At 42.6% G+C, this 72,089-nt stretch overlaps 2 long non-coding RNA genes across 2 annotated transcripts; both read left to right on the top strand.

The window, feature by feature from the left end:
* The first annotated feature begins 20,495 nt into the window (after nucleotides 1–20,495).
* On the top strand, nucleotides 20,496–24,548 carry LOC118177530. Its single transcript, XR_004755839.1, has 2 exons — nucleotides 20,496–20,692; nucleotides 24,306–24,548. It is a non-coding gene; the product is annotated as an uncharacterized LOC118177530 (long non-coding RNA).
* Nucleotides 24,549–32,794: 8,246 nt separating this feature from the next.
* LOC118177531 lies at nucleotides 32,795–54,705 on the top strand. The gene is made up of 3 exons (XR_004755840.1): nucleotides 32,795–32,892; nucleotides 47,400–47,519; nucleotides 53,598–54,705. It is a non-coding gene; the product is annotated as an uncharacterized LOC118177531 (long non-coding RNA).
* Nucleotides 54,706–72,089: the final 17,384 nt, after the last annotated feature.

Here is a 72,089-nt window from a genome sequence, read left to right on the forward strand (position 1 = left end):
TCTACTCATGTAAAAACTCCTGAAATTGTGTTATCCTTCAGCAGGATGAGATAAAAATAAGACATGCCAGACACGCGTTTCGTAGAGCAGCAGAACAGATTCACACCCACTGATCCGGAAACCAAAAAGTTTTGATGACAGAAAAAGGTTGAATGGACCAAGAAGTCTTCTGCCGCCTTCTCTGCCTTTGATCACCAGCATTTGGTGGGTGGTTGGAAGAGGCTGGATGTGGGGGCACCTTCAGTGCTAATAGGTTCAGAATAAGCATCAATGATTACATTCAAAACAGCACCTGAAGATAATTTGAAAGGTGTAGTAGCAGAAAATTAAACCCTGTAAAATACTGTCTGGCAAATTAAAAGACATAATTGATTATATTATCTCATTTTTAAAATTAAGTGTTGCTAATTGCCAGAGACAGTATTTATTTGGTACAGCCTCTGTATCTAACTAACTGATCTAACTTTTCATTATTGACACGCAACCCAGCCAAAGTTGCTAAATGTTTCCTCCTTTTGCCCACCATTTGTCTCCTGGTTACACCGAGCAGGCATGAGGTGCTCTCTGACCTTTCTGCAATTCCCATACGCAACAGAAAAACTCCTGTGTGCAGAGATGTCAGAGGCTTAAACCTCCTAAAACTTTTGCAAGTTGACCAAAAGGCATTAACCACACTCATCACAAAGTGGTCCTGCGCAGTTCAGAACCACGTCTGTTGTTTTAAGAGAGCTGGGATTCAATAATTGCTATTCAAAGACATTTTATAAATAAAACAGGAGTCAGGCTATTTCAATACTACATTCTTATTCCCCCGTACATTTGGAAGAACGCACAAAGCAATTTCCACCAAAACCAAAAAAAGAATCCGGGTATTTTGGTCACTAGGCCCAGAAATGCAAGACCAGCGAATGGTTTGAGCTCCACCTTGTGAGGGTTTCACTCATCCCAAAGACGTATGGAATTTCTTCCATCATGCATTTGTGCCAACACAGATAATGTTTCCAACTGCTGAATTCACTAATTAATATCCTGAACTAGGCTCATTATGTGTTCAGTGTACGCTAGGGTTCCTTTGAAAGACTGGAAAAGAAAGAGAAGGGACTCCCTAGAGGACAATCCCCAGCCAGGAGGACATTATCTGTTCCTACATAGCATGTCCCTAGCGAACAAGTATCTGCTGCTTTCTGTGTCCAAACCAGGAGCGTCCCAACCTAAGGAAATCAATTGTTGACATATGAGAAGAAATATGGATTAAGTTTATAACTGTGTTTAGAGCACCGGGGGATGAATTAGCCTAATTGGTGTATTAGTCTCAGTTACACAAAGTAATCACCACAGGCTGCCTCTGTTTTCATTAGAAATTTAATTAAGTTTATCAATGTTTGGCTTCTTTGGCCTTGTTTTCCACCATCTCCACAGGCATTCCTGTCTTTAATCAATATTTTTAGTGTGGTGGGAGGCGAAAGTTGTTGTTGTGTGAAGAGAAAAACTGTAGTAAAAAACCAAGTCTGTCCTTTCATACGTCAAAGCAGAGAAATCAAGGATCTACTTGCAGCCTCTGCTGCCCAAATAGTGCTCTGCTGATTCACTGAGAGGACATCAAGACTTCAAGCATCATATTCTAAGGGCATCAGACCTACACTGACCACAACCAATTCTAGGAGCGCCTCAAAACCAGACACATGAGTTCAGGCACAGCCCATTCTAACGCACCTGCTCAGCACAGAACGTAGACACTGCAAAGTCCAAACCCTGAATGCAGGCAGGTACCTTTGACATTGGCCATGTACATTAAGCCGCCTGGATCTCTCCTGACCATTTTCCCAGTCTAGCACGTGAAGGCTCTGCTGCTTTGTGTTTTCATGCACGCCGATCTGCAACAAGCCAGTCAAGCCCAGACTGCAGGGACCTCAGGCCAATGCACCAGCAAATTTGAACTGCAGCTAATAAATAAAGCTTTGCTGATTTTATAGAGCATGTGGTGATAAGGTTGTACACACTCTTGTTTAGAGAGTGAAAATCTCCAGCCTTAGGAGAGTTACCCCTCGATAAGACAGTATCTGCTCTGAAAGCGCTGGTTCTAATTCTGTTCATGATGCTGCTTCTTGCACTGTTCTTACCACAATGTACTGCCAGCAATGACTCTAACCCTGCCCTCCCACCCTAAAGCTAAACACTAAAGATTATGAACACTTGACTAATGAGCTGAAGGCCTGGTTTCACTCTATAGAGGCTGGTGGATGAAAAATAAGGTTTACAGCCAGTTTTTGTCAAATGGAACAACCCCTGACACTCTGCAACGTAAAGCGACAGCGGCGCTGATGCATCTTCTAACACAATCACCGGGTACGCTGCCATCAGGAGGACTCGTCTCATCAGTTAGTGGAAGTCTTCTCCCTTTATCACTACAACTTGAAATAGCAAACAAATACTTAACATTGCTTAACATCTGTCATTAGAGCAAGAGGCTGCAACAGTGGCTGCATGCCCTCTTGCATTGTCTAAATTAATCCACTGAGGGATATTGAATCGCTTAATCATGGTGGAAACTTACTGCTTTGGAAAGGCATGCTTTCCCTTCATTAGATTTAATATATTTCTCATTATACAAATCTGCCAGTGCAACAATAAGTCTTGTTCATAAATCAGTTTGCCCTTTTGCTTCGCAGTCTCAGAGAACTTTCATCAAACAAGACATAAATGGGACCTGTAAGACAGGAGGTCAGAGCAGCCTTAACCAGATATTAATATCTATTCATTAAGTTTATTTTAATAGCCCATTTTAATAGCTTCTGTAAAACAATTATGGGTCCTTCCTTTCTCCCCCCTTCATGTTGGTATTTTTATACCTCAAAAATAAAAGGGAAAAAATGAATAATTAGATTATTGGTTTTTATTGTTTGTATTACAGTAGAATCTAGAAAGGTTGAAAAGGTTTTTGGCCTCCTTGTGTTTGGTGCTGCACATTAAAGCTGGTTGATTACCATTCCAAACTCATTTCTTAGTATTTTAATGAAAGTTTTCTGAGAGACTTCTAGTAAAAAAATGGTATTTCAACGCAACATCATTTGGCAGTTTCCAACAGCACTTCTGTTCATGCATATATAAAAAGATGACTGCACTTGCTCATAGCTTTTTCAGTAAGATATATACCTGTGTTTTGTTTCATGACAGCATATCAGTTATTCTACAACATCTGGGACCAGGGCATTATGAATCACAACACAACTGCACCCTGAAACATCATATTGGCTTATACAATAAGCACCTTGAGTTAATTCTTCACTGGTAATACAACGACAGGTAAGTTCTCAACAAAAACAAGAAAGTTAAGGAGGTGTGAATTTAATTCTTCAGGAATTACTGCCACAATCCCAAGTGCTTCTTTATAAGGTTATTGCTTACATTCTGCCCCAAATCCAGACCAATCCATCTTTATTCTTATTTATGTTTCATTAAGAGCTAGCGTCTCCCCAAAGAGTCTGAGCCCATTGCTCTAGATGCAATATCTGAACACAGTAAGGAACTCTCCCAGGCCTGAAGGCTCTCTGACAGACACACACGCACTATTGCTGAATTTTTGTTCTTTCAGGAAATTGGCCTAAGACCAGGAAACTGCAGGTGGGGAGCTTGGAGGTGCTGCTTCTGTCATTCTCCCCAGCTGACCCAGATCTGGGGAAGAAACAGGGCCTGCACCCAGCCCTCCTGGATGCCAGTCAGAATCATTTCCACAAAAGAAATGTGCTGTGAATTTAAGCTTAAGTCCACACACAGACTCCTGCTGGCTATATCTCAACACACCAGCAAATGCCAAGACAAAGGATTAATTTTTACTTTTTGGCCATTGTTAATGCTTCGCTGCATAAGCTACTCTAGTCACAGTCTGCTGAGACGCCATCTCCCCCACCTATTTCTCTCAATTCCTACATTTTCCAGGAAAAAAAAAAATATTCCCTTATTTATCTCAACCTTTCTCTGTTATGCATGAACAAGTTATGGGCTGCTTCCATCTTCATGAGTCATTTATCTCTAGATTTACTGCCCAACTCCATCTACTCACTCTCTCTCCCACACTCAATACACAGAACGCGTTTCCTCCCCGGGAGGACTACACACTAAACCTGCCCGGTGTTAGTAATAAGTCTGACAAATAGCTCTGTCCCTCTGACCTATTCTCTGGTGTTATATTCTAAGCCAATTAAGATGTAAGATCTCAAGAAAGCTCACTCTGGTGCAGCTCATAGGCAAATGGTCTCACACTCCAGTTCTTCAGAGGAGCCTTAGTGAAGCTGTGCACAAGCTCCCCTTCTTTCTACCTCCACGTTGGAAAGTCAGTGTGTAACAGGTCACTTTGGCACACAAGATGCCACAACTACTGGGAGACATTCCATGAGCTTCATTCATATCATGTGGAATTGTATTAGAACAAATCAAAAGGACCTTTTGGCTTCACAAACACATACATGATGATTTAAGCATCTAGAAGGGAAAAGACTTCTTTCAGGCACAACAGCAGTAGTTTTTGCTCACCCATTTTTCCCGTTTTTCTTCTTTTTACTTACCCTCGCTTCATCACTTCTTATTGAAGAAGAACTTACTATTCTAAAGTTTGTGGAAGTATCTTACACATCCACATGCTTGAAATACCTGAAGCACCTCATTTTCTACCATTATACCAACTACACACCATCAGCCTTTACATTCCACATATACTTTCAGGTTTCCATTTTCTTTCTCCTGCCTCTGGTTCGTGGTTCTCCATTTGCTCAGCAGCTGCAATTCTTCACTCTCAGAAGCACTTTATATGAAGCTGGTACTTATGGACAGGAAAAGATATCTAGTGCATCATTTTACATGTCTCCCTCAGAGTTCAAGGGTGGCCCATTACGTTTCAGTAAAGGAACGTATTTAGGACAGCCTCCATCTTCCATTTCTTGCCCTTACTTTCACGGATTTAGCATTGATAGCTTCCTGTTCAAGACTTAAGAGTTTTTTTTAAACTATCTCAAGGCTTATTGCTCCATTTCTGAGATGTGTTTTGAAAGTTCATTATTAGATTTATGAAAAAAACTGTTTTTAGAAGTATTCCAAGATGCACATACACACATTTCTAGCTCTTCAGAAGCTCTGCAGCCTTACAGTATGTGCTACTGCTGCTTTTAATAAAGATCATCAGTTCCCAAGGTGGTTCTTCCTTTCACACCAGTCATATTCTCTTCATATTCCATGCTTTATAATAGTTTTCCTACACATTTTGAACACATTCTCCCCACCATCCCTTCTTTTTTTTAACCCCTAGGTTAAGTCTGTTGCTGGTTTTCTAAAGGGTTAACAAAATAGTAGCAGAAATAATTATTTGATAACCAGTGTCTTTTAGGGGGAACATTAAGTATGACCTGATGGCTTCCATTGCACAAGGAAGGGGAATGAAGGGGGAGATGAGGGGAGGAACCGAGTTGCAGTTTTGATCACAAGTCAGAAGCCATGTTCTGCTGTCAAAGGCCTTGTTAGGGAAGTGATCACAAAGGAATAAAAGGGTGGGAGTACAAAATCTCCCTTGCTCAGAAATGTTTTGTATATTAAGTGACAGTTTGAAATGTTACACAGAAGATGCTTGACTGAATCTTGCATTATCTTTTTATTTTTGTTCTAATAGAAAGGCTGGTGAGTGGAACATCCCAATGACCCTAGCATTAGTTACCAGATCACGAATTTAAGGCTTGTAGTTCTAATTAAAAACAATTAGACAGGACATAGTAAATACACAGTACATGATTGCTCAGTCTTTTCCAGGACTACTCAGGATAATTCAGACAACACAGAGAGGTGTTGACTTGTACACCTTTCCCTTTCTAATGATAAAACAATACCACTTGGATCTTCATTACAGAATCTATATGCTCCACTCACAGTAATAACAATGGGAAAAAACAGAATTTCCTTGGAATAGGATAAAAAAATCCACTTTTCTTGAGAACGGAGCCCATACAAATGGAGCACACAACTGGAGAAGAGCTTCCCACTAGAACCATTCACCACCACGCTCCATACACCTAAGAACGTACTTCCCCAAAGCACTGGACAACTGTTTTTAAGGTGTGAAGGGCCACAGATGAAACATTAAGCATTCCCAAGAGTCAGAAACTTCTCTAGTTACCTTACAGTTCAATCAATCATTGGCAATGATTCCAGTGGTGCTCAAGAGCCAAGCTGTTCTTCTCAAGAATTGTGGACAGTGGTGAATAATGCCTGTTTGTGGCTCGTTTTTGATGTCCTACTACTATAGCTATTTTTGTCCTTTACGAATGTGGTAGCAATTTAGTAATCTATTGACTTGACTTTATTTTTTCCATAAACATACTGCCTGCCGGATACATAATTCAAATTCACATATAAACTGTGAGCTGTTTGCTTTAGCAACAGCTATAATTTAAGTGTAACCTCAGCAGAAAGCCATTCTGTGCCATCTCCCTGTGAAGTGTAATTTAGTCTAGATATGCAATCTTCCTCTCTGCCATTCTAATAGGGGAGCTTGTTTGCTAAATAATCATCATAGAGTTTTGCTCAAAGCACCAGTTTTACACAGAGCTGGGCTTTCTCCCCTTCTTCTTTTCCCTGCCACATATAAATGTTGCCAGGCTAAATGAATGCTCTTTAGAAAGCTATTACTGCCATGTAGTTTTCATTTGAAAATGTCACAATAAAGCAATGTTCTTTGATGCTGAGAAGTATGCCAGGTTGGAGTATGATAAAAACCACAAATAAAATAACGTAATACATCAGAACGATCCAAAGGGCAAACAATGACACTTCTTAAAGCCTGGGGGTTTCTCCCCCTTTCTCTGCACCCTCTTGGTGCTTGACAGAAGCCCAAGCACACGCCTCAGGGCCAGCCCAAACAGCTCCACTTGGCCGCTCTTTGGGCTGCGGGCATCCCCCAGCTCCCTGTGGGGGACAGGGGCCGCTCAAGGCAGCCAAGGACCAAAGCCCAGGGACTTACCCCAGCAGGCCAGACGTAAGTGCCACTAAGGGCAAGAATCCAGAGACACCATTGGGGTCATGTTGAGGTGGGACTCGCAGCTTGTGCTTAAAACCCCTTTTTCCTTCTTCCACACGAGAGGAGAGGCACCAGCACGCACTCTGCCCACACTGCTTCACCAAAGCGTTGTCCAAAGCACACTGAATACCTCCCCCCCAAATGGCCACAACAATAACCCCCCGCCCCCAGCCCCTGGGCGGGGAGCACTGCCTGGGCACGGCTGTGGGCTGAGGGACGGTTTTGTGGGTTCGAGGGCAGCTGGGTGCTGAAGGCAGGGATTTCTGAGGTAAAATGTGCTCAGCTGAGCAGGCTTATGTTGTTTTAAAGGTGAAATAATGTAGTGTATGGCATCGAAGTAGTTTTGGGGCTGTGTGGGAGCTGCTACTGTCCAGCAGGGAAATGGCGGCTGGGTGAGTGATGGGCCTGAGAGCCGTGCTGGGCCTGCAGGCCCTGATAATTAATGCCTTAAGTATCCCCATTGTTATTTAAGTTGTGTGCTTCAGAAAAGGGGCAGTAATTCAAGCACTCAAAAATGAGAGAACGGGTAAGGAGAAAAGCTGCTACTTGTTGTGTGAGTCAAAGGGCATGTGGCAAAGGGGGTTGCTCTGATCAACGGAGGGGACAGGCTTGTGGTGTGTCTCGGTGAGGGCCCGCGGTGGTAGTGCCCGGTTGTGTTTCTTCTTGTTCTTCGAGGTGGTTCGGTAAGTAGCAACAAAAATAATGGGCTCAGGAGCTGTGGGATCTCAGCTGGCTGGAAAACTGGCTCCTGCTTAAAAAGTAGAGTGTCTGGATACTATTAAAATAGAATTTATGGATGCTGTGTGTTATGGCTGAGGTACTGTGCAGTGTGGCTCCAGGGCATCTTTAATCCTGAAGTTCTGAGGGTGCTAAATGAGGCCAAGGGGGCTCTGCTTGAGAGATGAGTCTTATTCAAATTTCTTTCTTTCTTCCTTCCAAGGAAGGGAATAAGCTTTTTCTGCTTATATCCTGAAAGAAGTAGGAGGCTTTGCTGTATCAATTTCTAAAGCTGAGTACTGTTGGCAACCTTTTAGCAGCAGAGCTATGCAGGCGGCTTGTGTGGAGGGGAGAGGGAAGAAAACCCCTCAAAACAACCTTGAAAATCTACTGTCAATACAAAGGTTATACAACTCAAAGGCTATGCAACAGGGATTTTGAGTTACTCAAATGTCTAAGCTGACTATTGAAAAGCTTGTTGTGCCAAAGACTGCAGAAAGATGCTACCTTTTCCTGGTGTCCTGGGAATAGTAAAGATTGTAAGAGCTCATTTCTCTATCTGATATTTCCTGACCTTTGCAGCCTACTCTATATGAACAGAAAAGATCAAGCTAAAGACGTGGAAGAGCTCTCAGATGAGCAGGTTATTTAGTCTAAAAATCCTGTCACATCTGAGCTTTATCTCATGCTTTAATATAGCTCCAAGCTTGACTTTGTCACTCCGATTTTACCTGTCTTTTTTGTTTTGCTAGTCCTAATTGACCCAGAGTCTATGGCAGTGCTTGAAAGGGAAAAAAAAGTGTTTGATTATTGCTGGGTTTTGCCACTTCAGCCTATGGAGAAGTGATTTAAAGCAGGACAATCTGCAATAGAAGTGGCTGGGGAAAGACTTCTATAACTGTGGAAATCCCCTAGTTTAATGGGGCAGGAGGAACTCAGAAATGAGAACCCCAAAATACTTGAAAAGCCACCGAGGACTCACGTAACTGCTGATAAAAATATATGTACATAGTAGTTTCCTTTTGGCTGGTTCTTAGCTCACTTGAAAGTAAAAGTGAAATTCAAAGCTCTCATAAGGAAAACCAATGTGTTTCTGTGGGTAAATGGCAATATTATGACTTCAATGAAAGTATTTCAGATAGAAGTGTAGCTGGTATGTCAATATTAGTGTAATGTTCCAAAACTGTTCAGAGACAGTGTTTCAGAACATAAACAATGTCAAATGTCAATGTTTTGTTAAGGCAAAGTAAGCCATTCCTTTAGCATACAGCTCTGTCCAAGCCCCTCTTCAGCCAGTTGAAATGTGTTGGTGTAAAACATTTTTGGCTGTTTCCAGTTAACACTCCCTGTCACCACAGCACTGCCTATGTAGTGGATAAATAAATAGAATAAATAAATAATAATAAATATTGGGAATAAATAGAGAGCTGTGGCGCGCAGTGGGTCCTTAGCTTCACATCGATGTGTGACTCCTACAGAGTATGGTTTTTGTTTATGTGCACCGAATTGGTTTGTGTCTTGTTCAGAGCAGGTGTGTCTCCAATGAACCAAGGGAAGCCTGTACATCAGGGAGGATGGATCAGTTGTGAATCTCTTTTAGATGAAGAGAAGATGGCAAGTAATGGCCTTGGTTGGGTTTGAGCACTGTCTCAGTCACTACTTCTGTAGGAACACATGCAAAGGGATGTGCTCAGTGTGCAAGAACAAAGGGTCAGGCTGCTGAGGTTCAGATTTTCCTCTGTGCAAATTTTAGCAGTATCAAAAATCTCAGTTCTGCAACTTCAGTGGTAATGTTAGGTTATACAAGTTTATCTAGTGCTGCTGCCTTTACTATTTCCTTTCATCCAATTGTATAACTTGTGTCAGAAGCATGTTATTGCTTCAAGACATGGTGCAAAAAACATACCTTCCTGCTTGTCATGGGCGTTTCCCTCTCCTGTGTCCTCTGTCAGCCATGGGTGCCTCACATCTGCACTCTTGTCTCCATTCTGCCATGAGCCTAACCCCTGCCTGTCCCCTAACACAAGGCTGTGACCCTCTGTTCAGGAGGAACAAGTGTTGTCTTCAGTTGCTTTTAAGTAACACACTGTTAAGCAGGGATTTTTCGTGTTTTCTCCTAGCCATTATATCACTCGCTCTTGCCTTCTGTTATCAGCTTCGACTTCTCCTGGCATTACAGCTGGCTTGCTCCTCTCAGTGTTGGCCAGGAAAGGGAGTGAGGAAGGTGGGGGCTCCAGCTGTGCTGCTGAAGCTGCGTGAGGAATTTGTCATTGTTAGAGACAGTTTTATATTTCCTTAATGCAGTTAGCTGTTCAGATGCTGGTGGGGCCATTTGTCTTATTTAGTAAGGCTTTAGCCCTGTGCATGTAACATAGATTCACCTCCAGGATGACGCTTATGGGTGTTTCATGCTTTTCACCATAGGCTTTGTAGCTGACTAGCTAGGATTTAATGCTACCAACGTCAATAATCGTAAAACTAAGCTGAGTAATGGCACTGATAACTTTTGGCTCCTTCAAGCAGCGTGATGGCTAGTAACTGCATCTCCGATCCTTGTAGGCATTAGAATAATGATAGTACATGGATATTTTACTGAATTGTTATTGGAAGTGAATAACAGTAAACAGCAAAGGCTGTAATACTTGAGTCTAGGAAAAGAGGGATGTCTAGTCTTAGCTGTTCTAGTTGTCATAGAACAAAGGATCTGATTTTGACTCTTACAGTGCTGGAACTGCATTGGTATCTCAGATTTCTGCTCTTCAAATCTCCCTGGCTTATCTAAATCACACTGGTGTACTTGAAATAGCCCAGCAAGGTGTTACTATGATGTGGGACCAAAAACAGCTATTCTAGAATATCATTTTTAAGTCAGGTTTGCCACCTGAAGGAGTGTCTCTACTATTTAAATGTTAAACTGCTTCCAAGATGTTTTATTTAAACTGAACTCAGTTTTGTAACTATATGCAGTTTATAGCTAGAGGTAAAACTAGAGGATGTAAAACCTGTCTTTGTCAAAGCCCAATGTTAATTACAAATCCTTGGGGTTGCTAGGAAACCTTATCTTAAATGAATGTACAAGCAATCAGGCTAGATGCTGATATTAAAGTGATGCTGAGGAGATTTTGTCTTATTCCTCCTCTCTCCTGGCTGTGATGGGAGATTGATTTATATGAAGCTATGTCACTTTAGGATTTAGGAAAGTCATTCCTCTTCTGAAATGTATTGGAAATGCAGTAAGGGGTGGGGAGAATGTTGTCTTTTGTCACATCTATTTTGTAAAAGAAGGGGTGATGCTGACACTACCCCCATTAAAATGTGTCCCTTATTTATTAATCCTGCCAACCCCTTTGCCTGGAAGCTTTAGGGTTTTCTAAAACTTGTATTTCTAATGAAGAACAATAAAGTGAAGCACAGCTTGCCTTGCTCTAAGTCAACAAGCTTTTATTACACCATCTTAAACTGGCAGTAACAGAATATGACTCTGCTTGCAGTGTCTGTACCCAAAGTTTTGCCTGTTTCAGGTGCTTTGAAGATGCACAATAAGGGACTACAAAGGCAGCTGCACTAGGTACAGCAGAGTCCTGTTCAACAGTGAAAAAAAAACAGCCTGGAGAAGAAAACAGGCTAAGCATCATTGCCACCCTGAAAAAAGGTTGACTTAAATATTGAAGAGGACAGAGAAAGGGACGTCTGTTCTGTCCTGGAGTCCGAACTTCTGAGTTCTGGTGGAAGTGGCTCTTACTGGGACAATTCAACGCACTTCATTGTACTGTCAAAAATGCCTGTGCTTGTATGAATCAGTGGGCTTCATTTGCTTTCCACAAGCTCTGGCAGAAGTTAATGCTGAGACGTGGTTTAAATTGCCATATTCTTTCTTTATGCAGCCTACATTTACTTCTGGAGCAAGCTGCTACTAGACTGTGTCTTGTTCTCTTGCATGCAAAAAACCCAAGATTTCTTGAGTTGTGGGCAACTCTGAGAACGTAGGGTGCTGAAGGGGACGGCTACAGAAAGAGTTTGTGTTGAGAGGTGGAGATACCAAAGACAGTGTTCTTGGGTGTGCTAGATTTTCTAATGAAAACTTCTTCCACCTCTTTTCTGTTTATTCTGAGTTAAGACAGAACGGAGGATGGTCTTGCAGTTTAATTTCACTGATATTTTTTTTCCACTGGACAGAAATATCTATGAAATCGAAGCAGGTTGGAAGTCTCAATGGCTGGGTATTGATTCGAAACTCCTTGGCAAAAAAGGAGCCAGCACATTGACAAAATAAACATACCTTGTGCAGCAAATAGTTTATTGATGATCTGCCTGCGATGAAGTCATGGAGTCAACCTTACTGCCTTGACTTACAGGATTTTTCTGACTACAGTGTTGAAAGGGCAGAAATAATGCATTAATTTCATGTTAGAGCTGGGGGAATTACCTCTTTGGGTTTGTTTGTCATGTCAGCTTTGTTAATTACCCAAAGAGCTTTCTTGATAGTTATTATTACAGGCAATTTAGTCCTTTCAAGCACTGGAGACCAAACCTCTGTAAACAAAAGTATGGGTCTGTTTGTACTGCTGTCTAACCTGGGTTCCTAATAGCGTGTATGTGTTTCTGGGGAGTAAAAGTAGTCCTTACAGGGAGGGGGCAAGATTAAGAACATTCCCAGCAGGTATCTCGAGTGAATGTTCAATAAAAGATGTTTGCTGGAAGTTTAATCTACCATTCCCTTGTCTAAATAGTAAACTCTTACTCTGAAATAGCTGTACCGAGGACTTTTGGCAAGTGTTCTCCTCTTAAAAAATAAATGGCTGTCGTAATTCTGTTCGCCTCATCCCTCTGAAAAATCAGTCAGTGTTTTTAAGCTCAGTAACCACAGGAACTTCTTGTTTTGCATTGGTTCTGTGATAAATGATTAAGTCCCAAATAGGATTTTTGTGATTTATTAAGCGAATAGAGGCAAGCAAACAGCGCTGGGTGCACCGGGAGTCTCTGCTCTACCAGGACGCACCCCTGTTACATCAGGTGTCTGATTTTTATGCTCCTAGACTAATACATATTCATCACTATTCCTAGAAAAGGCGGGGTTATTACAATTAGTTCCTGGAATCCAAACCCTCTCTGGACGCATGCGTAGCAGTCTCTGGTGGTCTTTCTGGGGGTCTCTTGTGCTGAAGGCTCGTAGTCTTCCTCCCAGGCTTTGTCCTTCGGTCGTCCTTCAACTCCCCCTTTCTCCTTATTTGGTGGATCTCTTTGCTGTTTATCAGAGGCTTGTGCAGCGTCCCATGCAAAAGTCTGCAGTTTCCTAAAAAAACTCCTTGGTCCTCTTATCTCCCAGACTAGAGTCTCAATGTTTGCCCTTCAAACCCTCTATTTACACAAATTGCTGGATCGTTCCTTTGCATGATACAAGAACTATGTACACTAATCACTCTGTTTTTCTTAAATACGAGCTTATATTTCATCATGCGGCCCTAGCATTGTTCCATACTGACACGAATCAAATAAACACATTTCACAGTTCTACAACATCACATAGGAGTCATGCGCAAAGGCTCACCTGTTCATGCTGCAGATAAACCTGTCGTGTTGCCAGAAGAAAATATTGTTTAGTGTATACCAGAGAAATGCTGCTCCCCTGGGGAGTCTGTGTCTGACATGTTTCTAGCTGCTTTGTCCCTTGAGGGAAATCCTGTAAAGAGTTGTACAGCATCCAGAAATACTGGAAATACGTCCAGTATGCTTCTATTTAAAACAAACTTGGGAGAATATACCACTAAGGCCTGTATGATGCCCACAGTTCTTCAGGAAAGGGCTGTGCCGAGCACCTGGAAACTAGCCACAGAAGTTTTTCTCTCCTTCTGAAACAGCCAACTGTCTTGGTTTATTTGCAAAGTAATTTGGGGGAGGAAAAAGGTGAAACAGATCTAAAACTGCTTTAGGTCTTAGTGCTGAAACCCTTCTGCCTGTGCTAAAGTGGAATAATGACACTTAAAACTTGATTTTCCTTTTTTCCTCCCCAAAGGACCTTTTTAAAATCATGTCAGTGAACCTTTTTGATAGAAGTAGCCACTGGAAAAATGGTCATTTTGAACAGAATACCTTAACAGGTCTATGTGGGAGTTCTGGCATTCATTCAGCCCTTTGACACAGCTGCTAACCAATAAAGTCCTCTTTATTCTGCCTCTAAATAACTCTTGGAAGTCTTTTCAAATTCCACCAAATTATTTCCCTTCATCGTAGCCCTGATTTATTCCCAGCTCATGATCAAATCTAAATGAGAAAAAAGGAAGACTTCCTTGAAGCTGCCCTAATTGGATGGGTAGGCTAGGCCAGGCTCCTGCCTTCTTACATTCCAAATTTGCATTTTGAGTTGTTCCTGGAAATAAGTGAGTTTTCTCACTCGCTGCTGCTGGAGCCTGGGGTTCCTATTTGCCTCCTCCAATTGCTCATACTGCAATGTAAGCCTTGAGACCATAAATCTATTTTTCTTAAATTGTGAATCGCAATGCAGGATATGGCCCCTTCTATTTTGACATTTTGTAATATCAGCAAAGATCTCCTCAGCCCCAGCTGGCAAACAGAAGAGCAGGTTTTCATTTTAAAAAGGGAGGTTTCACTACAGCTTTAGTTTTGTATCTCTGTGTTCATGCAGTAGCATATCAATTGCTAGCTGCTGTTCTATTTCATAATTATGAATGATGTGTTCCAAATTTTGGGGGTTTTATGCCTCAGCTTTGTGCAAAAGCAGTGCTTTGTTTTGGTTATGCTGCTGGGAAGAGGAAGGGCATTTTGTTGAGAAACATGTCTGCCTTTATGTTAAAGCAGGCTGAAACTTTGCATAGCCTAACATCTTCAGAGAGCTCCCTTCAAGTGAATTTAATGGCAGTGAAAGACGATTGACAGCCTTGGAGACAGAGGATCTGATTGTCCTGCTGTTCCTGTAATGAGTACAACTCTAATACTCCTGACATGGCTCTACATTTCCTGGGGTGCAGCTCCAATACGCTTACCTTCCTGCCTGGCAGATCCTTCCAGTCCTCTGTAAGTGGAGCTGAGCAGCCCAGATAAGCTTAGACAAAACACCTGGTCCTCTGCAGTCCCAGGTGACGGTGTGATGGAGGATTGAAATGGAAGGATCTGTTTTTAACCTCGGCCACACAAAGCTGCAGCAGACAAGGCCTGGAGATTGAGGCTTGCATGTCCTATGTCAATCTGTGTGAGCTCTGCAGAAAGGCTTCACTCCTCGACCGGCTGATTGAAATGAGGCCCTGGATGGACTGGTTTGATATTTACTGGCTCAGGAGGTGCTATGTCTTGATTAAAATAAGCTTTTATTTGTGTTTTTAGTCCTGTTTTGCTACAGGAAAATATTGCTAGTTTATATAGATAGGAGCTGAGCTCACAAATTGTCTTGTGCTCTCTTTGGTCTTGATAAAGATCCTTTTGAAATCCAAGCGTGCTAATGATTGACACTAATTGTTTTCGGTAATGTAGTGAATTTTATGGATAATGCCCATCTGAATAGATGGTCAGTGCAGATACTGGAGTGTAATGCAGCAGTTGCTCTGGTGGCAGTGTCCTTTTATTAAAAGGTCAAAATAATTTGTGGCGTGACTTTTGTTTAAAATGGTGTTTACCAAGGATCAAGCTGGCCCAGAAAGGATTTAATAAAGGTGACTTAATCCTCTGGAGTTTACTGAGATGGAAGGATGCTTATTTCTTAGATATACTGACAGGTGGATTCCACTGGGGTTGATCTGGATTGATTTATCCATGTCTTTTAAAACGTGCTCTGTTTCTCTCAACTGGTTTCTGCTTGTCACTTGGTAAACTGCTTGGCCTTGCCAAACATCTGCCACTGGGTTTTGTAGAAGCACCTCATTGCACCACCGAGAAGGGATTGACTCCGTTTCCAATACGAGACGATCGCTGCTTTTTATAGCGAAAGTTCCCCAGGGCCAAGGAGGGCAGGAGGAAACAGGAAAAATTCACTTGGCCATATTAAGGCCCAGGACTTCTCATGTTTTCATCTCTTCCAGTTACAGTGACTGTTTTTCATTCTGAAGTTAATAGCCTTGTTGGTACCTGAGAAAGGATTTTGATGACTGCTCAATAATTCTGGGGGCAGCGCTGCCTTCTAATGGCACAGGGCTTGTGTTTGCAAGTGTGAGGCCAGAGGGATGTGGGGAAAGGCTGCCTGCCTCGCCTCTCAGCCTGCTCGTTGAAGTAAGTAAAGCTACCATGATTTACCTAACCTCTCTGTGTAGGCAGACAGATTTAGAGCCATTTGAATGGAAGAAGAAGCATGGTTTGAGCTAAGGGAGGTTAGGGAATACAGGTAAATTCAGTAGCGAGCTGACCGATAGGTTTATGTTGGTGTAGACTGTAAAGAACAAAACCAGCAATAATGAAAGCCACCATTATAAATCTGCTCCTTATTGCTTATAGCTTCAGGCTGACTTAAAATCAACTTTTATTAGCTCCATATTAGGGGATTGTTTCCTCTGGATTTGATTACTAGGACGGATATATTTGAAATCTGCATTTCCATATAGATAGAACTGCTCTCAGAACCCTGCTGCATTCCTGAGGAGGCAGAGGAGTTCACCAGGGCTGATTGCTTTTAAAGGACTCGCTGCAACACAGGCCAGGGAGAATGTGGAGGTGAGGCATTAGGAGGGGACGTGTTACCTGGAATCAGTCCACCAGACGTAGGTCTGTAATTGCACGGAGTTTTATTTTGTTAGACTAATGACTGTAGTCGCTGTCTGAGATCAGTGCTGCTACACTGAGTCCTGCCTTTTGATGAATAAAGAGATGTGGAAGAAAGGATGCTGCCACCCTGTTTTGGAGAGAAGAAACCTAGGCAGAGATGATGTCGTTTTCCTTTAGACCTGTAAAGTGCTGATTTTTCCCACCTCTTCTCCCATGGGCTGTTTTCTGACACTAGTGAAGTAAATTCTTACAGAAATCAGCTGAGCTTGGGGCTGGTGGAGGTGAGCAGCAGGAACAGAAGGGATGAACTTTGGGATTAGCCCTGCCCAGTGAAGCTATTCCTCTAATCCTCCTGCAGGTTGCAGCTCCCAGGTGGTGTAAGTGGGGTTTCCTGTGTTTTCTTTCCATCCCTGTCTCTAGCACAGGGAGAGAGACCTGGAGGTGAATTGCTTTGCCATAGGGTCTTTTGTCTGTGAAAAAGGATGAAATCTCTTACATGAAATTTTGACATTTGTAGACAAATGGTGTCCTGCAGCCTGTGCCAAATTCCCTTTCTTCACTTGTAACCCTTGCTACGAACACCTCCTACCTTGATATTTTTAGTGACAAGTGGAAAATTGCTCTATTAGCAGAACAAGGGGAAGTTAATTCCTTCCAGCACCAGGTTTTTTTTTTAAGGCCATGAAAACTTGGAATTGAATATGCAATAACAGGTAGAAAAAGACTGAGTACAATCATGTAAGAGCAGAATTACTCCAAATTGATTTTTCGCCTTCCCTCTTGTACTAATTTTGTACCTATTTGATGTTGCTGGAATGAGCTGGCTTTGAATGGAAGTTAATGTCAAAGACACCCCTGCAGCCCAAAGGTGGGATTCAGCTAGCAGAGTTTTAGGGTACGGATTGAGATAGGCCAGGTCATCAGCATTCTTTGCAATGTGTTATTCTCATAAGTTTAGTTCATTCTCTACTACAGCGAACTCTTAAGACAAAGTTGTGGTACACCTGTAATGACGAGCAGGAGGAAAGGAGCTGTAGCTAAACCACACTTTGCACAAAGACGCTGCCTTTGAAACAGCGAGCTTTGTGTTACTGGTCCTTTGCTGCCTCGCAGCATCAAATATTCATTCCGTGTCTGCATTTTGATTGAGATAGTGTGATACAAGAAGACATGATGTTGCTTTAAGCCAGCAAAATCGCAGAGCTGTCAGAAAGGAGACCACAGCTACACGAAGCTCTTTCTTCAGAAGCAGCAGTTAGCAGGCACGTCTGGTGTAAGAAGTAAGTGCTGGAAAAGCAGGGGATAACCCAAGAAGAAATGAATTTCTCGTGAAAGACATGGTGTTTGGCTTGGAGATGTAAAATCTCAGTCCTTTTGTACACAGAAAGAAAAAGCAATTTAATCTGCAATACAACAGACTGCATAATAAACAGGTACATAACCTGTTAACCCTGAACTGTTGGCTGCTCAGACTGTATAATAAAAAGCCCTGTCTATATTACCTGGAATTATTGCTGCTATAACAGACTGCAGGTAATAAACAGGCACAGGTATATTGCGTTCACCTCTTCCTAGAGTCAGAAATGTTATTTTTCCCTCCTGCTATTCTTGGCTCAAGCTGGGCTACTGCGAAAGGGACTGGGTTTGGTGCTGTTGGCAGCTTAGCACAGGTCAGTGAAGACTGAGTGGTTTCCTTTCGACAACCGTTTTGTGACTGATGCAAATAATTTTGGTAGCTAAAGACATCCTCTGATATGAATGGTGTCCACACTGCCAAAACCACCAGTATAACCAAACATGTCTGCATACCAACAAACCGCTGCTTCCTTTCTGCTACATCTCGGGCATCCACACTGACAGTTTGCTGGTGGTGTACATCTTGAGATGGAGGAAGAAGTGGGGGGTGCCAGGAGGATTCGTTGCCAGAGCACGTGCTGTCAGCTCTGAGAGTAAACCAAGGCCACTGCTGGCAGTCTGGTGCTTTCACAGGACCTGCGTTCAAAAGCTCCAGTGCTTTATTTTCCTAATGTGCCTTCTCTGTAGCAGTAGGGGTGCTGAGCTCGCCTCCTGTGTTTACTGCAGCTCCTAGGGTTAACTCTGCCTTCACGTTCAGGGGAGAAACCATAAAAAAAAAAGTTAAACAGTGCTGGGCACAGAGGAAGGTCCATCCAGTGATCAGTCACAGTCGATAGTTATCTAAGCTACTTCCCTTGATAACTACTTGTTAGCTCAACTTGAAGAAAGAAAATGTAAGAAGGCATTTGTCTTGACAGTTTTACAGGCCACAAGCTTGTAAGAACATCCCTGCCAAAATCCTGTATTTAGCCTTTATCACAAATACTCTGGACACAGAGGGATATTTATTAGGGCATGTTAAACTGCTGACCTGGTCAGGAAGCAGCTGACTGCCTGCTCAGCGCCCTGGGAGACAAGAATTGCCGCTCCTGGCAGATGAAAACCCAAAACGTAGCTCACACTGGTTTTGCCTTGGGAAGGAGGGACGGGAAAGCTGTTTCTTTACCCACAGCTGGTGATGTCAGGCCATCATAACAGTCTTTCCAGGCAGTCTTTGAGATGTTGCGTACGCTGTGCGTCTATGTAAATGGAAAGCTTCTTGCATTTAAGACACTGGACTGGGGGATAGGGTTTAATTCTAGAATTTTACATATCTATAGCAGTGCAAAAAGGCTAAGAGCCTTGATCTTTCCATCCTGGAATCCTGCATGTGCAAGACAAGGATGGTGTTCCTAAATCTGACTTTTGCATTAATATTTCTTGTTAGGCTGCAGCCTTGATCTGAGCTTCCTTGCTGCCACTGCTTTTGTACAGTGGCCCTTGGAAAAGGGCCTGGCTCGGTGTTACGTGATAAATAGCTTCACCACGCACTGCACAGAAACCGTGACAGAAGGGAAGAGCTCTGCATTCTTTGAAAACATCAGAACAGAAGCATCAGGGATAGTTCTGCCGAGACGGGATTTGACTAAGTCTTTCAGTTCACTGATCAATATGAAATCAACACGGGGATGAAAACGAATCAGTGGCACTCGATAGCAGTGGCCATCACCCATGCTGTTCTCATTCACAAGCGCTAAAAGGAAAAGTGAGCAGACAACAGATCAAACTGAGGAGCAGATGATCCCTGCTGGAGACACAATCATCGACTGGCTTGGTCCCGTGTCCCAGAGGAACTCGAAGTTGAGCCTCTCTGGAAGTTATAATCGTGTACATCTGCAACAAGGCAAGTCTTAGTGCTGAGAGGCTGTCGTCTGCCCCTTTGGATTTTAGCAAAAATCATCTTTTATTTATGTCACGTAAAACCTTTTGCCAGAGGCTGTACTGGAGATTGCTGCTGATGGTTGAGAGGCTGTGATTGCTGACTGTTGGTGCTGCAGCTGGCCGTATGCTTCTCCTCTACTGCATGTGCGAGAGCAGCTCGGCCCCAGCTGCTGTGGCTGTCTGTTTTGAGCAGGTTTAATACTAGCCATGTTTCCTGGTTCCTAACTCAATGCTCACTGAAATACAGCAAAAAGTTAACTTGATGTGAAGGATCTCTTGACTAGGCTTGGGTTTCCTACTGGTCTGACCTTTGAGATGAGACCTCAGTGCTGAGAAAACAGCAAGGAGGCAAAAACGTGCATCTCACTGGATGCAACTCACTTAAGGTTCCATATGTTCAGTGGTTACCAAAGCCGCCTTAAAACCTCTGATAAATACTGAATTACAAGCCAAAACTTACCTTCCCTGCTGCCACTCAGGAAGCTTGTTGGATTCTATCCATAATAGGCTTGAAAAAACTAATAGAATGATGGGTTTTATGGAATTATTTTTCAATCTCTGCAGCTTTTCCCGCTCATAGTTACAAAAGAAATAGGTGTTCTCCTGTGTTTACACATTTAGTAAACGGTACTGTAGCGGGGTGGCCTCATTTTTCGCTCTCCTCTGACACAAGTGTCCTCTGAATGCTTTCTGCTACAGTATCTGTGCTCTGAAAGTGTTTTCCTCTTCATGCAGTTGAGTGACCTTTCCTTGGAGGATGCCCTCATGGTTAAGGCTGCAGCGTGGTGCTGCGATGGGGAATCGACAGTCGGTGCTTGCTTGGTGTAGTTTAAGGGCCTGTGTGGTTAGAAGCTGATTTTCATTTACTTGTGGGCTTGAATGAAACTACTGCAACTCCCACGCCTCTTTGTCATCTGGAGCCAGAACTTCAGAAGCGTAAGTGGAATATTTCCTCCGGCTCCTGCAGGGCTCTGGCAGCCAAAGTAGACTCAGGGCGTATTCATTTGTGCCTGGTAGAAAAACCAGCTCCACTGAGGGAATGTTTCTTCCAGAAATTGGACAGGCATTTTAAAGAATGAAATAGATGTTGCTTATTATTTATTACAGCTACGTCCCCAAAGGCTGTAACTTGGAGGCAAGCAAGGCATCACAAATACAGAATATGGTCCAGCTGATGTCTCTGGGCACCCTGCCTCCTTTAACCTTCTGAAACTGTTTGATCTAGATGATAAATATTAAGCCCAGGAGAAAAGTACTGTGCACTTCCATGAAAGTTCATGTCCAGTAGCTGTTGCTGGCATATAAATTTAGCAATGAAAACATAAAATGAGGTGGTAATTAAAACTTACCATTTTGTAATTGATTGACAGTTGTTGAAATTGAAATTAATTCCTAGGGAGAGAAAACAGTGAGGATTTAGTACAGACAAGGGCAATCCTTCTAGGGCTCAGAGAAACCTGCACCTCCTGAGGATCTGTTTTAGTCCTTTCCTTGTAGGATCCCTAATAGAAAAATCAAACTCCTATCTCTTCAGCTGCTCCCTTTCTCCAATTAGTTTTCTAGAAGCAGAAGCAACTGAGACATTGAATTTCCAAACTATTGCACATGGCTACATGGAAAATCAGGGGTTTTCCACATTAGAAAAATCACTGGCTGAACTTAAATAATTTCTAAGAGCAACTTCAAGTTTTACAGCAGTTTAACTGTGCTGTCCTGGGTTGGTATAAGGCTAGTTAAAATCACCCGTATTCAAAATAACTTCCATTCTGATTTCCTTTAAAATCAAGCAGCTCTAGTCTAGTGAAATTGAGTAGCTCTAGTCTAGCAAAGGGGAATTTAAGAGCAGTAGCAAACTGTATTCAAGTGTTACTTAAATCAGGCTGAGTGGAATGTGAATGCCTTAAGACAAACCCCCTTATTATTCATCAAACTTCCAGAAACTGCGCTGAGTAGTGTTCTATTAGTGGAAGGTTTTAAGCCCAAAGTTACTATCTTATTAAATCAAATTTAAACAGTTATCTAAATACATTTAAATAAAGCATTTTCCAATCATGAAACACTGATGTACGTAAATAATCTGAAATGTGTCGGCCACACCATTTCTCACTTCCTTCTCTTTAGGTACCTAATTACTGCAATTCTTAATGTTCTGAAGTCCAGGAAAGAAATCCGGGACGATTAAGAAAAAGTAATCTGAAATGAAGAGGACAGTAGTGGGTGAGGAATAGTTAATGGATCGTTTTTGATGGCTACAGCCTCAGCCATTGAAATCTTGGGAGGGCACTAATGATGCAGCTTTCAGCTGAAAATGAGCAAAGAGCACTGAATTAAAATGCTTAGGTATCAATAAATGCAAATTTCTGCTCATTGAGACTTCCTTTATAAATGGATGTTTTCCAGTCAAGCTGGTTTAATTAAAAAGAAAAAAGTGCAAACTTCTGCTACTCAAGGCAATGAAATGCTATTTCTGGAGGCTGGAGGTTGCTCTTCTTAGAGTGGAGCAGGCAAAATGGAGCCCGTGCTCGCCCTGCTCTAGCTCGCTGGTGGGCATCGTAAACAAAATCCATCTTTTTCTGAAGCCCTCGCTTTAGCTAAGTTTCAGCTCTGTTCTTTTCCATCAGGGTGTGTGTGTGGGGAAACATCCCAGTAGCAGTAATTCTGCAAGATGGTATGTACCACTTTTCAAGGTATTTTGGAAATGATTAGTTGCATGGGGATCTCTCACCCACCGATGAAACAATCGTTGCTCTGTGTCACTCCTCAAACATCTCTGTCAAGCTTTCATTCATCTGTCTGAACGCTTTGAGAAGAAGCTAACTAGTTGGTCCCACTGTTTTGGGGAAGTAAGTAGTTGCACTCTGGCATTAAAACTCACCTGAAGTCACTAAAACTCACTTTAGTCCTGACTTAGCTCTGTTAGCTGTTAGTGGAGCTGCTCGAGCAGTTTGCAGTTGGGCTTGCTGGGGTGCCTTCCAGTGCTCGACTAGTTCTACCCCCATGTATTCCAGCTGCTTTGACAGAGCTGCTGCTGATTTACACCGGGGTGCTAAGGAAAGTTGAGCTCACGCTTGCTGCACTGCTCAGGAATGTTTTCTTTCCGTCCCATTTTCTCTGTAAGAAACACTAATTGATATTCATGCTCGTATGTCTTATGAACTATGAGTCAGAGGAATAAAAGCACTTAATCACTTAATGAAATTATTGCCTCTCCAGGCATGAAAAAGGTGGTGGTGGTGGGGAAGCATAAAATGTTTTGTGTGAGTCTCTTCAAAAACAAGGCTGGTTCTGCTTTTGTAGTGTGTAGGATTTAACGTGCTCCTTTCTTGTACACTGGTTCATGGGGAGAGTAATTGCTAATGCTGCTGCTGTTCTGCAGCCGTATTCCCCGCCAGGCTTCCAGAATCAGCCGGCTGCACTTCGGATAGCAGTTGGGTGGGGGGCATGCTGGGGAAGGTGGGCTCTCCAGGAAAGGGAATTGCATTTGGAAGGGAATTGCATTTGGAAGGGTAGCTCAGGAAGAAGACAAAATCACAACATGCCACAGGGCGACTGGTGCCAGCTTATAGCTTGAGAGCAGCAAGTGCTCAGCTCTTAGAGGAGACTTTGAGCACTTTGTTTTCACTGGGTGCCAGCAAGTGATGTTGGATTCACCTGGGCTGGCTTTCTGCCTGGCAGTTCAGTGCTGCATCTATTTCCTTTATCAGCTCACCTGCACCGGGTGAGCAGAAAACCTGAGGGTTTTCCAAACCACTCGGTGACACCTTTGGCAAATAAACAGATGATAAGCCATGAGTTCCAGCCAAATTCCAGTTAGGCCAATAGCTTCCTGTGTCCCTGAAGCCGCCTCTGCTGTGAAATGTTTGTTACTGCCAGTCCCAGCCTTGTCTGCAGTGCTCTCCCCGCATGTTCTTTTGCAGGGCCAGTGTTCTGTTTGGATGGATGTGTGAACGCTGAGCGAATTGATTCTTGTCAATTATAAAGACTGCAAGGAGTCTGGAGACTCCCTGAGATGAAAAGCACTGAAAAAAATGTGCAACATTAATTATTTATCTCTTGCTGTCATTATTGTATAGGGTTTAAATTACTACTTCAAAATCATTTCTCATTACACTGTTCTGTCATCTCTATAGATACAAAGAACTTATATACAGCAGATATTAAAGAACACAAGCCACTCTGGATTTATAAGGGAAGAGGCTCTTCTCCCCTCGCTTCTGTTCCTCCCACTAGCCAACTGGATTAGTTTGGACTAAATTAAATAGGCTCAAAAAGCCAAAAGAAAGAAGCAAATCAATATAGAATAAGAAATTAAAAATCACTTCATTGAATTTATTTTAATCTGCAAAGTTGTAAAGTGCTTAAACTGCAGATCCCACACTCTGAAGAAATCCGAGGGGATTCTTGATACGAATTTTGAATGCAGCACTCAGGTTTGTGGTTCTAGTGCATATGAAATGAAGTTTCTTTTGTTCCCAGTGGTCAGCTAACTGGATTTGTACTGGAGGGTGGGAACGAAGAGGGTGGATGCACATCATGTGCTTTTGCACAGCGCCGGTGCCTTGGTGACAAAGAAGCCCTTTAGGTTCTGTGAATATCTCACCCTGGAAATAAACAGCTTCCTCTTCTGCTGGACCTGTTTCCCCCCTTAGATGGTGCATTCTTTTTTCCCCGTGTAATACATCATTGGAGCAACTCATTCTGGTGATGAATTACTCGTACATGTTATCAGATGGGCCTGTTCTGATACTCCTGCATCATCCCGAGTATTACACTAATATATCAACAGACTGAACTGTTGCTCCGATTATATGCCTCAGCCCCATATATCACAGTGCTCACACATGCACGCAGATCCTGCTGGGATGGTGCAGCCTGGAAATGGGGCACCAAGGGACGCCCCACTCGAGCTTTGGTTCTGGAGCTGGTGTGTGTGGATGGGGGCAAAACTTCAGGGGAGGCTTGCAAAAGAGATCATCAGCTGACAGCTCGCATTTTTAAGGCTCTGTATTTGTTTCAAATTGTATGACCCACATGTTAATGCGTTTCAAAGCCAGTGGCTCCGGAAATTTGGGCCTTTTATGAAAAGTGCTCATAGTCCGCAGCTATTTTTGAAGCCTGAGGTATCCCTGCCCTCCCCCTGCTGAGAGCATCACCATGTTAACCCTCCAGCATCTTCAGTGCTAAGAGAGCCAAGCACATCTGAAAGGTGTGGAAACAGAGCATAAAAGGCATGTTTTTCAATCTCAGAGCATTCAGGGACAGGCTGGGGGAAGGGTTGTCTTCTTTTGTTGGTTAGAAAGTGAATCTGTCTTGGTGCCAGACTCCCCTGCTCACGTTCAGGGCTTGTGCCACTGGCCAGTCTATGTTTGGGTGGTTTGAACTTGACTTTAAACTTGTAACTCCAAAGGCCTGTACTTCTGATCCTGCTTAATGCTGTATTACTTAGCTCAGGTTTTGTTCAGACAATGTTTAATTTCTCTTCTAAAGCCAATCCAACGTAGCCACACCTCATAAGCTTGCAAAATCAGTCTTCAAATTTGCAAGAACAGGGTTTGTTCTCCTAAGGTTCCTGGCACTGGTGCTCCTGGGACCCAAGCCAGCACCTGCTGAAGTCAGCAGAGGTTGCTCTAGAGGACGCTAGGTCAAGCGTCTGGTACAGAACAACAAACCACACAGCAGGCTTTGCAAATACTCCGCCATGTAGCTGGATTTTGTCCCACGCAGTCTTTCCCCTGCCATGGCACCCAAATGCACTCATCCTGCTGGAGGAAGAATGCGCTGGATGCTTTGCAACCTCAGCCTCTGACATTTGTCTCTGAACAAGATGCAGCTCGGAAGCTTACGTTATTTGCATCTTAGCCAAGATGTTTATGGATTTGTGGATAACTTTAGAGACAGGCATTTCATATTCAGGGCAATCTTTTGCAGCTGTTGAAAATGAATTGCAAAATTAAAAAAAGCAAGCAACTTGTAAGGGGAAAATAAGTCTGGATTTGAGTAGGAAACTAGAAAGTAAATAACAAAGATTACGCCACAGCTTCAGGGTAGCAGCATAGCATAATGCTGTGCTGAGATAGAAAACAAGACTGGAGGAACTAACTGGAGATGTAGGATTGATGGGAGCTCAGGTTCAGCCACTTTATATTTATGTGGGAACATTCAGATCAAAGCAGTAAAGGCGTGCTGTTCAGAAGCTGCATCCTCTGTGTCTGAGGACAGGTTAGAAAACGGTCTGTGGAGCTGCCTGTCCTTAGCAGATGACCCAAGCAGAAGAGGGATTTGTAGACAAACTGTTTGTGCAAGACACTTTGGCGTTTGGTTGTGGTGCCTCTCCAGCGAGGGGTGCGTGGCAGCATCTGTCTCTGCGAGCAGGGAGGTGCCGTGCGTGGCTGTGTGTGCAGGGCTGGGCTGGGCTGGGCTGGGGACTGCGAGCAGAAGCTCTGAAACCCGCAGCGTGAAGCCTCAGCCCCCTGAGGTAGCCCTGATTGTTACTAAATTTGCCGATGACATGTTTAATGCGCCCGTTCTTACCAATAAACTATCATCAATCTTGAAAGGTGTTAGAGCCAAACACGCTAGACAGCATGACTTTGGTAATTATCAACCCACTTTTACCCTTTCTTGATCTGCTCAAAATGCTTGGAAAATAACTGCCTCACTTCAAGAATGTCACCTTTGTCTAAACATTTTTTAATACCCAACTCTCGCCGTGCACTTGTCTCATCTGACACAGCTATAATTTATCTGGCTATCTGATGTATTCAGACATTAATATTGTGATCCTGGGCTGATTGACCAAGGGCACAGTTAAGTACCTAAACCACCAGGAAAGCATTAAAACATAGATTCGGTGAATCTGTGTGGTGAGTTGCCGAGAAACACTGCAGGCTTGTCCAGCTTCTCGGTTAATGCACGCATCCACCGTGCTGGTGGATGAAACCCATGAGAGCTGTCTTCCTCATCTCCTCTCCCTTTCTTTCAGTGCCTTTTTTTTTTTTTTTTAAATTAGATCAATAAAAGAAGTTGTCTAAATAAACTCCAGACTGGTCTGCTACAGGTGCTTCTAGAGGGATGGCGAGCAGAAGAACAGACAGAAGGTCAGATAAGGAGGCGTGACTTGTTAGGAGAGGAGGCCTTTCCTGCACAGTTCATCTTTCACTGGCCAGGTTAAACGAGCTCACACTGGTACTAGGTAGGACTATCTGGCAGATGTGAATCGTGGCACACGTGATGTCTTTGTGGTTTAAAAATAGCGTGCCTGCTCCAAAGCGTTGACCAGATGAACGCGAGCATCTGACATACACGCAAGTGATTTAAGTCCTGCTGTATTCGGTCTGTCTGGATTCAGCTGGCGTGACAATTTGCTCTGTACCTCGCACCGAACGCTCTTTCTCCTCCCACAATTCCTGCCATCTGAAAGAGGACCGGCACATATCAGTTATGCTCATTAGCTTTGCAAAATGTGACTGTGATTCATAATCATCTGCTGCTTTGAGACAAACAAAAACCAAAAACACGTTTCATCTCCCTTCCCTGGCAGTAGTTGTCTGAGGACTCAGGCTGGAGCCTGGAAAATCAAAGCCTTGCGGAGATGTTGAAGCTGAAGGAAGAAGTGAAATGAAACTTTTTCTAGCTTATGTGCTAGGTAAAGCATCAGACTGTGCTGGAAGCGCTGTGTTGTTTCACCGCACTAGGATTCCCTCTGTACGGATAGCTAGGCGTACATCTGGATGAAGTGTGGGCACTGGAGGTGTTTGCTGTTCCACTGTACAAATGTGCCCTGGTGTCACCTGTGGCATCCTGGTTCTGTTCTGTTACCCTGCACAAGGTGTTCCCTGGGGTGGGAGCGGGAGGCGAGGGAGCGTGTCTTTAGACCCTCACAGAGCTGGGAAGCAGCAAAGTTACCGTGCTGTGGCTGCCTCTCAAAGGATGAGAAAGCAGCCTAGCATGTCTTCTCCGGGGGCCCTCCTTCATAGAGCAGGATGTGCTACGGCAGCATGTCAGACAGAGGTGAGCACGTTATCACGGTGGCATCAACCGCATTGTTCGTGTCAAGCCCCAGAGGAAAATGTGATGAAAATAGCTGCTGTTTCTTCTATTAATCTGCAGTGACCCTCAGGGAGGGTTTGAGCATTAAATTAATGTTACTACTCCTGGAAACCACCAATGGAAAGGAGCAGGAGCTGTGACTTCGGTCATCGAGCTCAGTCTTTGCTTGCTGCTTCTTGGACACAAACGCCAAAGGGCAGGAAAAAAATCCCAAACAGCCCTGCTGAGCTCTGCCACACTGCTGCTGGCTTTGCGGACATTCGAAGTGAGGATTCCCTATTTAGGTGCTTCATGAAAGCTGGAGCTGACCTGTTTCAGCTTTGCAAGCTGTGTAGCTGGGCCTTACGATTTATTGTTGGTTGTGCGTGCTGTTTGCATGTGTGAACTGTGATTTTTGGGGAAGGGCTGGTCCCTCCGGTACTTTGTATGCTGATGCGCTAGTGCTGATGTGCTACGAGGAGATACTGCTACGTTTTCAAAACCAGGGTGATGTTAACAAGAATGCATTTCTGAAAGGAATCAGCAGGTAAGCTGTGTTTATTTCAGACTCAAGGAAGAGTTTAAGCAGTCAGGTAAATATATATAGATTTGTGCCTCTTTGCTGGTTAGCTACTGCAAGTCAGCCAGCTGGGGGAGTGCAGTGCTGCTCTTGCAGGATTTGCAGACCAACTTGAGCTTTCTCTTTGATTTTTCCCTAACTGTGTTTTCCTTCACTGTTTTCTAAAAGCTGGAGGACTTTTTCCCTTTTCCCTTCATTATTTTAAAATAAACTGGGACATGGGGTGGGGGCAGGGCTCAAACCTGTAGCAGTGTTGTTTTTTTCCAATAACCCAGAATTTGCCTCATGCAGCAAATAGCTGCTCAAAGACAGCTTTTTGCTCGCCAGCTACAACACCCGAAAGCTAAACTTCCCTCATTAACAATTAATGGCGCGTAGGCTTCATGCTCCTGATAATGTCAGCATTGATTACATTTGGAAATGGCAAGGCCCAGGTGCCAGGGCGAGCATCCTGAGCCCACAGCGAGCAGGCGGCACCGCACGGACGGGTGGTGGCTGCAAGAAATGTTGGTTGGGCAGGGTGGTGACAGAGGGGTCTGCACGGTCTGTCCTGGGAAGCCCACGGTTCATCAGTGAGCTGTGAAGAGTTGGAGCTGGCATTTTTAATGCGGCTTGGATAGGGCATTGCAAAAGGTTTCTCAAGCAGGATGGCCACCAGAACGAGCTTTTTTGTTGGTGTATTGGTAGAGTGATACCGACCTTGGGATGGGGCAGCTCTGTGTGTCTGCCTCAATTTTCTTTTGGAAGTGACTTGGACAGACGTGTTCTCACGTTGCCAAACGCTCTTGTTTCTAACCTGGAACTCCGGGGTTTTTCCTCGGAGGGCACAGTGTTTGTTCTAACAGAAACAGGCGTAGGCCAGCAGCTGGCCTTTCAGAGGAGCCCACTGCTAAGGCACAGGAGGGCTCTGCATTGCTCATCCGGCATCATCGCCTGCTCGGCAAGTTGAAGTTAGGGTGGGACTTCTGGCAGGAATGGAATTTTATTAGCCTCGTTGTATAAGGGCTCCAGAACCAGATTAGGATATACCAGTACTTACACTCACAGGTTATTAGCTCCCCATTTTTCTATATAGGTTTACTTCTTTGGAGCTGTGGCCATTTTCTCTTTATTTTTCAATAAAGCGCTGTCAACACCACCTGAAATGTGACACAGTAAGAGTAGCAATTAGCCTTGTCACAGGTACCAAAGCTGGGAAAACTGTGTTTAAAGCCGTGTTAGTGGGACTGGAGGTGTTAAGTGAGGCAGTTTTCAGGCTAATAGATGTGGTGTAGCTAATTAGAGAACAGAGAGCTGTATTTTTTCAGAAGCAAAGCACTTAGGAGTGTCAGGTGTCTCGTTAGACGAGGAAGGAAACCGACGAAGGAGTTGGGTGGTGCGGTGCCAATGAACTGTGCTTGCTAGGCATGCAGCGTGGAAGGCCCAGTAGAATACAGGCCTGGGTAATTTTTTCTTAAAGAATTTAGCAAGCACTACCAGAATATTCATAACTGAATTAAGTTAAAGAGCAGATACTCTTTTTACCTGCGTGTTTTTATCTGCTGATCCACTGCACGCCCCTGCTTTCAGAGGGAACTCTTCTGGGACCTGCTGCTTCCCATTGCACTATTACAGTAGCACGTTGTCCTTTGATCACTGTCAGCTCAGAAGTCTGGTCCCCATAATCAGTTTTCAAATTCTGTTTTCTTTTAGGATAATGAACGCCACAAGCTCTAGGTAGCAGGAGAGTTTTGGCTTCCAAATAGAAGCTTTTTAGGCAAAACATGCAAGCAATTCAATTCCTAGCCTAGTTTTTTTTTTTTTCCAGAACAACTTTGCTTGTGTTCCTTAACAATAGGCTTTGAGCTGTAAGTATAATAGATGTTAGACTAATCCCAGTTAACATGTGCAAACAGAAGTTTTAAAACACCATGTCTCCATAAAATGTTCCTCTCTTCCTCTCTGCCATAGTAAAATGCACAGCTGGAATAGTGGTAATAGCTTGCTTGGAGCATCTCGGGTGGTTTAACAGACGAAAGCAGCAGAAGCAAGGGTGGTCAGACCCATTTTTTCAGACAAGGAGAGCAAGACTTTCACACTAACAAGCAGTGGTACAGAAAATGTTGTCTGGCCCAAGATTTTTAAGATCAATCGTCTCAAAACAGCCATGTTATTACTGGAGAACACAGATTTTTTTGCGGATAAGTCCTGAGGGTGTAGATTTTTTGCCATGTAGTTGTCTACTTTCAAGCTATTCTCCACTATCAGGAATGCTTGACTTTTATCTGAAATCCCCAGCCTTCAGGAACTTGTGCTTGTACAAAAAATCTGATGCCACAGACTGAGTTTGGACCACGGGCAGAACTTCAATTATCCCACCTTTTGTAAATCTGACAGCGCTGCACTAGGAACAGTTTTGCAGGGCCGTGCTGGCTGCTGCTGGAGATCGGGGAAAGTTCTCTCTGGCTCAGAATGCTACCTGGTTTAAAATACTCTGTTTATTTATCAAAGCTTCTTCCTCAAAATAGTATTGATTTTTCAATTCAGCATCAGTTATGGAGCTGGAGCCTTGTGCAGTGGGTAATGGGAATTTCTGAACGAGAGAACAGAAAATGCCAAGCTGGGGTTTCGTGAATGTCATCTGGTAGATTAACAAATGTGAGAGGGAAGGGCTTGTCAGGGAGCTTCTGTGCTAGAGGTGAGCACAGCTCCAGGAAAGGGTTGTTGTGGAGCTTGAGAGGACAAAGACAAACTGAGAGGCTATCAGGGAGGTGCATTTTTATGAAGCTTAAACATTTGAACAGCTGGGTGACAAAAATGCCTGGGGACTATCTTCCGCAGTCTCTCTGCGTAGTCTGCTTAGCGTCAGCTACCGAAATATCACCAGTTATTTCACTGAAGTTATCCCTAGAGGGGCTATAATGGGAGCGAATGGGGAGTATATTTTGGAACCAATTAGTCTTAAAAGTCTGTGTTTTTTTTTTTTTTCTTTTTCTTTTTTTGAGTACAGTCTTCAGGGAGCTAAGTACCATGTTGCCTAATGGGCTGGGTGTCTTCTATTGCCTGTACTCCATCTTCAGGGATGGCAGCTAAACATGAGTCCGTGGCATCTCAAATGAGATTTTAAAAGCCCGAGATTCAAGGAGCAAGGGGAAAAAAGGAAAGGGTTTCCCCAGCTTGTGGTTAAATGTACTGTACTACTGCATAATGGAAGAAAGCCTTAAGGGAAAAGGAGGCACCCCTGTAAAATATGAACATTACTGATATTAAATCTCTTAAAATAAGCGGTACAGTCTGAACGCCCTTTTTGTACCTTACCTCCTGCATTTTCTTGCTGTCCTCAGTTCAACATAGCAGGTACGTGTTTAGCTTTAAGGACTGGCTCTCATGAAGAGGGGTTTAGGCACTTGCTTAAAAGCTTTTCAGAAGTGGGACCCAGAAAGGCTGTAAAAGTACTGGGGTCCACATCGGCCTGCAGCATCTCTCGGGGTGTGAAGAGCACAGGGACTTCTGTGTGTGTGTGTCCTTGGAAAGCAGTTACTGAATTCCACCCTCAGCTGCTCCCGAGGAGCAGCCCCTGTCAGAGCTGCCACCAGAGAGACCACGAGGGTCAGGAGGGGACAGAAAGCCTCGCGCTGGCATCTGCAGACACCTCGGGGCGGCTGTGAGCTGTCGCTTCCATCCTCAGAGTTGAAAACAAAACTTGCGTTATGGCCTAGGCTAAACTCCCTTTTCAAGTGAGTATTAAACCTTTCTTCTTCCCTTGGCAGAGAAGGTACCTGCACCAGAACATTTCATTTAAAGAGATTTTTTTGCCTAAGTTCCTTCATGTACAAACCTTCTTTGCTTAAAGAAAACCTCACCTTGAATGTCCTCTATCAAGGAAAGATCTTTATTTTTCTTGATGTTGCTTTTAGCAAGCTGCCACAAGTGCGACGCGTGGAAGAGGTACACAGAAAGGCTCAGAGCTGACTGCTCGCGAGGCTGCTGTAATAGCTGCAGTACCTGTCTCTGAATAGATTTGAAATAGGCCTGTGTAGGAAAACAGTATTTTCAACATGCGGGCAATCCTGACCTTTTGGAAGTGCAGTTTCTTGAAATAGAATACAAAATGGAAATTTGAGTTCTTTTGCCAGAGTCTGAGTTGATATAAAAAGGTACTGAGCCATCAATGATTATTTTTATACTTCTGAAGCATCACGAAAGGTATTAAATATAGTGGATGTAAATATGCATGATCTATTTATTTTAATTAGCGAAATGAAACCAGGTATTTGAAATCGATTTCTTGACACTTTTCCATTTTCAATTTCTGTGAAAGACCCAAGTGTCGCATACTGCATTTTTGATGTGCAGGTTTTAAAATTTCACTCATAACTGTCATCAAATGAAATATACAATGAGTTTGTCAAGGCTGAATCTTTCTTTTTTCTTATTTTTTTTCCCCTCAGGTTCCAGAAAGCTGATCAGCTACCTGCATACAGCTCCTCAGCGATCCTCCAAGCCAGCTGCAGAATGCAGAGCGCTGCTGTTAGCCCTCGGGGTGGAGGTAGGCTGGTCCCATATCCGGGAGATATTTGCAAAGCACGTGGCAAGGAGAGCCCGGAGCCCCCCATGTTCCCTGCCCACCTCTGCCCCCGAGCTTCTGGCAGCCGGGGGTGCTCGGGGCTGGGATGTGGCTGGGGCTGCTGCTCTGGCTTCGTGTGGTGCCTGGCAGCACTCATTATCTACAGGACCAATTTGCTGCCATTCCGGTTTCACTTCAAAGCCCACGTTCTTCCTGTGGCTTTTCCTGGTCTCAGCTGGGGTCTTTAGTCATTTTCATAATGCAGCTGTACAGCAGCCAGAGCTGCTTTCTGTGTTCCGTGCATCCTTTCTCAATACCCCTGCGAGAGGAGGGAGATATGCTTGCATTACAAAAGAAGTGAGGCGCAATAAGGTTTCATCCAAAAAATGCCAACCGTGAGAACAGGATATTCTTGCTCTTCAGATGCATCCTGGCTCGGTGCTGGCAGCTGCCGACCTGAGCTAGGTTCCAGTTTGCTTTTCGGGTACACCTTAAACCATCCTGACAGCAAGGTCAGGAGCACAGAGCAAGCAAAATCTAATCCTGAGCTGTGGCTGTTCTTTCTTCCAGCTTTCCACGTCCACCTGCTGGTACCTGATTTGGCACCTTGGCAGTACAGTGTATATTTTGCTGTTTTAAAAGCAGGAAAAGAAGATGCTCTTCCTTGGCAAATTCCAGCTGGGGTTTGTCTGCTGGTTAACTAAGGAGAGGGATTTATTTGCTGCTGCTTTTCAGCATAGTCTGCTATTCTGTTAGCTGAGTAGGGAAACTAATTAGTAAACAATGGGGAAAAAATAAATTCTTATAATTATTCAATACTGAGCTGTGTACTGATTCAGGATCATACAGCCCTTGTTATCATGGGCTAGTAAAGCATGGGAAGGCTGACTGAGGCAAACAAAGGTTTTCTTGAGTATCTGAACGTTGTAGATTAAGCCAGGGAGGCTGTGTCTGCACACCAGGCACAGCTGTGGAAAGCAGAGTTATCCCTTCCTGTGGGACTTAGCTGATTAAAGAGCATCATGTTGGCGAAGCATAATTCCTTATCGCTGGCTTCTGAGGATCCGGCGTTCCTGACTATCCCTGTAATCCAGTCATTGCTGTGAAAAACAACACAAGTCTCTCCAGAAGCTTCTGAGTCCTAATGAAACAATTTAGTCAAATGGCAGATAATTTTAGCCTGAGATGAATATGACTTCCAAAATCCCTTCAAGATTTTATTTCTGTGAAGGATTTTGGGGTCTGCTGCCTGGCTTTTCAAATGCCACCTGTTATTTGGGCCAGGGATAAACATTAAAACACTGCCTGTGAAATATCAGTAGGTAATTATTAGCTCTGTGGGGAAATCTTTCTCCCAGTAAGGTGCACTCTCCCTAGGATTTCCCTGGCTTTGTTCTCGTGCAGGGACACGGGGCACACACAGCTACAGAAACCTCTCGCTGGGTTCCTGAGATGGCATCTTCAGGGGGGCATTTCCACTTAAACATCCTCTCTGCTGGAGCACGATGGATGTCGCCTCTGCGTGCACGGAGCAGAGCCCTGCCCATGGCAGTCTGCCTCCGCCTGCTGCTGCCTCTTACATGCCTGAAATCAGGAGGTGTCTTCCTCTGTCTCCTACACTTTCCCCTTCTCTTCATGCAGAATTAGGTACTTGGTAGGAATAAGTAATGTTTTGGGTTAAAAATAATAAAGAAGCTGCTTGGTGACAACAAAGCCAAAACAAGGCCATCTGTTCCTGAAGTGCAAGTGGGTTTGTGCTCAGCATACTCATTAATCAAGGCCAAACGTTTTGGAAAACCTTCCCATCCTTCCCCTTAATGTGACCTTCCAAATACCTTCAAAATATTGGTTTTGCCCCTTTTCAGTAAGAAACATGGCCACTGAGGGGTCTGATGGTTCTTGCCTGTTTGCCTGCTTATTTACCCTACTATAAAGCAGAAACAAAATGAGGTTTTTCTGCTCATTTTTGTGTATGTTACTGATCAAAGCTATATTAGCGCTCTGCCCTTTTTCTGGTGTGAACTGTTTTGACTCTTGACATCAGCAGCATTACCGAACTTGAATCATCAGGGATCTAACACAACTACCTCTAGCACGGAGGTTGTATAGACACCCCACAAACTGAATCCCTAAGCTGTCAGTGTGCCTAGCTTATTCTACATTAAAAACAGAATGAGGTCTCTGGACTGCCCATCCCAAAGCATGTTTAGCAAGAGAAGGCCTGAGGTTTGTTCTCAGACATGACACAGTCCAATTCCTGGAGACTTTTTTCAGGTATGTCCTTTGTGATCAGTCCTTCCAAATTAAAAAAGCAAAGTAAAGGGCTTAGGAATTTTGGATCAAGCTTATAAATTTGCATCAATATTTCTATAGCAAACAACTTTGGAAACTTTCTGGGGAAACATCTTGTTTCATTAAAGCTCCTCTTCATTTTTAGTATTTTATAAGGTAAAGTTTTTTTTTTCTCAGTCTGAAAACAGCCTGGTCTGCAAGCCTTCTGGAACTTCGCACCGTAGCTGGGAGGATTTGCTAAAGCCAGGGTTCTCAGTCTGAGCATGAGATAATTCAGACTTCTATTACTTACTGTTTTTCCATTATTTTTTTTTTTTCAGATTAAAATACTAGTAGGGAACTAGTAGGGAAATCATGAATCAGTTGGGCTTTAAAACTAAATGATGAGATGGAAGATTGACGAGATGCACTGATTTAACTTTTCCTTGGTCTTTATAGAGCTCTGTCTTCTACTTGCTGGCCTGTCGTGGTCTCAGCTTTCCCATCTGTTAAATGATGGCTATAATTAGCCCGTCTTTCACAACTTCTCATGTTTTTGCACTCTTGATACTGTATTTTGATTCCCAGGGAATAAATGTGAGAAACAAATAAGCCATTATCATTTCTGTACCTTTCTTACTTCTGGCTCTTTCCTCTTCCTCCTTCTCTCCCGCATTCTCGTGCTGCTGAACCTGAGAGGGCCTCGGCTCCTGTTGCTGTGAAGTTGCAGGGAAGTAACCCTGCGTGATGAATATTTAAGTGGAAAACCTTACTGAGAACTGCTGCTTGCCATGGTTACCTCGTGATTGGTTGCATATGCAAATAGTCTCTTGGAAGTAACATTAGGGAGGATGTATTATCTCAACTGTAAAATCGCTGGTATTTAAGCACAGAAGCAGTATGCAGTGACGAGCTATTCACTTCTGTGCACTAGCAGCAAGTGGAGCCCAGCTGTCTGAACAAGCTGCACGAGCCTAGGATGCTGGTTAAGGGCGAAAAGCGGGGTCTCAGTGGGACTTCTGTGCTGCGTGTTTTATGTGGATCATCAACAGAAACATACCCTACAAATACAAACACGTTCGTCTTTAGCAATCTGAAACAAATGGGTAAGGGGAGGGAAAGCCTGCAGTGGAAAGGAAGTTCTTATCCTCCTGCTCCCAGCCTAGGGGGAACCAGCAGCCCCAGGGCACCATATGGCCAGATGCACGAAACTTTCTGGAGAGGTAGCTTAATTGTGAGATGCATAACAGTAGGAATAATTGGTGTGCGACAAGAGTATCACTTTCCCCCTATACCCTATGACCATTTAATGTAAGTTCAATTTTTCTCTCAAGGAGAGAATCATACCAAATAACTGTCTTGCTCATCTGCTCCTGGAAGGTCTTTTGACAGGTAATTGGTGGCTTGCACTGACAAATCCACTTCTGAGTCCTTAGTAGTCTTGATGACTCTGCCTGCCTGCAGAGCTGGATATTAATGCCAGTGCAGACCATGTTCCTGGGAAAGCAGGATGAGGTAGACAAAAGAACTTCTTCCTGTACTGTATGGACTCCAAATATTTACCTCACCTAAATGAGAACATTAGATTCAAGACAATGGGAAAGGTTTTACATTGAAGATCCAGGAGAAAAGCTGACATGCAAGAAGATTAATGCTCATCTTGGGAGGACGGAGTGGATTTCATGTCTTAGTTTGCCAGATGACAATTTTTATTCCTAACTTTGGAAATTGGTCACTGTGATTTTGCAGCTTCTTGTTCTGCAAAGGTTAATGGTGATCCGTGTATCAGAGCATGTCAAAGTACTGGCCTGCAGCCATCTGGCAGTGCTTCCTTGAGGGCAGTGGTAAGACATGCAGTGTACCTGCCTATCTGCTTATTCCTATAGCATAATTAGTGCCCTGCATAAGCACTAATTACCCATTTGTGATTTTGCTGGGGGGAAATAGCATTTGATATTATGCTGTACTGAAAGACGGGGGCTTTTCTGCTTTGCTAAGCCCTTTAAAGCTCAAGCACGTGATCAAGTTGCAATGACACAGGAAGATGCATGGAATATTAGTGAGTGGATATCAGCTGGTCTGCAGTAAGCGTTTGCTTTTAGCCTATGACAAGCATAAGATGGAAGTTCCCCACACAGTGTGTTGGGATGCTATGGTACTTTTATTTGCTGTGGACCAGAAGTGACCACAGAGGCTGTTGCCATAGCTCAGTTGGTAGAAAAACTATTGCATGGTCAAGGCTAAGGCTGCTTTTTTTAACATTCAATCACTTTGATATCCTTGCGGTATGACAGCAGCTTGTTCACACTTTTAAGGTCCCTTTACTCTGCCAAAGTGTTGTAAAAATGCCCTCCTGTTCATCAGATTCATAGAAATAGTTTAAAAATCTGTTTTAAAAGCCTTCTGTAATCATTTGTGGCTTTACAGAGTAAGAGCAAACTGCCATAATTTTGATTTTCTAAGCTATGGAACTCTATTTCTAGTGTGATACTGCATAATGCAGAGATAAACACTGTAACCTAGACCACATACAATAGAACCAAGTACAAATCATTTTTTTTTTGCCATTTCTTTGTTCAAAGGGAAGTACATGGACCTACTGAATTAATTCACCATATACAACCTCGTATAAATAGTGGGGTATTAGAAACATCCGTGTAATTATCTAGTTCTCATCCGCAGGATGGAAAGGAATATCTCTTGTGTTCATTACTGGGACCACTCTGAATCACAGTGAAATTACAAAGCAAAAAATACGCGTGTTAAGACTTCCCTGTTATGGCAGAATAAATGCTTTGACAGGAGAGCTCTAACAGGAGTCTGTCATTGCTCCCCATCTGACATCCTCCCCTTTCAGCCGTGGCAGAGATTGCAGCAGGGAACCTGAGCTTTTTGCCTCCGTTATTGTAGAGTGCTGCTGCAGAAGTGAAGTGAAAGCTAATCTTTGTTTTTGTGGCTGACATTGCAGGATTCATTTCACTGTCTCTTTTTTGTTTTGGCTGGGTGTTTTGGAAGTGAAGGCCCAGACCACAAAGAATTCATACCAGACAGCCTAACATCGGCCCACCTACCCCCAGTCTAGCAGCTCTGAAGGTCTGAAGAGGAGGCGGCTTTCCTGAGCACCTAGAGAAGACTGCAGAAGTATCTCTTCACCTTGCTCCCATGTCCTCTAGGCCTCGTCTTTTTGTTGCCCAGGAGGTTCTGAATGGTAAATCAGCGACAGACACCGTGCAGAGACTCCTTTCTAGCCAGCCCCTACAAATGAGTTGAGGTGATTCATATCCCCAGTGCTTTTCTTCCTGGACCTTTATACAACTGTAATCCAGTGAAGTGTCAGTCTGGCTGGAGCCAGAGCCCTATAAAAGAGCTGACCCTGTCGTCTGTGTTGAAAATATATGACCGATTACTAAAGTATGGCTGCCTTGGAGGGCTCTAGCTGTAAAATACTGCCTAAGGGACTGAAAATGGAACAGAGATGATGAACGTGTAATTGCAGAATTGAGATGCTTTCCAGTCCCAAAGTAGCATTTCACAGCTATTACTGCAAATGAGAGAGAGCATTTACTTTACTATTCATGTTCCTATCTTTTAGAATGATTTTTATTTATTTTTATTTTGAAATGGGCCTGTGTTCTTAGATCTAAAAATGAAACACCATATGGTTTTGGGGGAAATTGCGAGTAGGCTCCTGTTTTTGCTTCACAGAGGGGATGAAAGGTTTCCTTAATCTAGTAAAGAAAAGCATAACAAGAACCAGTGGAATAAGCTAAAGTAAGATAGATGCAAATTAGGTGCAACGGTGTGGTTTGCCAGTGGAACACTCTACCAGGGGAAGTGCTATCTTCAGACTGAGACAGGACTCCTTTTGGAAGCTTTATTTTAGTCAAAGTTGGGTTTGTTCCAGGAGTAAATGAATAAAATGCAACGGCTTCTGTTAAATGTGGGAGATCAAACTAAACTGTTTGTTTCTCCCTGGTACTACAATCTCCAAGGATGTTTCTTGTTTTTCTGATTACAAGTTGTCAGGCCTCAGTTGGATAAACGTGTGTGCTAGATCTGAAGCCTTCTTAAGTAAAGAGGGCCTTGCATAAAGCTTTTTTACTAACTTGTTTTATATTTTACTCATACTCAGTTAACGTAAATGCCCAAATGGCACTTTTACTTAGTTGTTAATGTATCCTTTAAAAGCTGAAATGTCAAAATGAAAACTTGAAGCAGCTATTAAAAGAGTCTGTTAAAACTTGGCCTTGTTAGTAACCAGCAGAAATAAAAATGGAGCGGTGTAAGTTTAGTGTTTAGACAGCGTTGGCAAAAAAAGTCCTGGTGTGGGCAATGAATAAATGTTTTCACGTTGCTTTTTTGCTTTGTCTCTTCACAGGGACAAGTTTTATATAAAGACAGGAAGACACGAAGGAGGTGTTAGAACTCATGATCGCTCTTAGTGGGAACCATCAGATAGAGTGAAGTTGCTAGACTTGGTTGCTGACGCAGACCAGGAGATGTGCTGTGCGAGCACGGCAGAGCGGTTCCCGGGAGCAGTTCTCCTTTCTCAGGAGGAAGTTTTTTCCCATCCTGTTTCCCACAGAGAGGTTTGCAAAGGTGAAAGCAGAACCAGTACCAGTATTAGGCCAGAGGAACCTATTAGGAGGAACCTTTGCCCTCCTCTTCGTGGGAGGCAATGTTAGCAGCTAGGCTGGCAGCACTTTGAAGCAGCTTTCAGATGCTAACATTGATGTGATGGCCCCCCAGTTGGGAACTTCTGAACCAGCCTGGAGGGCTTTGAATGAGATTTTCACAGTCTGCTGGCAAAGGAGAGCAGTTCAGAATTCTGTTTGGAAACAATTTGCCCAGAGAACTCGTGGAGTCTCCCTCCTTGGAGGAATGGATGAGCCATCTGGCCGTGGGCACCCTGCCCTGGCTGGCCCTGTGTGGGCATGGACAAAATGACCCCCATCTCCCTGCCAGCCTCAGCCAGGCTGGGACTTGAGAGATGATTATACCCTGGATAGTCCTGAGATTCGAGCACAGAGGTGGGTGTGTGGGTTGGAACATGACTGCCAGGGACCACTTCTCAGTCATCAGATTAAAAAATAAAATAAATAATGTGGACAAGACAAATTGTAACCGCTGTGTGACACAGAGAACAAGCAGCAAGGAGATAGATGGGTGCAGTTATGAAGCATGTGAAATGTCAGTCAGTTGGTTTAAAAAGAGTAAAAGAGTCCTCAGAGAGACTCTTTTTATAATGAACTTATATGATCTGACAGTCACACATTCCAAAATTGAATTAATAAATCATTCACAGCACTGGTTGGAATAGTTAATACATGTTTTGTGCCCCAGCAGAGAGGAAAATGGCCTGCTTTCCTTGCTTTATGACATATTAGGCCTAAACAGAATTAATGATAAGGCTTTCTTACTTTATTTACTGTAGAGAAGCGCTGTTTCTAAGGGAATGGTAGAGGAGGAGGGGAGGAATGAGCTATGAATAGATTATTTTCCCAATATGGGATTTTAATAACATGCAGCTATTGTATTCATTGCCGTGTGTGCTGTGACAATGGATTCATGGGGAGATGATGACTTCACATGTGGTGAGCAGGTGACAAAACGAAGCTGCTGCAAATGAGTTGTCACGAGTGTAACAGTTGCAGGAATTCATGACCTGTGCATACCCTCTGCACCCATGTCTTATAAAAGCTGAAAGCACAAATCTCCCCAGCCTGTTTACTGACACAGACTTTGGCTATATAAAATGCTATTTATTTGCTCTGGTTCTGAAAAAAAAAAAGTTACACCTCTAGAGAAGTAAAAGATCAGGGTTGGGTGATAGGAAGAGCTGTATAATAAGTCTAGATTGCATGATGCTGTTAGTGAGCTGATTTCCTTGAGGGGAACTGCTCAAATATTTGGAACACCGTTCAAATCTTTCCTGGGGCATTCAACAAACTCCACAGAAGAGCATTCTGTTTTAAGCAGTCTGCTGTATGGGATGCTTCCCTGGAAAACAGGTAAAGCTGTCATAAGAAAAAATTACCTTGTCTCTGCCCTTACAGCAATTTTTCTCCCAGGCCCATGCACTCACTAAAGGAAATCATTTGTTCCTGTAATTGTCTCAATATTTTTGTCCATGCAAAGAGATTATAGAGCAGAGGATACTACGGCTAATTAAACAGCTAAAGATGGAAGTAAATAGATAAATCAGGTTTTCCCCCAGTTGCTGTAGAAGTTAATTATTGAAATGCTAAATGTATCAGACCCAGTGAATAATTAAACCAAACTGTAAATTAAACATCCCTTTGACATAAAATCTTGGGAAAGAACATGCTCGTTCCATTCCTCTGACACCAAAATACATCCCTGCTCTTTCCAGTGTAGGGCTTCCAGACTCTGGCAAAAAGCTTTCCCTTGCAACTAGAATATTGCTTCAGCAGCTTGCCTCCTCACTTGACATCTTTTTTTTTTTTTTTTTACTAGTGAGCTTGAAAAACTTTTAAAAAAAGGTCTTAAAAGTTATTTAGTAGATGTTTACCAGAGTGAATGTCAGGCCTCCTTGCTAACAGCAGCAGAGAAGGTGCATTAGGAGATGGCATGTGCTGCGCTTGTCGTGTTTCTTGCATCCTTCCTAAGCATCTGTCAGTGGTTGCTGGTAGAGAATGCAGTTAGCTGGGCTGGCTTGGCACCATAGGAGTTCATTCTGAGAATACAGCCTCAGCAGAAAGATCATGGAACCCTTCCTAGGTGGGATTTGGCTGGCTGAAGGGCTTCATTTTGCTCTCATGATCCACACCAAGCGCTAGCAGGACATAAAATCCAAACTTATTTTTATCAAGGTGCTGCCCCACGCCTCCCTCAGCCATTCCTTGCATCAGCTCTGGGCAGAGGGTCACAAGCGGTGTTCGTACGGCTCGTACCATTTATTTCCTGTTCATTGTAACCCTCAGATACAGTGCAGGGCACGCAGCAATGCGCTGAATGCCAGAGGTAACTTGAAGGGGATACATAATCAGTTTGACCTTGCAGCGTGTTCCTGAGTGTTTTTCCATAAAAAGGACTCCAAAGCTCCCCGTTTTGCAGAGCCCGGTCCCTTTTGTGGTCCCAGCTTCTTTAGACGCCCTAAGCCAGTCCATTAAAGAGGCGGTGCTGTACGGGAGGTGCGGAGCTGAGGCCTCCCTGAGCTTCCTTCCTGTTCAGATGAGCAGCGCGATTCTGCCCGCCCCGATCGCAGCCCCAGGTACTGAACCTGACCTCGGTCAGAGGTGCGTTGCATTAATACGCTGGGCTGTGAGCTGCAGTAACGGAGGGGATGCGTGTTCCCTGCAGCATTCCCCGTTAGACTGGCAGTAACCTGCAGCAGAGAGGGCAGGTGGACACCACGGAGCCGCAGTCCTGAGATCACGAGCCAGGGCCTTTGGACTGAGCTCTGCTCCGTGGCAGGCTGGAAAAATAAGGTGGCAGGAGCAGGGGGTCGCTGTCGGGTGCAAACCATTGCTTTCTATAAACTCGTTGCAGAAAACTAACCTCCTCCTAATTCTGCAGTTTTGTCTTCAGTGTCTTTGAGAACAGGGTGTGCGGTACAAATTGGAAACAGACAAACTGATAAATTTGGGCTCTTTGTGCTGTTTGGATTCATTGTTTTCTCTAATTTCTGGCAGTAGAGCAGCTTCCACATGGTCAGGATGCTACTCTTTAACTTGCCGTGGCGAAAGACAGAGCAGTCAAGATCAGTGTATAAAGGGGTCGTGACTTTAACCGTTCCATTTCTTTTACGTGAAAAAATAATCCTTATTTCAGCGTAAACAGGGATACTTATTTACGAAGCAAGACTACCCCTAAGAGTTAAATCTGCCTTTCAAATTCCTTTCAATTTCCACCAAAGTCTTGCTGTGCATAAAATCCACCCCTTTAAATCGGCATGGGCACATTGACTCCATCTAACCCAGGATCTGGCCCCGTCCATTTAGCCGGGCTGTGGGGGTCTGAAGCAGCTCCATGTGTTAAGTGGTCTGGCAGCACAGTGCTACTGGATGGAGCCCGGTGTGTCAGTGAGCTGAAATGGCCTTAAAATGGCCACAGTAATTCTCTCTGTAATTTGATTCTTAACATGCTAAAGCCACAACTGGAAAGAAAGGGCAGAAAGTTATTTTATGTAGATAAAAATAATGATTTTTGAAGCAAGCTGTCTTTTTCTTTTTGGTCCACGTTTATTCAAGGTAAGATTAATGAAATATTCAGCCAGCGTCACCCTGGACATGAACTCATCCTTCAGTAATTCATCCAACCTTTAATCAGACTTAAAAGAAAGTAATTGTCAAATTAATCCATCCCCTAGAGATGTTATTTTGGATCAATTTTTTATTCCCAAGAAGTCAAGCCACTGAGAAACTCAAGGTTTAGCTTCTCATTTGAGAGCTGTGATGAAAAGGTAGAGCAGTTTGGTCAGGCCTAAATGTTTTGTTGAAAGAGGAGAGCCCTGTGCACAAACACCTCCCAGGGGAAACTGGATTAATTTGTCATTGTATCTGAAAGGTGGCACTGAGGTCTTCCTGCCTTTGCAGACAGAAGTGGTGCATCTGCTCCTATTGATCACAGCTCATGTTGGTGGTTAAATTTGGAGGGATCTCTGGAGATCTCGTGGAGATCTGGTCCAGCCCAGAGCTCCAACAGGGCCAGCGTGGGCAGGGCCGTGTCCAGCCCAGCTTTGAGCATCTCCAGTGGTGGAGACTCTGTAGCTTCCCTGGGCAACCTGCTCAGAGCTCACAGCGGGGAGAATAAACAGTCTGATATTGAAGGGGAGCCCCCTGTATTTCAGTTTGTGCCAGTTGTTTCTTGTGCTGTCACTGGCTACTTCTGAGAGTCTGGCTCAGTTGTTCCTCATTCCCATCAGGAAACGGTGCAATGATTAAAAAAATAAATAAAAGTGGAGGCTGGGGAGGCAGAGACTAGAAAATAAGGCTTCTAACAGAGCCCGGCAGGCTGACCGGAGGATTAGAAGTTGTGAAAAGTTTCACTGCACAAGGCAGGGTTCTTCAAACAAGTGAGACTGCAAAAAATCCCCCGTTCTGGATGCCGTAGGCAATAAGGAGCTTGATCCAAAGTCAACTGGTAAACAGAATCCCATTCGTCTTTGAGGAATCTTGTTCTTAATCTCACCTCCTGCCTGAATCAGAGATGCAGCGTTAGCTCATTTCCTTCAAAGCAACATGCACTGAGTGGAATGGGAAATAGAATTTTTTCCCAAGCAAGTGTCTTGCCAACTAATCAAAGCTGTTTTCTTGAAGGCACCATCTATAAAAAACACTAAATAGCATCTGACTGTAATGCTGAATGTGTTTTCTTAGGTCTTGCATTGCAACTGCAAGGGTTTGCTTTCAGGGCTGTAGAAGAGGAGAATCTTTCAGACACACGAGAGGTAGAGAATCTGTGGGTTGTGAATTAAATAATTTTAGTGGCATTGCAAGAAAAATACACAGGAATGTGCTGTGTACTTTTCATGGGTCTGTTGGTAGCTGGATGCAAGAAAGATGCGAGTGTGTAAAAAGTGCAGCTGTGATTTCGGGGGCCTGGATTGTTAGTTTGCCTAGTGGGGGCTACCTAAGATGCACCAAATACACATTCCTCTTCAGAATGGTGTCATGCAGGAATAAAACAATGGTCCTTGAGGTACATGAGCTCTTAAAAAGGACCAAGAGATCCAAAATAATTCTTATCCTAGGAAGCAGCTTCTAGGAGCCTGACAGCCAGCCCTAATGCTTCATTTCTGGGCCGTAGAGGTTGCTGCATTAGCGACGGTTAAACCCCCAGGTGTGTTTGCAAGCATAAGTTAAAGTTGATAAAGGATAAATGTTTTGTAATCAATATAAAGCTCCGTTTTTCACCTCTTCATGTCTCCCGTGACAGCTTGTATGTCTGGAGACAGTACATACATGATGATAATTCTTGATGATACCTGAAGCCTGGGTTATGAATCTCTTCTTTTATGCTACATAATTGGTAATGATCATATAGATGCTTCCCAGGGGGCTCGGGAGGCGGGGGGTGTAGCAGTAGGGAAGGATTGCCGTGTAAACTGACCAGCGCGGAGCTGGCAGACCATAGCCTGGTGCTCAGATGCTGCAGGGCAGGCAGCTGCCTGTCTGTGGTCCGAAATGACGGAAATGCTGCCCTGTCCTGGCACGCAGCGAAGCTCGCAGTTTAGTGGCAGCTCTAGCTGCTCCAAACAGGAGCAGAAATCCTGTTTGCAGATCAACTGTGTTTTTATCGAGTAACAGATACTGGCAACATGCTGTCGTCTTCAGACATAAACCACATCTTTATCCATAAATGTATTAGTAGAACTTCTAGCCAAAGCATTGGCATCGTTCCTGAATGCTTACAGCAGCTGAGTGTGGGCTTGGAGCTCCTGCTGAGACCCATAAGTTGAAGCCCTTCATCTGACCAGTAGCCTCGAAGAGGCTTCCTAGGCTAAGAAAAGATTCCTTTTAGCACTACGTATTTATCTTTCTCTTTCCCCAATCTTTACTTGACATCTTGTCTTAAAACTTGGGCTAAATGCCTTTTTCTTTCTGTAAAAATCCATGTCCAAAAAAGCCCATCTGTCTCTGTCATGCTCGAAAAGAAACGCTGATGAAATATCATGAAGCCAGATTTTGATTTTACTGACATTGGGGTAAATCTGTTAATTCTTTTTTTTTTTTTTTTTTTTTTTTTAACCCAACAGTAATAGAATCCTTTATATTTTTTTTTTCTTGTGTCTACAGCAATTATGCACTTTTTTTCTAAAAGCCAGGGTCCTGTTTAGACAGGAGGAGGAAGGGATTTTGGAGAAGTTCTTTGAGCGTGGGAAAATTGATGTCCTTAGTTCTATGAAGTCATCAATTCCCCAGTGACTGTGCACAGCTCCACTGTAAATCTTTGCCTACAGTGAGATCACTGCGAAATGAACTTCAATGGAATAATCAACTTTAAATAAAACTGCTTCAACTGTTAAAAATAGAGAGAAGTTCAATTTCTGAACCGTAACTTGCACCATTTGAATAGAAAGGTAAAATGGTTGCTTTTACTAATTTACTCAGCTGTGGTGGTTGTAATGACACCTTAGATAATAGCAGAAAGATGTCTTTCCTGACATTATTTCTTGTACACATAATTACTACTCACTGATAACAGTGCCTGCATTTTTAATGGGCAAACGTTGCCCATGTCCTCTAAATTTTGAGCAATCTGCTTTTGGAATGATTTCAGTCACTATTTAAACTTCGGCTGATAAAAGCTTTATTGTCAGAGTTCCAGTTCCTTTCTGCAGTTATTTCTGTTAGCTAAAGGACAACCTATTATGCGGGGGGGCAGTGGCAAAAGGAATCCTTTGAAGGAGGATGTTTTGTAGAAATTAGATTTCCCAAACCTGATGATTGAGGCTTTGGTAGGGAGGAGGCTTAATTGTGTGCATGTCATATGCAATCATTACTAAACAAAACACTGTTTGAAAATATATCCATTGATTAAATGGATCTGCTTTAAATCGTATGGTTGGTTGAAGCCAGTAATGCTTTGGATTTCTAGTTGCTTTGCCCTGAGCAAGTAATAAAGGTCTGGGAGGAGTATGGCTGGCAAACAGAATTTGTTAACGCCGCTGATGCCACTGTTAATCCCGTGGTCCTTTCCAATGTTTTGTGACACTTGCATACGGTAATGTCAAAATAACCTTGTTAAGGAGCAAAGTTAACCTGACCTTCGAAGCACTTAGGCTCTTCTATTTAATGAGGTCTGATTCATCGTTACATTTGTCATCGAGACCTCTGCAGATCAGTCCGAATGGCTTGCAATGGTGTGTGTATAATTTTGAGAAGAAACCCAAGGCCACATCATTACTTGCTGTGTAAATAAGCAAAGCTTCCCTGATGTGATGGAAGCCTGCGGACGTACAGTAGCTGAGGGTCTTGCCTTGTGGTCTAACTTCACTCAGCTACAAGAGAGCTGCTTAAAATTTCCCTTCTGATGTTAACAGAAAATGTGGAGAAAATTGAGATTTTGTGGCTTTTATTTTCTGGATATATTTCTAACAAGCATGGAAAAATTCTACATTCTCTGCACTTTCCCAACAGCCTTTGAGTATGGGTGTGTACGTCACTGACCACTCAATAGCATTGAATGTGATGTCCAGCACGACTACCTTTGTGCTTCTGGGAATTCAGAGCATCTCATTTTATTAATTGCAGTTCTCTGTCATCAGCAGCAGACTGGATCAAAGAACTATTGGACAAAGAACGGCTTTTGCTCCATGAGTCTACCATATACGTATGGAAAAGACAGTGCTGGAACAGAAGACAAATGGAAAGGTAAGTTTACAAGTTCCTTTTTGTCCCAGGTTGGACAAGGCCCCGGGCAACCTGATCTAGTGGGTGGTGCCCCCGCCCATGGCAGGAGCATCGGAAGTGGATGATCTTTAAGGTCTCTTCCAACCTGAGCCATTCTATGCTATGATTCTATGAAAGCAAATGTTTTTAGGTCATTCAGGCTTCTGCATACCTCACACCTGAAATATTTAATACCAAGTAACAGGTAAGTTTCCTTGATCTTACATTGATTATCTTCCAGCTGATTCCCTTTAATTTACTAATCAGAGAAGACAATAGGCTCTGAATTAACAATTCTACCTTTGGTTATTTTAAGTATTTTACTTGGGAAAAATCATCAGCTGGTTTGGCTGTAGAAGGCTGCAATGGGTAAAATAATGCATTTGGAAAAAAAACACTCTGGGACTGTATGGAATGCAAAACCATTCTGTGATGCGCAGAAGAAAATATTCTCAGTTGATTCATTCTACTTTTCTCAGCGTTGCTGCCTAGAAAGCTCTTGGATCTCTTCAGAATTATATCAGTACTTCAAGTTGTATAAACTTTTGTCTCCAAAAGAATTTAGCACTACTGAAAAGAGGTTCTTGGTGTAGAAGCAATGAAATAACAACATTTGTTGATGTATTTTTGAACTCTGCTTCATTTATCAATAGCTTTAGTGATGCTAATAGCAATAGAAGAGTTGAAATGCGAGGCTTCTTTGGCTTCTTTTTAAAAGCAAGTAGTTTTTTCCAGTCTGTTACAGCCATGTTTCCTTTAAGACATTCTTTCTCAGTGACTGCAATGAGACAGATTTGTATTTATCACTGATGTTCTGACCTCAAGGAAAGACTGAAAATCAGAACTGAGCTTGTTAGGCAGGTATGTTTTTGAACATACTTACACTCTAAACATTTTGGTTTTATCTAATGCACTGCAATTATTGCTGTAAGTTTTCACTGGCTGCATGAACATAGTCACCTTGACTTAATGCCTGTATGTCTTAATATGCTGTAATAATGATTTCACACATTAATTGCATTTCTTAATTGGCTTATTAACATCCTTTGTTTTTGTATTTTGCGGGAAGATGCCTAGAAGTGTGCTACCTTTTTTTCAGTGCTATTCACTATTGTGTTTGGGTTTTGTATGCCTACTGCTCATCTATTTAAAACAAACAGCCAGCGTTCTTTATCTCTCCAACATAAGCAGCTGTAGCTTACTACAGTCTTCTGACACCCTTCCAGCCAGGTGAGTGCTGTTATGCAACCAACCTGATGAAAACAATTAATTCCCACACACAGCAAATACTGACGGTTCCATAGCTAAATGCTGCATGATTTTAATACAAATGGCTTTGCTAGTAGCCAGCCAGTGTGCTTAATGGGCTTAAACAAAATATTAACAAATGACTCATGCTTTGTGTGGGCCAAAATGTCACTACCATTCTGAGATAGTGATGCTTGACCTACTTACATCTTTATCTGCAACGTGCCTTGTCCATTTCTCTTCCTGTACTACTTCATTTGTAGCCTTGCTTGCTCCGTCAAGCCTCTAACATACGCTGCAGTCACTTGCTGTCAGAAGCATTCACCCTTTCTTCCATCACTGCTCAGGAAGCCCATATCAATAAGATACTGTTGTTACATAGCTGTCATTTCTGCCCTCCAACAAATCTTGTCGCTGCAGAGCGTCTGGAGGTTGCAGATGCCTAATAATGTTCTTCCCTGCTCTGTCAATTGATTTCAAGGCTGCACACCCTTGTCAGACTGAATGCATAGTGCAAGGTGCAAGGAGCCAGCCTGTGCAGAGGTTTTGTGGAGATCCTGGCAGTTCCACATAACACTCTTTTATCAACTGTTGTTCATCTTCCCCACTCCGTTGCCCTGGTATTTATTTCTTAAAGGTCTGTCATCCCCTCTGTTTATGGGCAGGCTGGAAGGCAGTTGAAGTCCTCTGTCCATTCTCCACTGAACCATTGCTGTGTTTGGAGAGTCGAGCCCATGTGAAGCTGTCTGCAGAGCACCCTCTGTGCAGAGGTCTTGGTACAGGATGAGATGGCTGAATCTGATGGATGCACAGGTCTAAAATGGAATTCACCCGCACCAAAGCCAAGTTCATAGCCAAAAAGCACTAGATACACATTAAACTCCTCCAGAAGTGGGGTGAGATTTTCAGTTGTCTGAATCTACCTCTGGGGTTTGGAAACATTTGTGGTAGAAGATTCACTTGCGGTTATACTGACAGGTGTTTTTCATTTTAGATGGGAAAAAAGTCTTGCAGATTATCCTATGGAAAGGAAAATCCGACCCTACCCAACCCAATTAAAATTCTACTTAAATTTGCATGGATATGGGGAATAAAAACATCTGATTTGTGATAGGAACAGGTTCACTGTCTACACTGCAATGTGATGTCAGACTGCAGCTTAGTAGAACTACCCCAACAACTATTAAATTCTTAGCTCTAGTAAATGAGGTGTGTAAGTTGTACAAAAGAGGTTGTGCAACTTAAATGTAATTACATTTTTACCAGTATCACATTTCTACCTGGTGTGCTCTTGTGTGACTGGCTGCGGGTTCCCCGAGCTGCAAAGTTCTCTGACCAAGGGATTTTGTCCATGCAAAACGACTGCAGTAGGAGGTGGCGGTGTTTGGCCTGGTGGAAAGAAACAGAAAAGGCTTTGGGGTCCATATATCTGATTTTGATTTCTGTGCACATGCACGCATACTTTTTGAGAGCCTCTGATGTTACTAATACTGTCCTATCTCTCAGTCTCTTCTGAACTTGTCCAATGCACTCAATAAGAAGGCATATTAATCCTGGGGATGGAAATGAGGGGCAGAGCTGATACATCAAGATATAAGTGTAAATGCATTTCTAGTGAACACACATTGTGTAAATTAATGGCAGTGTCACTGGCTGGGGGATAATTAAAAAGACAAAAGAGGAGAAAAAAGGGAGGAAGATCTCTTTACTGGATTGTTAATTATATGTAGCCTCATTGAAAGTAATGCGCCATTACTCTGGCAAAGTGCAAGAATCGCCACCTTTTGCCCCCCCCCTACTTTCTTTTGTCTCAGTCCTTCTGTCCGAGCTCTTACGACGTGGCAATAGTTGAACACTTGGATGAACTTTCTAAAGCTTCTGGGAGCCATTTTCTGTTCTGGACTTGGCCTGTTCTACCTTCTTTTTGATGCTTCTTTACCAAACTGCAGGAAGGCCTCATTTGGAACGCTTCATGCGGAAGAAAAAGCAGTGTTTAATGGGGAGAAAGGTAGTGAAATAGATCCAAAGGGGAGGATCAAAAGGGAGGGGTAAGGATTTAACTGTAGGTTCATGGTTTAGGCGTGCATCTTGGATAGCAGAATTGTTTTATTCCTACCCATATCACAAGGTACTGGTTTGAGCAGGAGCAGCTGCATGGAAGCCTGAAGATTCAGTGCTTCTGAGCTCTTTAGTCATGACAGCAATTAGAAACTGAGGCAAGGTAATTTGGCAAATCTGAAAGAAGAAAATTAAGACCTGTGTATCAGACAGAGAAATAGGAAGGTCTAAGATCTTGATTAAAAAGCACGAAAGACAAAGCATCTATATTTCCCTGAATTAAGGGAAATCTTGGGCAGGCTGACATGATTCCAAATTGAATTTATCATTTGTGCCCTAATGACATGAATATTCCAGTGACAATTTCAAGGTATTGGGCAACTCATTTGAGAGAATTTTCATTCATCATATTGACAGTGATGTTAATCAAATTGACTATCCTTAACAAAAAGCCCTGCTTCATTTGAAGTATATTGCTTTTCTGCCTGAGGGGAACACTTACACAATTAACAAAACCAGATCGAATGCTAATAAAGAAAACAAATGAAGATTTATGCATAATCTACAAAAGGACTGCAATCATTTAATTAAGAGTATATATAGCAGTCTTTGAAAGAGAGTAAGTATTAGTAGTGATAAATGAAAAAAGGCCTTTGTGTGTTCGAATGGCAGTCAGGGAAGCAGATGGTTTCTTCTGCAACTTCAGTTTTAGTACTGCAGGACCTTCCATTGCCGATGAGATTTTATTGCTTTAGATAAATCCCAAACTCGGCGCTTCTGCTTTGTATAGTGTGCTGCTTAGGAATGGAGTTAATTTATATCATCTTCTGGGGGAGATGGTTGTCTAGAGGTGCAAGTGCACAGAAATTCTGAAATTTTGTAGAAATATTATTTCTGAGCTTTTTTAATAAATGGTCACATAACATAATTGAATCCATTAAGATGTTCATTTGCGCTGAGCACACAGCAGGTATACTGCCTCGACACACAAAAAGGGACAGATGAGTGTTAGCTGGCAGTGTAAGGGGAGTTTATTCTAACATGCCCTAGATGTCAGAGGTGCCAATCTTTAAATACCTTGTAAAATGGAAATGGCTAGTCTAATAATAGTAAAACTAAGAAATTTAGAGTCTGTTGTGCTGGGCTTTTATAATTAGTTTGGGATTCAGTGGGTAGTAATAGATGGAGCAGGTTAAATTCATCCCTGCTCTAAGCATGGGCAACTCCACCGAAGTCAATAATTATGTTTTCATTTACAACCATTATTGAATTTGGCCTGGAATCTGGAAGGGAGCGAATGATGCAGACAGGATGGATTCAGCCGTAGCGGCAGCTGACGGGGAAGGTGGCTGGCAAGTCGGGAAGCTGTCGTGAGTTCGGCTGATAGGGCCTGAGCCAAAGGCAATTGAAGTCAATAAAAATGAGGCAGCTTTGGTGCTTTGTGGGGGATGGTGTCAGGCTTGATCTTACACGTTCTGTTACTAATGTCAAATTTAAAGAGCATGCAGGTGTTGTGCAGACCTGGGTGTATATTCAGAGGTTTATGACTTGGTACAGGGATCAGATTTTCAAGACAGCTCAGACCATGCTGCTGGCCAAACTTGGAAGTGTTCCCGGCGTGGAACTGTGTACGTCTGTGCACTACTAGCGTGGTGTCTTTGAGACTGGATGCCTATAGCTGTGGGGTTTCTGGGAGCCAAAATCTGAATCTGATTTTAAACAAGCATACCCCTTCAGTTTGTACAGAAGTTTTATTACAACAAAATACTCATCAGCTGTGTGGAGCTTATTAAGAAAAAAACTTTTTTGGGAGGGACAACTAGCTAAAAACTCTTGTCAGCTTTGGCTTTGGTTTCCTTGCAGTCCCCTGTCACATAGGATAAATGGTAAAGGATAGGGTAAATGGCAGTGGCTGACACTATTCAAGATTTGTCTCCCCGGGTAGACGAAGGTGTAAGAGAATGGGTAAGAAAAAACACTTTGAGAAATGAGATTTAATAATCCCAAGGCAGTTGGCTGATACTCAGTGGTATTCACTGACCAGTGCCAAATTAAAAAACAAAATCAAAAACAAAAACAAAAGTTCTTTCTCCCTGTTCCCTTCTGCCCAGCGAATAATTACAAAGTTATGCATTTTGTTAAATGATTTGTTGCACTGACGATTGACATCCCAGTCTCCAGCTTTACAGAGCTTCTTCATGCCTGGTGTTGTGGCTTTCAGATTCCTGAAAATTCATGCCAGCGAGTTCAGAATCTTTTAAAATCCTCAGAATATCAGAGGAATTACCTTCCAGTCTGCCAATGTGCTTTGTGTCAGGTACTGCAGAAACTACCTTCAGGAGGAAAGAACCGTTTTCCTGTGGCATGTTTTCTCTTCAGCCCTTTTATTAAACTGCCAATGGTTAAAAAGCGATAGACGAATTTTAATTACTGTCGTCTTAGAACAGGGTTTGTTGCCAGTTCTTTGACCTACAGTAACTACATGACTGTAGGAATCTGACTCCAGATTTGTATTTTATCCACATCAGTGTCCTGGTGAGTTGGAATGAGACTTCTCAAAGCATCACTGTAGCCAATTCTTACATTAGGTATTAACAAAAAAAAACCACCTCAACAACAAAACATCAAACCATGATGCTTTTTCCCCCTTCCACCTTAAAATGTCAATTCCTTTGAGCTTCTGTAAAAATCTGTGTTTTCACATAGCCCTGTGGGTATTTTTCTATGACCTTAGAGTTTCTCTTTCACTTACAGAGTGCACGTTTTGTCTTAGTGTTCCATGTTCCTCTGGTTTCCCAAGGCTGGGTTAAATCCCACTGAGAGCAAGGCAGAGGCTGTGTGTGTGTGTGAAGCTGTGTGGCAATTGGCTCTGTAGTGATAGCAAATCATGTATTTATCTATTGAGATACAGATATATTAAAAACTGGAAGGAGGTTCTGCAACCTTTAAATCCTTTCATGTCACTTTATGTTCCTGCTGTTAAGCTTTTGCTACGTTAATGTCATCCTGGGTTGGTAATATTTACAGCACCTAAATCAGTGTTGAGGACACACAGAATATTGCAGGATCAACTCTACTTATTTCAAATGCACTTTAATATTTTGACTGCCTGGCCAGAGTTTGGGAAATAACTGTGGTAGAATGATAATGAGAAGTTTAACAGTTTTATGATGGTTGAAGCGGACTTTATGGAAGTTGATAAATTTCATCTTGTAGGTTTCAATTTCTCATTCCCTACAGAGAAATGGGGAGAATACATTGATACTGCATTTCAAATTGGCTAGATCAGAAGGAACAGCAGCTAAAATCCATTACAACCCAATTACATCTATCAGCTGAAGCTGTGTGCATTCATTCGTGAACATCAGCATTTAATCCATAAAGAGGAACTAATGAGAAATTTGAAAATGGAATCCATGCATCAGTAACTTTGGAGAGATTTTGCTGGGATTAATGAACTGCCAGAACATTGTCAACACAGTGAAAACCTATTCTCTCTAGGTTTGTTTACTGACCAAAGAAAGATTTTTTTTTCCCTGTTCTCCCTACTCGACAGCATGTTTTTGTCTTGTTGGTAGTTCCTTTTTTTTACACTCTTGGTGCAGGAAGTGACACTTTACTCACTTGAAGGATCAAACGCTTGTTTCTTTTCCATCCTGTGTGCGTCTGGCTGGATGCTTGGCTAGCTTCTGAAGTCAGATACGCTGCAGATGAACCTCTACTGCATCACTACCTCTGCAAAAATGTCCTCTTGCATAGGTCTACAAAAGACAAAGGCATGTGGGCTAGACCATATTTTGTAACACAGAAAGAAGACCAAGGTATCAGCCATGAAATTTTATGTAGTACTATAGGCAAGTTGTTGAAGAGTTGCTAGTGTTCATTTGTAAGTTCACCTTTAAGATTCCTTTGCAAAATGCTGTGCTAGCTAATGGATTTTCTGATTCTCTAGAGCTACCAGTCGGTATCTTTCCCGCGTTGTGGATAAAAATGAGCCCAGAGGAAAGCTGATCCCTCTAATGGGAATTAAAGCATATAGTAATTGCAGAGATATGGCTAGGCTAGCGTGTATAAACAAGGCAGTAAACAATCACTCATCAAGATGGTGCATTTAAATGACAGCAAGTGCAGATTATTTTTCTGAATGCTCCAAGGTGTAATATTGATACCCATCTCTATCAGTTAATGACCTAAAACTGTATTTGTATTTGGGGTGTAGCTAAAATGAGTATTAATTTCTACAGGCATTTTACCTGGAGATGCTTTAAGAACATGTAGGTATTTCAGGACCAATCAGTGAAAATTCCTCTGAGCTTTTTTTGCCTATGGATGTTCTGCCTGTTCCAAAATAAATCTCCTTTATATTCTGAGCCTTATTTTTTCCTTGCTACCCAAGTGGTCTAGTAAGGTTTGATGGCTTAATATTTATTTCCTATTTATTTTGATAGATCTCTGTCATATTCACCAGCTGGATAAAGTTCCTATGCTTAACAGCAATATAGCAATATTTCCTCCCAGGAATCATTCCTTTCCACGTTTAAGCAGCAGAGCTGATCTCCGAGTAGACAGATCTGACAGGTAGCTCCTCCGAGATCCCCTTTCCAATTGCACTCTTGATGCAGACATGACAGATTCGGGAAGAAAAGGATGGTGGGGAGAAGGCAGGAGAATGGAAAGCAGGAGAGGGAAAAAGAGAAAGCACGCCATACGATGTGCAATGTATTTCAGCATTAAGCAATAAAGGATGGAGAGAGGTATGAAATAGAGAGCTGCAGAACAAAGAACTAGGGTCAAAACCACCTAGGCTAAAAGGTGGTTGCAGCATCTAGCACATTAAGGAAAAATATGGAGGAGAATGGAACGAGAAAGGAATCCTTAGTGACTTCTTGTGTGAGCTGGAGCAAATCACTGAAACGTGATGTGCTTTGGTCTCTGCCTACAAAAGCAAAAATGTTCAGCAAACTGAACACCTCCCAAATGAGGCCAAAGTGACATCTCTACAAGTCGACCAAATGTGTTGCAAAAGACCCCCTGCTTTCCATGAGGGTGCTGTGCAGAGACATTGGTTGGCATGCTGTGAATGTTTGGTTAGGCACAGCGCTGTTTAGGTAGATCCAGAATGCTTCTGGCTGAAATGCTGTTTGAAGTACCTCTGCCGTGCTTTACCAAATGTAGATGTGCCCAAAAAGATACTAGCACGTTGACAAGAAGTGAAAATGTTTAGGCAATAGGAAAGGCAGTTGCTGTTCCCTCTTCAGCCACTTAGTGACTTTGGGCACGTTGTTTCACACCCCAATATAGTAATTTGCCCCCTGTTGTTCTACACTGATAATATTTGCCCACTCAATGTAACAGATTTCTTTTTAGAATGAACAGATACTTGAACTGTTTAGAAACCTGCTCACAAATGTTGCATTTAAAGAGCAATTTAAGATGAGTAAATTGGGCTCACTTGCTAGATCACAAGCAGAAAAAACCTTCACAAAGATATGTTGGGACAAAAGCTACAAAGAACAAGGAATTAGGAGACCATAAGTGTGAATAAGGGTAATGTTTTCGCAGCTGTTTTAAACAATTGCATCAGGCCATTTCCTTAAATCTCCTGGGGTTTTAAACACAGAGGTTTCTTCTTTTCATTCATTTCTTTTTAAATGTTGAGCTAAATAAAAACTAGAAGTTCACAAACAACTGTTGTGCTCTGTTCAACATATGTGGCCACTGACTACCGCAGAGGAGTTTTTCTCAGTTGGGCAACAGCATTTGCAAGCAATGCAGTCCTTTATTACTGCTTCCCTTGCACCTCACATTGGGGTGCAAATGACATGCCAGATATCCCAGCGCTTTGACAAGTAGAAGCAAAAGTGGAAGTGTGTAATAAAAAAGATAATGGTTAAGAAGTAAAGCTAGATCTGGAAACATCTTGCAATGTTCTCTGCATCAGTGGGATGTCTTGGTTGTTCTGTGGCGATCAACAGAAATTGCACCTTTAGAAGGACCGAGGCAGGTACAGGGCCTGTCCTGCTGGAGCCTATAGGTGCTGCGTAAAGGCGACGTGTGCTGAGCATCACTTCTTGTGCGGTGGTGTTTCTTCGGTGAAGGCGTTATGTCCAGGAGGACTTCACATGGACACATAAAACCTGTGTGCAATGTGAGCCTTACCTGTGGAGTCAGAGCCAACTTTTCTGTAATGTCTGATGGCTCAGATTTTGAGATTTTTCCTGCACGGATGCAGAAGGAATAAAACACTTAATGTGGCTGTGACTTGAAGAGACAGTCTCAGAAGGAAAATGTCTTAATTTGGTAGTTGCACCATAGTTGTGTAATATTAGCCCAATGAGGCTAACTGAACGTAATGGGAGGATGAGATCGTCAGTTTTGGCCTCTTATTTGTCATTTAAAAAACACTTTTGTTTGGCTAAGAATAAGAGTGAAAGGTTTGCTGCTACTTAAGAAAAAAAGTCGAGAAATAGAAACCTCACAGAGCTGACAAGTAAAAGCACGTCCACTTCTGTACTTGGCTTCTCTTAACATTGCCCCCGCATGGGGGATTTTGTATTACATCCCTGGTGGTGTCTGACTGCTCACTAAGGCTCTCCCCACCAACCACGTTCCCCTGCTTTCTGAACAGTAAATAACAACTCTTTTGACAAGCACACCAACCATACCTTGATTAGCTTCTCTTGCTAATAAGCACATCAAAGATGTTAGAAACATTTTTGACCCGTATGTCACCCATAGAGGAGATTTTAGAGACCTGGAATCTGGAAGACTCCAGGCTCGCAGATGTGCACCTTGTCTTGTGTGGCTTGTAGCAGCTCCGAAATGGGATGGGGGAGGTGGAGTTCAACATCCTTTCCAGAAGTGATTCCTTAATTCCTCTTCAGTATGAACGTCCTAGTATGCCTGGATACAGATCACCACCCAATGCCGCAAATCATCATTTATTGTGCTTCAGGAGAAAGAGGCTACCTTTCTGGGGGGTCTCCTGTAATGTTCCTTGTGTTGAGGAGGACAGCATTTTTTATCCTCCTTTATTGATTGTAACCAACTTTGCAAAATAAAAAGGACAGAATCTTGTAGTAAAAATCAATCTGCTTGGTGGAACACCCACTTGTTTCAGGTTTCTGAATGTATGCTGGTTTGTCTCAAATTCATAGTTGTCATAAAAAAAAACCCTCCATAAATCATATTCCAAGAATGGATCTTAACTACCTATTGTTTTCTTTTCAAATACCTGTTGTTAATCATCCTGACATTCAGGGGCTTTGAATGCCACATGTTGCAAGCAGCTGAAAGCTTCATGTAAAAGGGAAATACGTATCTGACATAAAATACCGTACGCTAAGTATATGGACAGGCTAATCTCTTGATCAAGTATAAAATATGCATGCTTTATCCATGCAGCTAGCTCAAAGAGCAGTATGTAAATACACACACATGAGTGACAGGTAGGAAAACAGTGATATACTGAAAGCTTTGCATGAATGCCCACACTTGCAATGCTTAAAGTATTTTCTGACATCACTTGAAATGTGTGCTGAAGGGGTGATGCAAGGGTAGTTTATATCCAAAGGTCCAAGCTCAAACCAAGCTCTTGGCTGAGATTTGCCTTCAGAAACCCGTCAGAAGGGCAGCCCGGCCGGGCGCTGGCTTCCCGTGGGCCACAGTCCTGCTCTCGCTGAGCTTTCACAAGGAGAAGGCACAGATGGTTCAGGCTTCATGCGGAGAATGAACCTCAGGTGTGTATTTCGCTTACTAACGTTGTCAGTGTGAAGTTTGACAGGGATCCGGAGGTGATGACAGGTGAAATGGAGGTTTCTGGTGTCTGCTGGAGTCGTCAGTCCCTTTCGCAGGGCTCCTCTCTCAGCCTGCCGCTTAGCGGGCTCCGTGTAAACCTTGGGCCCTGCTCCTTCCTCCTGGAAATTCGCTGACAGGAAACAAGTTGGAAAGCAACTCGTCTGTCTGAGGCTGATCACTTCCAAGCAAATATTTGCTTTCGAAGTTGAGGTAAAGGTGAAGGGATAGATTTTGACAGTTTCTAAGATAAATTCCCTCTTCAACTGTCCAAACACTGGGGGTTTATTTGTACCTCTGAAAATAAGTTACTAAAAATAAACTGAGTTATGAAGTCTGTAATGTAGGACCTAAGTGATACTTAGAAACTTATTTGCTTGACTTGATCGAATGACATAGCTCTAGCCAGCACTTTTTTGGCAGCCCATTTTTTCCCTGGAAAATGCTCTGTGTATAGAGACAAATACTTTTCAGGAAAACATAGCGATTTTGTCAGACTGGATCCCGGGATCAAGATAGAATTTCTGTCTGAAGAAGTAACAATATCTCAGGGTAACAAATAACCCTGCAATTACGATGAATGTCTGAAAGGTTAAAAGCCTTCGTTCAGGCTGACCCTGTGCTGCAGAAGACAGATCTTGCTCTGGCTCTCCCCAGCAGACGTCGGCCTCTGCTCTGAGGCAGCGGTGACAGCACGCGGGTGCCCGGCAGGGAGGGTGTAAGAGCTCTGGTTGCCATCGAGCCGAAGCCTCATCTGTGGGACTTCAGTCTAATTTTTCTTGACCTACTGTGTATTTGATAAAGCTGAACAGGATTTCAGCTGCCACCTCTTAACCTAAGGATTTGAAAGCACGGGAAATGCAGTGATGGTTCCCTGCAGCGCAGGGGTGGGTGCGCACGGCTCTGTATGTGACCCCCAGGTCTGTCAGCACGGGATGGAACTGGACCTTGAGGGCCCGTACAGATTGTCAGGTTTAGGAGTGGTGATGGAAGTCCTAATGGGACTCGAAGGGGAGCCAGAATGAGCTTCACATCAGGTTTTGACACCCCAGCTGTTGTGGTCGATGGCAGTAATCCATCTCCCCCAGACACCTGCCCTGACAGGCTGCCAGCTTTGAGCTCCTTTGGCAAACCAAGCCAAGCCCTGGTCTGTTCCAATTGCGTGCTAGATAACTCTGTTCTCTCGCCCCCTGCTAAAGGACAGCTTGCCCGTAGTCTTTGTCTACTTGCTCCTCCAAGATTGTGTAGATCGTTTTGTTTCTTGCCCTTTGTTGCAGAGCTCCCGGTACGAACTGCCACTGGCATCATATTCAAACATTTTCATTTCCCTACTATTATTTAACTATCTTTCTAATTAATTCTATGACCTGAAATAAATTATTGACTTAACAGACTCACTCTTGTTTTCTGTGACAGGTTCAGCAGTAAACAGGCCATTAACAATTCATAATGAGCAGCTCCTGTATGTTTTTTTTTGTGTGCTAATTCTGTTCTCTGTTGCTGACATCCTCGGTGTGCCTTGTACCTTGTCTGCAGGCTTGGGGAGTGGGAGATCCAGGGTGACTTGCGCATTATGCTTCCTACCAGGAAAAAGCCTTCAGATTTGGCAGAATGCATTTAGATTTTCTGGATGAATGAGTCACTTGGGAACAATGAGCGAGGATAATTTCTTCCTTCTGTGCTCCTTAATAGCACTGCGAGAAGGGCATATATTCAGTCCTTGGTCTTGAGGTCAGTTTCAAGAATGTTTCACGCACTCATGCAGCTACCAAGTCATACTAGCTTGTGGTTGACTTAATGGCTCCCAGGAAGGTATTCGATCTAGACTAAAAACATCAAGAGATGGAGAATTCTCCAGTGCCTTTAATAGTTTATTTCAATTTTTAATAGAAAACTAATTTATTTATGCTTCAGCATGTATGAATCAAGCTTTAATCTTTTCCCTCTTAACAGTAACTGAAACCGAGAGGAACTCCATTTCACTCAGCAAAGTTTATACTGCTCAAAAGCACGATAGAAGAGTAAATGTTCTTCCTGCGCTCATGTCTATACCTTGTGATGTTGGACCGGGAGATCTAGCTGATACTCTCAGAAACTCCATTGAGACTGCATTTAAGTTTGAACACAAACAAGCCCATCAGGTCAAATTTATACCACCTTGGTTTATGGACTAGCTGGTCTACAGCTGCATGCTCTTGAGTCATCTTCTTGCCATAATGTAATGAAATTCAATTCAAAATTGAAAATGGTTTCAAGCAAATGAACTTCACTTCACAGTGAGGAGAGGCTGAGCACATGCAGGCTAGCAGCTACCACTGGCTGCATTTTCAACTTAGTGTGCAGCAGTTAGCCTCAGGCATGACCCTGAAAAGAGTTTTTACTGCTAGTTTCTGATTACTCGTAATCCCCATTAGTATTAAATATAGGCTTGTAAGCTGTAGGATTCAGTGCTGCACCTTTTAAGTGCAGCTGCCTTTGGAGAGAACAGCATAGCTGGTGAGCTGTGTGCAGCAGTGCTAAGCCAGGTTTGGAAGAAAAGCAAGACTTAAGTTAAACTGGAGCTCCCAAGGCAGTTACGTTTGCAGGCACCCATTAATTGTGTGGGGTGGAAAGGCTATTTAATTGAGCGCATAGATTACCTGGCCTGACATCCCTGAATGCCGTCAGAGCGAAGTGTAAGTTGACAAACATTTTCATGGCAGAGGCTTTTTGCAGCTTTAATCTCTCCCTTTAAAGTTTACCAGCTGGATTTTTACACCTCCAATGATTTACCAGCAGAAATACTGCCACTAGAATGTCTGGCCAATAAATGGATCCAGTCAGTTAATTAAGTTTCTACATGGTATTAAGTTTCCAGTCACAAACCATTTGCATGGTCTAGAAACTAAAACTTCCAAGTACAACCCAGTGGTCACAGGCTCTAATTGCATTTCAGTCTTTGACTTGCTCTGTACCTTGAAAACACTAATTTATCTGCAAGGGGTGGGAGAATGGTGCAGCAGCAGGATTGGCAAAGGTGTGCTTCTGGCTAAGAAAATGGGCCAGAATGCAAGAAATTGGGATTTAATTTTTCTGTCTTTTCTTTCTGACCTTAATCATTGTAATTGTGACTGGAAAATATACACGTTATGATTGTAAAAGCCCTGATAATGCCTGGAAAGACGTCTACAAACTGCTACTGACAAACCAAACCTTCTAGAGCTATGAGATCCTTCTTTTAGAAAAGCCTTTGGTAGCTGAGCAGTGGATGTGCATGGCCAGCGAAAGCGGCTGATACGGAGATACCGCAGTGTGTAGCCACAGGAAATACGAGCCTCAGAGATGAAAACTTCCAATTTTAAGGACACGTGTAATGAATGCAGTCAAGTGGAACAGCAACATGTTAGTGCATAAAATAAAGTGGAATGTCGTGTAAATTGATCTGAAAATTACTGGTAGTTATACCAGTCTCTGACAGATTGATTCACACTAATTCAAGAAAAAAATTCTTCTCACTGTTAACAGCCTGATGGCCCAAGCACGGGGAAAGAGGAGGTACCCAGCTGTGACAAGGCAAGGTGCTGTCCTGTAAAGGCACCAGTCTTCTCCTTGCTTTAACTTGTTCCTTTGTGCTTGTGGAATTGCTGATGGTGAGATGGCGTTCCTACCCTGCAAGGAGAAACTTCACCCTCCTGCAAGGGAGCCTGGATGAAATGAGTGGAGTGTGGCCTTAAAGCAGCATTTGAGCTCTAAATGAGCTGTTAGAAAATACCAAGTTCATTTGTTGCATCCGATAGCTCATGGACACTTGCATAAAGGGTTTGATTCTCACTACTGCAAAGCAGGAATTTTAGGAGTGTTCAGAGGAGAGCTTGTAAGGAAGAATCCTGTGTGTGTGTATGGGGGGTGGTTCTCAGATCATGAGAATTTGCCACTTATCTCAGTAAAAGTGAAAGGAATATCAACCTGAAAACCTGTGAGCAGCTTTTTTTGTTACCGTGTGAAAGACTTGGTTGTAGTTTTACCATGAGGTAAAACTTCACTATGCAAGGTTTTGATTTTCCTTCACAGAATGCTGTGAAGAAGCGAATGCTTTCCACAAAGGCTTTCTAAGAAAAATTGCTTTAATCTGAAAACACTGAATGAAAAGAGGTCGTGATCAGTGCATCCTTGTTTCATTCCCACTAGACTCCGTGGCACTTTCTTCCCTCTCCACCTTGTTGCCACTTAGCAGTCTCATTGCTCATCTTTTCTCCCAGCCCAGCCCAGGAGATGCACAGCACAGGTTCGGCTCTGACAGAGCTGGTTAGCTGAACAAACGAGACAGACTTGGGAGCGATGAAGGCTCTGACAGTACATCCATACCCACGTGCTGTACTGTCAGCCTATGCCTCAAAAAAAGATAGGCCAAGCAAGTAAACAAGCCTGCTCTCAAATTCGTTGCTTTTCCAGAAATTTCAAGACAAACCAAATCCTTTTTCTTTCCTACTTAGAATTTTTTGCTGTATAGACGCAGGATCAAACTCACACCACTGCTGGCATCCAAGAAGCTGTGCATGTCTTGTGACTTAAAGTTTTTCCTCTTAAATTCTACAGAAGGAAGGTAAAAGCCTGACTCAGACAGGCTCTCTATGTGTTATTAAGTGCATACACTGTAGTAATACATCTTAAAATAGAGCAGATTCTGCTTGAAAGATTTTCTTTTTTTTTTTTTTGCATTTTGAAGGAAAAGCTGGAAAATTGATAAAACCATTCATAGTTCTACCACCCTTGCCCCCTTTCTTGCTCTGTCTTGAGATGTATTTATTATTAAGGAAGCTGGGCAGAAAAAAAATAATTAAGGATTTTTTTTTTTTTTAACTGATGAGGAGCTTAGAGAATTCCTGTCAAGTAGTTCTCCCTACAAGGCATTTATGTTAATTCTTTCCTTGTTGACAGTTAGACCTGATACAAAGTGTACAGGAACTGGTGGCAGCAGTCTTTCAGTCATAATTAGGTTTTGCATTTCTAATGTGTACAGGCTGCAAGGAAAGCTTTCTTGTTCATCTCTGCTGTGAGAGAGGTCAGGCGAATTTGCAGAAGTTCAGATGTTCTGTCAATCAGCCCTTGGAATAGCTCGGGAAGCAGAACTGCCGGATTCTCCATGTGCTGCTGCTTTGGTCAGGTGTCAGCTAGTACAATCTGGGGAAGAACTCACAAGAGTCCGGTCGCAGTATGTGGATATCGGGTTTGTTTCCTCTGTCAGTCTTTTGTGCAGGTTCTGAAGAGCAGGTACATCTGCAGGCCCCCATAAATAATAAGTAATTCTTGCTGGTGGGACGCAGCCAGGAGGCTGACAGAGGTGGTGAGAGGAGCATACAGTGGGTCCTCTTTGTCTCTGACCTCATTTAAGAAATGTTTCCCCTTTGTTTCCTTTTATAGCATTTCAGCTCAGACAGGTGCAGATTTGCCAAAATGAATGTTAATTGCCTATTTACTGCATCCGAGCTTGTTCAATTTACTCACAGATCATTTCCTATTCAGAACCCAGCAGCAAATTTGGTTTTCTATTTCTCCTGTTAATCGCTTTACTATGTAGGCAAATGCCACTGGAGCAACACTCCCACCTCCCGAAAAGCAACCATCTTTGTGCATTTAAAAAGCCAGTGCTGAGTCCCCGAAAGGGCAAGGACACATCCCTGAGAACAAACAACTGCAGGCAGCCGAATATGGATGTGAGCCCTGTAGGATGAATCAACAGTGCGGATCATTAGAAACCTGGGTAGATTTGAAGAAAGGCTTCGATCAGCATTTCTATACGCCAAACACAGCCTCTTACTTTGCTTTCTCCGTATGAGATAGCTCCTGAATTCTCATCTTCTGTTTTAAGAACTTGCTAGCATTTGGTTGATTTTTCCATGGCCATTCAATAACTTGCTCCAGTTCATTCTTGCTGGTACAAAAAGAGGAAAAGACAACTTGACAACTGCCGGCACGTGTGTGGCAGAACGCAAAAGCTGAGGGAGTTGTGCCCCAGGAGAAAAGAAGTAATGCCATAGGGTGTTACACCTGTCAGCGCTTGAGTCTGAGGTCCTTTAGCTATTTGTTTCCAATAAATAGTCCGGCTTTTACATTTCTTTTCTATTTCTACGTTGTGACTTTTAAAAATACCTCAAAGGATTTTTTCATTAGTTCAGAGCAAAGGAGACAAGATTGTTAGCTGCTAACCTGGGCGGAGGTGCGATAAATCTTCTAAATCACCTCCTCAAAGCATCTTCTCTGCTTGAGGAAAGGGAGTAATTACATCAGTTTATCCGTACCATTCCACCTTCCAAAACAGGGAAGCAATTGTGAGAAGCTCCTCCTTCAGTCAAAGGGTTGGTGCTGTAGTCAAAAGAAAAAGACTTGATTTCTCACCTCTGTTGCTTGAGGAAGGGACTTCATTTGAGCATTGAGGAGAGAGACCAAAAAAAACCCCATATGTTTAATGAAGGCCATGTGTAATTTTGTATTTTCTAGTTCAGTTCAGATGGGTGACAGCATATGTTAAGGTTCTTAGAAGCACGAAGATGATGAACTCAAACTATACAAATACTCAGCTGGTATAAACTGACTAAACAGCATTTTATTGCAAAAATTACTGCTTCTGCCTTGACCTACTCCATGTCATTGATGGATTTCGGTTTCTTGGTAGCAACCAGCTTGGAAGAGTTAATAGGTGGGAAAAGTTCATGAAATTCATCAAAGGCGCTAAAGACATGTTTCCTTCTGTTAACCTAAAAATAGCTGGGCTTTTCAAACACTAACCAAACAGGTGCAAATTATAACATCTGGCATGTTTGCTGGACTGGAGCCAAGAAGAATCAAACAAGTTCTGATGGAAAAAGTAAGAAGATTTGTATAATGAGACTAACTTTTTTGTATAATGAGACTAACTTTGCCCAATACTTGGAAGCTGGAAAGGAAAAAATGTAAATGATGCTGTCATAAAAAAAAACACACCAAAAACAATGCTGCAAATCTTGTGCTTTGCTTACATAACGTACACGTGTCACTTAAATTGAGAGCACTCACGCACTTATGATTTTTTTTCTGTTTTGGGACCTCGATGTCCATTTTTAAGCCCTTATTTGCATATACAGATTTATCGTAGATCTCATTTCCCTGTGCTGCAATAGTTTTGCAGAGACAGAACCCAAAGTACTGTAGGATCACAGCTTGTAATCATTTGCACTGCCTGTATTTTTCACAGATGGGGCTGTTATGTTCCAGGAATGTAGCTGAGATAAAATATGACCGTGAATTGACTCGAATTTGCTTTTTTTTTTTTTTTTTTTTTTTTTCCCCCACCAGTAAGACTAGTAATACTCAGCGTGGATTAAGGACTGCTGGCTAATGGGAGGCATAAAGGAGAAGGGCTGAAAATGGAACATCTCCGTGTAAAGTCTACCAATCAGCTGGTGGCTCTCATCTAATATTCTCCAAGCAATGATGTTCTTTGGTTCTTTAAATTATTACAAACAATGAAGCTACTCCAAGGAAAGTACGGGTTTACTTAACTGATTATCAGAGTATTTCTACTCCTTTCTCCATGGTTAGAGTTTGAGATACAGGACTTCCTCAGAAGTTGTACTGCTTTCATACAAACCTCCAGCCTCATCTACTTTTGAAATTGTGAAAGGAAGAAAAAATCTTCCTTATGACATGCAGGAATTGCAGCTGAGCAATGCCTCCAACAAACTGGGCAGAAGCACATTGCCATCTTACACCTTGTTCACCTCTTTCAACCAGCAGGTAAAGAGTTCTGCTGTATTCAGAACAATAATGTGTAGCCGTGATCAGCAAGGGATCTAGCAGTCATGAAGAGAAGATTTAATCTGGACAGAGTTCTTTGAATAGGTCAGGTTTAAGTCTAATATTCCATAAAACCAGGAGTAACTGCTCCATGTGAGGCGTTCGTGCAAACCAGAGATGAGAGGGGAAGCAGACCCACAAGGTTGATGCCTTATAGCAAGATTAATCTGATTAGAGCCTGGCATTATGTGATTGCTTTGGGCCCAGCAGACCTCTTTATAACCTTTTTGTAAACACAAGATTTCTGATCAACTTGTCAAAACGTTGCAAAAATGTTATTAGCTCTGGATCTTTGTTGTCAGGGTCAGGAAGGTCTGCTCCCTTCTGCTCTTTGTTTTCGTGCTAGGAATGCAATTTCCACTCAGGCATCACAACATACACTGTCTTTTTTATTTTTTATTTTTTGTAGTGCTTTTATATCTGTCTAAAGTGGAAAAGCTGATACAAAACCTGACACACAGACTAGCAGTGCCTGTTTTTATCTGTATGCATACAGAATTATTTCTGGCTTCTGCAACTTCCCTCCATGCTGTGCTTTGTTTTTAACCTTGTTTGTTCACACGTGGCTGCCGTATGTCAGGCTGCAGCCAGCGTGCCCGACAGTCACAGGACTAATGAAGTTAGTGCTTGGGCTGCACTTGATCCACAGAATATAACAGCATTACGTTCAGTGTAAGGTGAGTTGCCATTGTAAGTGGGTTATGAGAAGAAATGGGATTAAGGGAGTGGGGAGCTCACTGAAATTCCCCACACCGAAACTTCCTTTGGTTAGGTCAAAGTTGGATCCATAATGGGCTGTTGACTAGATTTTGTCATGTTATATTAATTTGTTGATACCTTCACGTCTCCACACCACCAACTCTTGGTTTATCTGACCACAGTCCACGGATACATTCATACCTGAGATCAAATGCTTCAGATAAGGCAGTCATAGTGATAGGACTAAACTTCGCCTATTTTTGTAAGCTATCAGATGCGGAAAACACACAGCATATGCAAATTCAGATACTACTTTTTAAAAAGGCCATAAATATCACAGCATCTGAGGTAGCTCCCCTGCACTACTTGCTTAAATTTGAGGTTGCCACAGTTTGCTAAAGTAAGGTGTGATGAAAGTCACCTCTATGTTAAAAAAAAGGCACCTGAGCATCTACAGTATTTTCAATGCATTCTCAAATTTAGTTTCAGTTGATTCAAGACATCATAAAGTACTTTAAAACTTCTGAAAATTCCATTAGTGACAGTCTGTCTGTCTAGATGTCTAAATACAGTTAAAAAGAAACAACAGACACAAGTGGCTCATGAATGCCTAAGTTGTAATACACTTGCTCAAGAGTTTAAGCATGGGACTTTCAAAAGTGCTTATGTGATTTGAAAGTTTAAGCCCTACTAAAAATCAGCAGGACACATAGTCTTAAATGTCTGTCAGCTTTTGAATTTAACTTATTGCTCATAATGCAACCAGTATTGTGAAAAAAATGTAGCTTATCAAATCCTGAGGTATAACAGCCAGCAAATGTATATGATTACAAAAAGAAAACGTAAACACTTTGCCACTCATTGTATTCCCATCTGGTTCTAACAATGTCGGGTGAAATCCCCCAACTCCTTTTCACTATGTTATTTGAACCACTAATACCGAGTCATTTAAATTTTTCCACAAGAATGATTCATCTTGCCAGGCTAGGAGAATAAATAAGCAATATCTATAAATCTCTATTGCCTGAAAAAAAGAATAAATTGGTATCTTTCAGCACTGGTAATATATGTCCTTTTTTATGAAGGACTCTGCTCAGTGCCTATAGCTCTGAATTAGTTGTCTCGTTCATGGAGCATCTCTGGATATGCAAATTAAAAGCAAGTTTTAGAGTGTTGCCTTTCCCTGTTTCTCTTGAAGATGTGTTTGGTTGTTATGTAGATGAGCCTCAAAAGAAGCAACTCTTTTAGGTTTTGTGGTATTCTTGCTGACTTGAGCATTAAAAAAGTTATTCAAGAACATCATCGTAAGTCAGATTTTCTGCTGGGATGAATAAATGTTAAATTCCAAGGACCAACACAAAGCATTATGTATAGCTTATGTCCTGTTTTCAAATCTTATAGACGGCTTTAGTGGTTTTGTGCATTTAATTTTAGCTGCTTGAAGCTTTTATTCAGAGCTTTGCAGGAAGTGGCTTTGTCACTTACATGAAAACTCATGCAGGAAAGGACCTCTTTAAAATTAAATCCATTTTTTCCATCAAAGTTTCCCAAAGTACAACTTTATTTGTTTCTCTCACAACATAAAACCAAATAACTAGTTTTCTAGGTAAATATCCCTTTATCATGGAGATTAAATAACTGGAGAAAAGACAACGTTGGGGTGATGTTGCACTGGTTGAGCAACATACAGTGCTCTGGCACAACAGCTGAATAGAAGAGGTGATAAATACTGTGCCAGAGAGGATTTTACCTTGAGAGAGCTGAACCAAAATGAATCCAAGACAACAAGATGAATAGACTGATGCAAACGAGTAAAGCCCTGAGCTCTTTAATGACCTCATGTGATCAAGATCGTACACCAGATGATGTTGCCTGAAGCTTTATGGTTCATCAAACCATAAAATCACACTGGTAATTGATACAGCACTGACTCAGAAGTAGAATTGCCACCAACAGGTTCACCCATGCTGCTTCCTACAGCCTCAGGCGTTCTGGGAAGTAGTGCTGGTCTCATACAGTTTCTCTTGGATTGTAAGATGCGAGAGTGAAAAAAGGCATATTGTTTTCATCTCTAGTCCTGAAGGTACCCCCGAAGAATTTACTGTTTTGCTTCACAGAGAAAGGAAAAGCTGTACCTCAAAGATTTCAGCCTCACTCAGTACTCCTGGGGGCTCTGAGTCCGCAACCAAATAGCGATAATTCAGCCTGACCGCTGCCTGCTTGCACTACTGCAATAAGCTATTTCTTTCATCCCGAAACAGAGGGGAATAGAATTCTCAAGCCACAAAAACCTGCAATATTTTAAAACCTGATTTAAACGTGTTTTTGTTTTATTTCTGAGTAGACAGAAATACTTCTAAAATTTAAAGCAGAAACAACAACAAAAAGTAAAGTAATGATGTGCATCCTCAAAAAAACCCCCCACCATCCTTCCCCAAACTTTCATATAACTTTGGCTTGGGCACTGAGATGCAGTGCGTATTTCCACACACAACGCGTACACGATTCTAACATTTTCTAACCTCTGTAACACCGTCTTTGAAGACAAAACAAAAAGGCACAGAACTTATTATCCATCTGCCGGTTTTTATTGCACTCATACATACCCTGCTTAGTACAGAAACACTGGAGCTGTACTGCCTGCAGGAAGCATGCTCATTAACCCCGTAGCTAGTTTTCTCATTTTTTCCATGTTCGTGTCTTAAGTCTTGAGCAAAATCCATTATCTTTGTTTACTGACTACTGGCTCAGCTTGAGTTCTGCTGGCACTGTGGACAAGAATGAAGTACTACGGTCTACATATTAATATTTGTGATATACATCAAAAGGCCCCAAAGGAAAGGAATTAAATGCGTGTTTACGCGTAACTCCAGTATGCTTGCTGCAATGAGCGCTTAGAGGTTCTGACAGTCCCAATTGTTGTTTCCACAGAGTCAAGAAATCAAAAGGAGAAGTGCCAGGGTGTTAAATTTTGTTGGCTCAGGCAGGACTGGATTCCTGGAGACAGGGGGACCTTCTTGTACGTCTTTGGTCTTTCAGTCAGAGTGCCTCTCCTAGGAGTAAAAACTTGACTGTTGCTGAGTCCTGCCTCTGTGTTCTGCTTGGTAGAGAGAGTTATGATGGGAGAGCCATGAAATCAATCAAAAAAGCCTACATCCTGTATCCAGTTCCTAACTGTCATTGCTATGTCGTGCGGCTTGCTTTGCCTCTGCATTCCTCTGCTCTGCCTGTCAGATAGCTTAAAAAGGCATTTAGCTCTGCCCTAAAACACCTTGCGCTCTAAAGGACTGTGTGTTCTAACTTCCCTTATTTTGCCCTTACGTTGAGCTGGAAAGACTTTAACTCAACCGCAGCACAAAGTCACAATCTCTTGTTATTCTGTGATGGTACCAACAAGCACCACGTTGGGCGTGTGTTTGTGCTGGGAGGCTGTGAGCAGGCCTGCACTGAGATTTGTCACTGCAGCGCGAAGGGAACTTCAGCCTGTCAGCGTACCAGAATATCACAAGGCAGTTCTGGAAGCTTTTCTGTAAAACGAAAAATCTAATTACTACTTAATTGTACATTATAGAGAGGAGGATAAACTCTGCCGGGGATTCAGCAGCTATTTGAAGCAGGTAGCAGGAGGAGGGCACGCTGCTGCAAGCTGTCCTGCAACAAGCACTTGGCAGAAGGGGATTTTTCTGGACCTCCCAAATGTTTTTCGTTACCTTTGCTGCTTCTGATGTGATGAACCTCTGTCATTGGTACTTTTGTTATAGGTGAGCTTGTCAAATGCTAGAAGCCAAAGCCTTGAAAGAGCTCTCAGTGCTGCTTGCTTATATAATGCCAAATATGCTTGCATGGTAAGAAAGCCTATTAAATATTTAAACCCTGTCCTTTCCTCAAAAGCAGAACAGCAGAGATGATTTTCCATGGAATTTAACATTAAACTCCGGCAATTTGTACAGCTGTGCATATAAATGGTTTGCACATCATCTCCAGAGGCTAAGGTCACTGTGCCTCATACATTTAAATACTGCAAGTTACATAGCAACAACCTTCCCGTTTCTGTTTCCATGTTATTTATTGAAAGGGACTTAAAAATTGGGATGAAGTATCATCGGTTTTTTAGGTGAATGAATGGAAGTTGATTGTAATATTTTTTCTTAATCGCTTAATTTTTGTCTCTTCATAGAACAAGAAGGATAATAACAGTCCATCAGCGATGGGGACTGGGTGTTATAAAGCTTTTTCAAGGAAAGAAATCAGAACAGACAACTGCTTGATTTCACTTAATGCAATTTGTTCCATGACTGATCTTCAGACCCCTGCTTCATTACCTTACACAAACTTAAACCTGTTTTCCAAGACGGAAAAGATTCTTATTTGCAATTAGAATTACCCAATTACACACCACTCATGAAAACACCATGCATATTTAGTTCCAACAGATGAAAGCTGACTTTTTAAATGCCAGAGATATATTTCTTCAAATAATAAACAGGAGTTAATATTGTGAAAGTATTCTGTACAAAAAAATCACAAATATTTCAGGATTGATTCTCACTCCCTGTACTTAAGTAACTCTGTAACGTTATTAATTTCAGTGCAAATTCTCCGGGGCAGCATTTCCTTGGGTGAAGGTCTGTTGAAAGATAAAGACAAGGTGGTTGGTTAACTCAGGACGAGAAGGTCTGATCCTTTGCTGCTGACTGCTGCACTCTGCATCCTTTGTATGCTCCTAACGCAATTAGCCTTCAAAGTATTGCACACTAATACCTGTGCCTTTCCATTTTTGTCTACAATCTACCTTCAAATAGAGATTATATATTGTAAAGGACTCTCCATATTGTTACTTTCCCGTGTTCATTTTGCATGGAGCTAATATTTGCTTATTTCATTCTTGCACATTTTATATACTAATTTATCATTTGGATAGAAGTATGCTAATTGACTTGC

This window comes from Oxyura jamaicensis, chromosome 22 (assembly GCF_011077185.1).
Source record: "Oxyura jamaicensis isolate SHBP4307 breed ruddy duck chromosome 22, BPBGC_Ojam_1.0, whole genome shotgun sequence".
NCBI classification, from domain to species: domain Eukaryota; kingdom Metazoa; phylum Chordata; class Aves; order Anseriformes; family Anatidae; genus Oxyura; species Oxyura jamaicensis.